The 61,849-nt window shown below is 41.6% G+C and overlaps 2 protein-coding genes across 4 annotated transcripts; both read left to right on the top strand.

Annotated features, from left to right (window-relative positions):
* Positions 1 to 6,538: 6,538 nt before the first annotated feature.
* LOC114663355 (myoglobin-like) lies at positions 6,539 to 19,176 on the top strand. Of its 3 annotated transcripts, none has more exons than XM_028817040.2 (3): positions 6,539 to 6,775; positions 7,543 to 7,753; positions 8,201 to 8,385. In XM_028817040.2, the coding sequence occupies exons 1-3, from the start codon at positions 6,681 to 6,683 to the stop codon at positions 8,315 to 8,317; spliced, it is 423 nt and encodes a 140-aa protein (XP_028672873.1). In that variant the 5' UTR covers positions 6,539 to 6,680; the 3' UTR covers positions 8,318 to 8,385. The 3 variants fall into 3 exon arrangements, with proteins under 3 accessions (XP_028672873.1, XP_051791789.1, XP_028672871.1); XM_051935829.1 differs by lacking the exons at positions 7,543 to 7,753; positions 8,201 to 8,385 and adding exons at positions 18,104 to 18,317; positions 18,770 to 19,176 and having other exon boundaries at positions 6,599 to 6,775; XM_028817038.2 differs by lacking the exons at positions 6,539 to 6,775; positions 7,543 to 7,753; positions 8,201 to 8,385 and adding exons at positions 17,196 to 17,346; positions 18,104 to 18,317; positions 18,770 to 19,176.
* A 5,570-nt stretch (positions 19,177 to 24,746) lies between these two features.
* Positions 24,747 to 29,431, top strand: LOC114663952 (myoglobin-like). The gene is made up of 3 exons (XM_051935551.1): positions 24,747 to 24,773; positions 28,583 to 28,834; positions 29,285 to 29,431. Exons 1-3 carry the CDS (start codon positions 24,747 to 24,749, stop codon positions 29,399 to 29,401), a joined length of 396 nt encoding a protein of 131 aa, XP_051791511.1. The 3' UTR covers positions 29,402 to 29,431.
* Positions 29,432 to 61,849: the final 32,418 nt, after the last annotated feature.

Here is a 61,849-nt window from a genome sequence, read left to right as displayed (position 1 = left end):
AGAGATGTTCAATCGGATTCAAGTCTAGGCTCTGGCTGGGCCACTCAAGGACATTCACAGAGTTGCACTGAAGCCACTCTTCTGATATCTTGGCTGTGTGCTTAGGGTCGTTGTCCTGCTGAAAGATGAACCGTCGCCCCAGTCTGAGGTCAAGAGCGCTCTGGAGCAGGTTTTCATCCAGGATGTCTCTGTACATTGCTGCAGTCCTTTCCCTTTATCCTGACTAGTCTCCCAGTCCCTGCCGCTGAGAAACATCCCCACAGCATGATGCTGCCACCACCATGCTTCACTGTAGGGACGGTGCATGGTTTCCTCCAAACGTGACGCCTGGCATTCACACCAAAGAGTTCAATCTTTGTCTCATCAGACCAGAGAATTTTCTTTCTCATGGTCTGAGAGTCCTTCAGGTGCCTTTTGGCAAACTCCAGGCGGGCTGCCATGTGCCTTTTACTAAGGAGTGGCTTCCGTCTGGCCACTCTACCATACAGGCCTGATTGGTGGATTGCTGCAGAGATGGTTGTCCTTCTGGAAGGTTCTCCTCTCTCCACAGAGGATCTCTGGAGCTCTGACAGAGTGACCATCGGGTTCTTGGTCACCTCCCTGACTAAGGCCCTTCTCCCCCGATCGCTCAGTTTAGATGGCCGGCCAGCTCTAGGAAGAGTCCTGTTTGTTTCGAACTTCTTCCACTTACGGATGATGGAGACCACTGTGCTCATTCGGACCTTCAAAGCAGCAGAAATTTTTCTGTAACCTTCCCCAGATTTCTGCCTCGAGACAATCCTGTCTCGGAGGTCTACAGACAATTCCTTTGACTTCATGCTTGGTTTGTGCTCTGACATGAACTGTCAACTGTGGGACCTTATATAGACAGGTGTGTGCCTTTCCAAATCATGTCCTATCAACTGAATTTACCACAGGTGGACTCCAATTAAGCTGCAGAAACATCTCAAGGATGATCAGGGGAAACAGGATGCACCTGAGCTCAATTTCGACCTTCACGGCAAAGGCTGTGAATACTTATGTACATGTGCTTTCTCAATTTTTTTATTTTTAATAAATTTGCAAAAACCTCAAGTAAATTTTTTTCATGTTGTCATTATGGGGTGTTGTGTGTAGAATTCTGAGGAAAAAAATGAATTTAATCCATTTTGGAATAAGGCTGTAACATAACAAAATGTGGAAAAAGTGATGCGCTGTGAATACTTTCCGGATGCACTGTATTTATCTGCGATGCAACGGCTCTTTATACTGTATTTCTGCATATTAAGATGGTTTTTATAACCACAAATTAGTTTTTGAGGGGCGGGTTGATTCAGACGGAGTACTACTGAAGGCCTAGGTGTGAAATGCACGGTCCGCCACTGCCTTGTCAGTTCTGTTCCTCAGCCTGGCACCAAACACTGTAAAGAGAAACTAAAAAAATGTGTCCTGCTCTTTAAATGATCCAGCAAGGGAAGATGGTTTTATTTTGTTTCCTTTTAGTGAGGGTGACATGCTGACTTGTGTCATCTTATGTTTGTATCTCTTGTGAGAGAGCTGAATACAACCTCATCAAATCATAAAAAGTATGAGGGATTGAAAAGGCCAAAATCAACACCTTTAGTAAATTTCTTTCCAACCTGCTGAATCTGAACACAGGGTCACGGGGGTCTGCTGGAGCCAATCCCAGCCAACACAGGGCGCAAGGCAGGGAACCAATCCTGGGCAGGGCGCCAGCCCACCGCAGGACACACACACACACACACCAAGCACACACTAGGGCCAATTTAGAATCACCAATCGACCTAACCTGCATGTCTTTGGACTGTGGGAGGAAACCCACACAGACACGGGGAAAACATGCAAACTCCACGCAGGGAGGACCCAGGAAGCGAACCCGGGTCTCCTAACTGCGAGGCAGCAGCGCTGCCACCGTGCCGCCCTCCTTTAGTAAATTTTCACAAACTAATACTCAACCAATAGATTATGCACAAAAATATATAATTTATAGCCTGTTTGACTCCTCATAAAATTAAAGTCGCTCACCAGTGTTTTCTTCTCTCCTGTATTTTAATTCAGATTTGCTATTAATAGGTCTTCTTGGCATTCTGAACGTCTAGGGAGGGAAGAAGCGTACAAATTGAAATGAATGGTTCTTATCCACCAGACACGTGTACCATTTTAAAAATTATATTTCTTTTGTCATAAGCATTATCCTATGCGAAATGCTGCTGAAGAAAGCATAACAACCACAAGCCAGCAGCTCTCAAAAACCTTTATTGTTTAATAAATGTCTAGTTTCTTAAAACTGAGGCACAAGAGCAGAAAGCAATGTATCAAGCTAAAGTGCCTGCGAGTTTAATCGTGAAGCTGATGTCGTGTATGTTGCATTAAGGGACTACATGGACAAACTGAGAATTAATAAGAGTGTCATGAAAGAGAAGATCATGTAGTAGAGTGAGAAACCTCACTGAAGTATTGGTTCTAAACATTATAGCAGATAAACAACTGTAAGTAAAAGACACGACACTTTCAACTTCTGAAGGACTGGCTTATGTTTTTGAGTGAACAAAGTCTTGTGTTTCAGGCTTGTGAGTAAAAGATGATCTGCGGCCTCCCAAAAAGCTTTTTATTCATCAGAAGAGCTGTTTGAAAGGTCAGTGAAATGTTCTGACATTCTGACATCTGATTCGTGCTCTCATGTTAAATGCCCAAAAACGCTATGTGTTCTGTGGTGGTTACTTGTCTCAAGCAAGAAACAGGCCTGTCTCCTTTTCTTTTTACTCTATACACCTCAGACTATAAATATAAGAGCAGTTCAGGTCACTTGCAGAAATTCTCAGATGATTCTGAACTTCTGGAGTGTATTGATGAGGGGGAATGAGACAGGGGAGATGAATTAGGTGGAGAACTTTGAGAACTGTCTGCAAATCAACTTCAGCAAATCCAAAGAACTGCTTATTGATTTTCATCGCACCAAAGAGCCTCCACGTCCGGTCACTATTCAGGGCGTGCATGTAGAGGGGGGTCCACATCAGTGACAGGTTAGACTTGTCTTGTAGCGCAGTGGAATTATAGAAGAAAGGGCAGAGTGGGCTGTTTTTTTCTGTAGGAAACTGCGTTCCTTTAATTTGGGATGCGACATCCTTCACATCTTCAATAACTCTGTAATGGGCAGTGTGCTGTGCTGTGTCAGTAACATCATTTCAAGCGAGGCCCACCAAATTAACAAGCTAGTTAAAACGGCTGGCTCAGTGATGGGCCACACTTTGGACCCCCTGGAGGTAGTAGAGGAGGAAAGAATGAAGAAGAGACTGAGTGCCATTGTGAACACTGCTGCATAACCTCTCTGACAGGGTTCCTCGCACCATAACTGTCTGGTTCCTGTGTCTAAGCTAATTTTGCAACCATCTACACACATCTAACTGACCTCCTGCTTCTCTGAATTTGATTCCTCTCATTTAGCTTCTTATAAAATGATTTCTGACTGTCGAGATTAATGATATCATATGCTCCATTTTGATCACATCTTTTTGTTGCTTCCTCAAACAATTCCAGCATGTTGATAAAACATGACCTCCCTCTTCTGAGCCCTCACTGACTGTTCAATCAACCTCATGTTTTTGCTACATGTTGCTCAATCTTTTGTTTCATAATCCATCCATCCATTTTCCAACCCGCTGAATCCGAACACAGGGTTACGGGGGTCTGCTGGAGCCAATCCCAGCCAACACAGGGCACAAGGCAGGAACCAATCCTGGGCAGGGTGCCAACCCACCGCAGGACACACACAAACACACCAAGCACACACTAGGGCCAATTTAGAATCGCCAATCCACCTAACCTGCATGTTTTTGGACTGTGAGAGGAAACTGGAGCGCCCGAAGGAAACCCACGCAGACACGGAGAGAACATGCAAACTCCACGCAGGGAGGACCCGGGAAGTGAACCCAGGTCCCCAGGTCTCCCAACTGCGAGGCAGCAGCACTACCCACTGTGCCACCGTGCCGCCCCTTGTTTAATAATTCCTTCCATTAATTTACATGTGATGCATGTTAAACTTACTGGCCTATAGTTGCTTGGATCTTCCTTTTCATATAAGGGGATAATGTTTGCCATTTTCCAGTCCATGGCAATTTAATTAGTGTTCAGTAAGTTCCTAAAAATATGTGTGAAAGGTTTTATATATTTAGTCGCTAAGCACCTTAAGAACTTGAGGGCAGAAATGATCTGGTCCTTGTGAGTTGATTGATTTCAGCCTATTTATTCCAAGCAGTACTACTCCATCTGCAATGTCCAAACCCCTCAGTACCTTCTAAGAAGTTCCTTTAAACACTGGGAGGTTATCAACTTCATCCAACGTGAACACCTCAAAAAATGTGAGTTTAGAGCATCTGCCGTTTCACTGTCTATATTTTAAAATCCCCTTTACTATTCCTCCTTGAATGTTCATTTACTACTACAATACTGAAGAATCTCCTTTGGTCCTCTTTCACCTTATCTGCTGTTATGCTCTCTAACTGCTTTTTACCTTCCATAATGTCCTGCTTAATGGTTGCCCTCATGTTTTTATGTGCCCTATGATTCAAATTGGAGTTTTCAGTCTTATGTGCCATATACAGATGTTTTTTTCCTTTGCATGTTCTTTGTCTACTCTTTATCAAACCACTGTGCAGTTTTTTAAAATTTCGTTCTAATTCCATAATAATGTATCTACCTGTCATGCATTTAATGTAAAATGTTTTTAAAACTGTTCCAATGCTCCTCGGCTGACTCCACACTTAAAAGCTTATCCCAGTCTATTCTCCTTAGACTTTGCCACAACTTCTCAAATTCTACCTTTCCAAATTTAACCTCAACTGTTTTACTCTTTGCATCTCTGCTCTTCCAAATCACTGAGAATTGTATGATGAAATGGTCACTTCACCTTAGTGGTTCAATCCCCTCTATATCCTTAATTCTATCTTGATGATTACAAAATACTAAATGAAGACATGCACCCCACACATGTTGGTGCTTTAACAAACTGTGTTACAAAACAGTTACTGATTATTTCTAAAAACTCCTGTTCTGTTGCTCTGGTATTCTCAAGGTTAGCCCAATTAATATTCGGGTAGATAAAGTAACCTATGAATATAATATCCCCCTATAAACTTGCTTTTTTAAAATCACTAAAACATTGAGAATTAAAATTGCTGTCTGCCTTGGGTGGTAAATAACACACTCCTAAAATAAAGCCTCTGTCCCTAATACTTCCTAGACGAAGCCAGATGCCCTCAGTAAGACGGTGCTCATCTTCCAATTGAAGAGGACTTGCATTTAAATTCTGTCTGACATAAACAGCAACCCCACCTTCATTTGTGTTCTGTCTCTCCTTCCTAAACATCGTGTTTCCCTCTATGTTGCACCCATCTCCATCTTTTAATTTAAACAGGTTTCTGTTATTGCTAAAATATCAAATATGCAAATCCAACTCACTTGATTAATTTTTCATACTTCCAGCATTAAGGCAAGTCATTTTGATCTTTTATATATTGTATTTCACTTTTGTACTAATAATTTAGGTTAGAATTTATGGTAGTACACATCTTTATTTTAACACTATTGTATGTTTCATCATGTACAGTTTTAACCCTGGCCTGTCCTAAATTTCCTGTCCCCAACCCATTCCCTAGTTTAAACAATCCTCGACTAACCTACTCAGACATCTCCCCAATACTTTTGTGCCCCTCTGGATCAGACTGATGTCTGCTAGTGATGATGCTAGGGGGTCTGACACAGCCTTTCAGTATTCATTGTCATTTGCCCCTTTTTCTGTTCCACTCACCGTCAATATTATGATACAATTATATGAGCAAACGTCACAGAAAAGGGGAAATAACAGGAAGATGGCAAACAATTAAAGACAAAATATTTCTTATAACGGTGAATCTCACACTGTAGCACTTTTTGGAAAGTACAAAAAGAGATGAAGAAGAGAAAAAGACCAGTTAATTAAACAGTTGGAGGTAAGATAAAATAATGAATGGATTGTGAAACTGTTTGAAATAAAACATGAAACTATGGATGTGAACATTTCCAAAACACCAAGACATAAATCTTACAGGCATGTGAAAGCAGTCAAACGAGTAGGATTTTATATTTGCTTTTCTGCAAAGCGGATATTCTTACATTCAGGATAATATTTTGGAGTAACTGCAATTCCGTGTTAAAAATAATGCATAAGTAAAATAAAAATATTAATAAAATCAGCTGGATATAATTAACAATCTAGAGTGCTAGGAAAGGGAAGTAAAGTTCAATTAAGAGGGGTCTTCAATTGAAAGCCTTCATCTGTAGCTAGGAACTGAGAATTAAAACTAGCAGCTAATGAGATTCCCTTCACTGTGTGAGGTTTCAATTCCATGTACAATATGAAAACATACACTAAACTATTAAGAATACTCTTGAAGTATTTATTTATTTTATCCTCTGAAAAATCGAAAAGAAATCAGATTTATCAGACCATCCTTTAAATTAACAGGCCCGTGTGAGTCTCGGCGCTTCAATCAGCGGCTTCTCCAGCGGGCAGGGCGCACGTGCTCAGGGGGCGGAGTCGCCGTCGGTTCATAAAGAGGACGGGAGGCGGCAGGTGAGCAGCTGGCAGTGTTCTTGTTTTGTTAACGGAGTTTCAGCAGCATCGAGTTGTTTGTCTCCCCACGATGTGCGCTTGTGTTGAGGATTACAAGAAGGTTCTCAGTTTTTGGGAACCCGTGAAGGCTAATCCCAAGTACTATGGGGAGATTATTTTTCAGCGGTTCGTTTTTTCCTTGCTCTTTACGAATTTGTCCAATTCAATGTTTGAAATGTTTATCTCTTTATATTTTAAACGTTAAAGCCTTAAGTGTTTGCTGGCTTGTGGCTAAATTCGTTACTGTTGCATTCTTTATTCTACAATGTCTTCCAGTATTAGCATTAAATGGTCACAGCGTGAGGTGCAGTAAGTGATTTAATACTCCCATTGTGGGTTGCTCATGATCTCCTTAAACACGTCGTGTGATGTTTTATTTCTCCTACTGTATAAACCATTTGCTGTTTACTGTTGGAAGTGCAATGTAGGCCATGGCTGAACCTTTTAGGTTAGAATATGCATAGACTTCTTAAAATTGAATTGCTTACTGTTGCCTTCTGTGTATTTAGGTGTCTAAAAAAAAAAAAAAAAAAAAGTTAGTCTTCAGAGTGACGCATGCAGATTCCAGAAGGAACCCTTTTAATTCTCTCTTCCCGTGTGTCTCTCTCTCTCTCTCTCTTCTCTCCCCCCCCCCCACTAAAAGTGTGGAATACTGTATAGCAATAGGGTTATGATTGTAAATGAATATTGCATGATCAGGTTATTTCAGATTCCTTTTTAGTATAATCTATTTTGCCTACTTGGTTAACCCATTCTGGGAAAGGTTTGTTAGATGTTTTACTTGTTCTGAGGCTCCACACAGCCTAGTGGACTGTGATTTTTGAGGATATTTAACTTGAGATGCCCATGATATTGCAGGTCAATGAAGTTTTTCTCCCCATCTATATCCTCAGCTTGTTTGAGACCCATCCAGATGTTCAGAAGCTGTTCCCTAAGTTTGCTGGCCTTTCCAAAGAGCAGCTGCAGAACAATCCTGACTTCCAGGCCCATGGGGAAACTGTCTGCAAGCTGACAGAATTTGTGCAACATCAAAAGGCAGACGAGTCCTTTGTGAAGGGGCTGGCAAAACGTCGTGCTTCTTGGCATGACAAGGTCAACTTTCGGGTAATTGCTGGATATAAAGACTTGATGTGATGGCATTGCTCAGTAGAATGTAGTAATGGTGGTGGGGTTGGGACTTGGGCCTAATAAGTGTTTGTGTGGCTTTTATTTCTGGAAGTTTATTTTAGACAAGCCCTTTTCTGTAGCCATGATGATAGACTGGCTCTTGGTTTAAGCTTTTCTGGTTGCACAGTTGATTGGTCTTTACAATTGTATAACACTTTCATATTGAACTAAGCATAGACATCAATTCTTGAAGGAACACCTGTCCCAAATGCTACTGGATAGTGCCTGAAGTGTTTTTCTAGAATTGTGCCTTAACAGTATTAAGACTGGCACTAAATGTGACTATTTTAGTGTCTACATAGCTATTTGCTTCCATGACTTTGTTCTAAGCTTCATTAGGCTAGCAACTATAAAAATGAGTAATTGTAATTTTTTCCTTCACAGATCATCAGTGAAATCATTGTCGTTGTGGCAGCAGAGAAGATTGATGGCTTTGGCACTGATGCTCAAACTGCCCTGAAGAATGTGCTGAAGGCGTTTCAAACTGGCATGGGGGCTTGATATGATGGTGTTTGAGCTCTTGTATGAATAAAACTACTTCAAAAAGGGCTGCCTGGTTGTTTCTATTTGAAGATCTGTGATTCTATAGGCTGTATATTCTGTAGTAGTTCCAAAAACCCCTGGAGAACACCTGTCACTTCCAGACTGGAGATGGTCCTTAAGACCAGGATTTCTACCCACTATTGTACATCAATAGAGTTGTCCCTTTTGGACTGGGATTTGTTATGTAAATACATAACTGTATTGAACTCTAATCCATAGTGTGGACTGATCTCTAATTTGAGGTTCTTTCTGGCTTTGGTTTGAGATCTTCAATGCAGTGGTTTTGCCAATTATCCACTCCACCTGAACTAATGGATAACATTGGTCTGAGACCCTCACATGGGTCTGATGTAACCCTCGTTGGCCTTAATTTAAAATCCAAGGAAAGGGCAATGTTGTGGTTTTGAGGCAGTAACATTTGCACGCTCCAGAATATATGTGCTAACCCACCTTATCAGACTGAATGTGGATTTTTTTTTTTTTTTTCCCTCTCCTGCCTGCTTATTTGGGGGGGGGGGGGGGTATTGAAAATTTTATAGGCTTCACTGTAGACTCTGAAGCCAAACTCTGCTTGTTGCTTGACCAAGGACAATGACCATTTGGCTAAATGTTACCAAGATCTGCTGGAACTGTGTGCCTTACTCTTTCCTAGTAGTGGATTAGCTGTATAAGACAACTAAAGGCTGTCGCCATGGGCCTTCTGGAGCTAATAAGGGGGCACAGATATGGGTTAACAAGTGGCTGACTTATTTAGTATGGTGGTGAACATTACAGGAGTAAACGGTCTTAATCCCGCTTTTGTTAGTAAAATGTACCCTGGCACGTAGTGCTAGTGTTTTTTTGTAGTCCGAAGTACTGTGGGTGTCGTGTTTATCCTTTTGCAACATGGATAGCATGTGTAGATATTGTGATCATGGGTGTTGGGAGATCGGTACCATTGGAAAGCCATGGTTCTGTATTGTAGTGAAAGAAACTTTGCACTGCACTTGTAATAGTGATTTCAAAGTTCACTATCTGCATTGAAAACCCCTATTCTGCCTCAATAAAAACCTGTGAATGTCCGTAAAGGTGAAATTTCCTAGTCCTCCAGAAAGACTAAGTGTGTGTCATGGGCTGTCCCGTCTCAGGCCAGCATTTTCTGCACTGGCAGGTTAAAAGTATTGTACCGTTGGGGTGGTTTTTTGTTTCAACCCCCCCCCACCAATATTAAATGTGGACAACTGCAACTGCACCCCATATTTGTTTTTGTCACTTAAATGCAGTTCAGCCTTTCAAATAAGCAACATAAGTATTTTGCTAAGAATATTTTACACATACATGAATAGTACAAAACTGGCACTATTTAGTTGGTGTTCAGTAGCATTTTTGATGCTTTAAGAGATCCTTGGACTATAATACAGGCGTTTCTACGTGCGGAGATCAGTACTTTCCTGTTGATTACATCTCTGAACTTGTAACAAACCAGAAAGGGGTCTTTTGTTTGGCTTTGTCTTTGTTTCGTGTTTATTTTCTTCTGCAGTTGCCTCTTGGTCTGCCACGTTGTTGTTTGAAGTCTGTCTTGATGGCACTGCAGAACTAGACTGCATGTTCATACAAAAGCTGCTTAAAGGGATATCGATCTTCTTGATTATCTATTGGATCATTCTCATTTGTCTCAAATACAGCATGTTCTACTTAAGTTTTAAATCATTTTGTTTTAAATGTCTGGTATTGTTTTCAGCCCAACAGGATCTTGTTTCCATCTCTTACTTTTTGCTGCACCAGTGACTTGTTTTGAACGCCCATCCATACAGAGGTTGCCCTTTTTGTTTGGTATTGTTTAAAATCAAATGTATGATCTCATAAGCAGGGGTGTCGAACTCCGGTCCTGGAGGGCTGCAATGGCTGCAGGTTTTCACTCTAACCACCTTCTTAATTAGTGATGTGTTTTTGCTGCTAATTAACTTTTTTCCTTAGATTTAATTAACTTGACTCGCACCCCTTCTTTCTCTTTCCTTAATTAGCAGCCAAACAATCATGAGACACAAAATGAGCAAACAGGTGACCACCTACCCACATTACCTGAACATAAAGAAAGGTGAGGGTCGTGGTAAGGTTGATCTCTCAGGTCAATAATCAGAAAAAGAAAATCAACAATTTGGGAAATGTCTGCTGTAGCAGAATGAGAGCAGCAGCAAGCCATGGAATTAAGTAATGGGTTTAATTAACAGCAAGAATTGGCTTCTCATTAAGAAACTGGTTGGAGTGAAATTGGTTGGAGTTTGAAACCCCAGTTTAGCTGGTTATCTGTTCGCTCGTTTCACATCTCATTTCTGTTTGGCTGCCAATTAATGAAGAAAAGAATCAATTTAGAGGACCAAATCCTTAAAGACTGGGCTATTAAACTGAAGGGAAAAGGAGTTAATTAGCAGTGAAAACTGGTCACTGATTAGGAAGAGTCCGAATGAAAACCTGCAGCCACTGTGGCCCTCCTGGCCTGGAGTTCGACACGCGTGCTCATAAGAGTGACATATGAGACACCTGGTCTGATAGTGACACACACCCCCCCAACTATGAAAACCAACCAGGACGTATAGTTTTCCTTTTATACGTGGTTTTTATTTATGTCTGAAGACAGGTTTATAATTCTCAGGATCAAAGTGAGGCAGTGGTTGTGTGCTGCATAGCGGATTGCTGACGGTGCCTGTACTGTTGGTGAAAACTGGGCTTTTTGTTATTTGGTGTTTTTCTCTTGCACATAAGGCTACTTTCTGATTAGAGCCCCAACATGCACACACAAGTCACTCTAGTGGTAGATACAGCATTGAATATTAGTCATCTTCAGTCACCATCACAATCTTAGACATTACCAGTTTATTGGAATTTCAAAATGAAATGCTTGTTGAACAAAAAACAAAATGCTTGAAATCAATAAATTTGATGTTATTGAGCCTATTTTCTTATATTGCTGTTGAGCTTTTGCCTTTGAGACTTTTGAACTCTTAGGACAGTACGACAGGAAGAAGGGTGACTGTCATGTCTGTTGAAGGGGACTTGTCTGTCACCGAGGCAACCTCAGGTTCGCAGTGCCACAGAAAAAACTGCATGCTGACTGCTGCCACGTGCAAAGCGTCAGTTGCATGATGGGTGATGCAGGGAACATTTTAATTTGGGCACTGATCTGGCCTCGACCCTGCCTGTTTGTGTATAGTAGAATGTTTGATCCTGCTACAATAAATAACTTTGCTGTTTCTGTTTTGACGAAAAATAAAGCTGGTTTTTGTAAAGTACTTGGACTCGTCTTTGGGGTACAAGACAGCGCCTCACACGTCACACCTTCAGTAATGTTTTTCTTTCTCAGAAGTTCAAATTGTCTCCTAATTTTGTGGTTCAGCAAGGGAAGACAGTTCAGGGCTACATGCCTTTGGGAACAGTTATTGTTTGCGTTTACTCGAGAAGCTTAGACCCTGAGCTAAATAACGTATTTCCTACTGTTGACCCACGTTTCTCCTCTCAATTAAGTGCTGAATTTTAACAGTCAAGGTCATTACAGAGGCAGAGCATTGCTAGATAGAAGGGAGAGTTTAGGTGTTTTCAAAGAGGCTGAAGGCCAAAAAAAACTTTTTTTTGTTACCCTTTAGTGAAGGTGACATGCTGACTTGGTAATCATATGTTTGTGTCCCTCGTGAGAGAGCTGAATACAACCTCATCAAATCATAAAAAGTATGAGGGACTAAAAAGGCCATAAATCATATTTTTGTGCATAATCTGTTTACATCTGAACACTATTGGTTTATGAATATCAACCATCAAACCAAATCAATATAGTTCATATGCAAACCAGTGGTATGTATATACAAACAGACATAGTTCACGTACAAACTGATAATATATAAATGTAATGTATTATTATTATTATATGGACAAGAACCAATATAGTTCATATGAATGTAAGCAGGATTTAAACCACGCAAACTAATTAAGTGTGCATGCAAACCGATACTAGACTTTATTCTGTTGTGTTTACACAAGAAAACATTAAACGTGACTTCTCAGTTGATTATGAAAACATACAGAAATAAAGAACAAATGGAGACAAGACAGGTTAAAACTTACACAACAAATCCAAAATATTTACATTATTTGAAAATATTGTTAACTTTTTCCAGCAGTTTGTTTTTATAGGGCACAACCAATAAAATCAGGTGCTGATCTATCAGCCGATATTTGGTCTCCATGTATGCATCATCATTAGATGAACACACCAATATTATGATGCTGAAACTCTTCCAATCGAGGCACATTTATTACTTCATTTCTCTAATATCAAAGAACTTCATTTATAAAGCCACTGCCCTGGCCTGCTAAGCACATTGACATACACATGCTGTCGAATTACACACGCTTTGAAAACTTCACCCCCATAAATCCTCCCCAGGACAGGCAGTTTCTTACAGAGGTCCTTCATGTGTTTACTGTTACACATGACGGTCACAATGCTCCTGTTTAGATGTTGTGTTTCATGAGTTCTCTTGCAATGCCTGAATGGCTGCCACACAGCCTGCTCCAAGTGTACACCAGGATTTCTCTCTCATGGTGATTGTCTTTGTTTCAAAAGTCTGCTGTTTGCCCGATGAGCAGCAGCAGGAGTTTTGCTCTAAAGTGGTTGATGGCGCTCTTACACTGTGAGAGTTTGAGAAGAAAACAAACTTTAGAATTGTGGCAAACCCTTCTCTGCACAGTGATGCAAACAGGAGAGCTTTGGGTTTGTAAGGCATGGAGATTTGGCCCCATTAACTGCAGCCATCGGTCGATAGGACATTTTATTAATAAATGCACGCCAACCTTCTTTCTGTCACTGTCCTAAATTCACGTGTTACTTTGGAGCAAATCACACTCCGCATGCCAATCAGCTTTCCAAAATGCTCACCTCAACTTGTCAAAAGAACGGCCATCTCTAAGTGTACATCAAAGAAACCTTCAAGTGTTGCACATCATAACAAAGCAGAGAAGTCCACTCTTACACAGAGCTGCAATGACAACAGGAAAGGGTTTGTAGTTTAAGTGAAACTGCTTGTTTGTTGTGTGGTCCATAATGTCCCTCTATAAATTGTGAGAAGCCTCACTGAAGTATTGGTTCTAAACATTATAGCAGATAAACAACTGTAAGCAAAAGACACGACCTCTTCAACTTCTGAAGGACTGGCTTATGTTTTTGAGTGAACAAAGTCTTGTGTTTCAGGCTTGTGAGTAAAAGACAATCTGCGGCCTCCCAAAAAGCTTTTTATTTATCAGAAGAACTGTTTGAAAGGTCAGTGAAATGTTCTGACATTCTGACATCTGATTGGTGCTCTCATGTTAAATGCCCAAAAACGCTATGTGTTCTGTGGTGGTTACTTGTCTCAAGCAAGAAACAGGCCTGTCTCCTTTTCTTTTTTCTCTGTATACCTCAGACTATAAATATAAGAGCAGTTCAGGTCACCTGCAGAAATTCTCAGATGATTCTGAACTTCTGGAGTGTATTGATAAGGGGGAATGAGACAGGGGAGAGGAATTAGGTGGAGAACTTTGAGAACTGTCTGCAAATCCAAAGAACTGCTTATTGACTTTCATCGCACCAAAGAGCCTCCGCGTCTGGTCACTATTCAGGGTGTGCATGTAGAGGGGGTCCACATCAGTGACAGGTTAGACTTGTCTTGTAACACAGTGGAACAGTAGAAGAAAGGGCAGAGTGGGCTGTTTTTATCTGTAGGAAACTGAGTTCCTTTAATTTGGGAAGCGACATCCTTCACATCTTCGACAACTCTGTAATAGGCAGTGTGGTGTGCTGTGTCAGTAACAACATTTCAAGAGAGGCCCACCAAATTAACAAGCTAATTAAAATGGCTGGTTCAGTGATGGGCCACACTTTGGATCCCCTGGAGGTAGTAGAGGAGGAAAGAATGAAGAAGAGACTGAGTGCCATTGTGAACACTGCTGCATAACCTCTCTGACATGTTCCTCGCACCATAACGGTCTGGTTCCTGTGTCTAAGCTAATTTTGCAACCATCTACACACATCTACCTGACCTCCTGCTTCTTTGATTTTGATTCCTCTCATTTACCATCTTATAAAATGATTTCTGACTGTTGAGATTAATGATATCATATGCTCCATTTTGATCACATCTTTTTGTTGCTTTCTCAAACAATTCCAGCATGTTGATAAAACATGACCTCCCTCTTCTGAGCCCTCACTGACTGTTCAATCAACCTCAGGTTTTTGCTACGTGTTGCTCAATCTTTTGTTTAATAATTCCTTCCATTAATTTACATGTGATGCATGTTAAACTTACTGGCCTATAGTTGCTTGGATCTTCCTTTTCATATAATGAGATAATGTTTGCCATTTTCCAGTCCATGGCAATTTAATTAGTGTTCAGTCAGTTCCTAAAAATATGTGTGAAAGGTTTTATATATTTAGTCGCTAAGCACCTTAAGAACTCGAGGGCAGAAATGATCTGCTCCTTGTGAGTTGTTTGATTTCAGCCTATTTATTCCAAGCAGTACTACTCTATCTGCAATTTCCAAACCCCTCAGTACCTTCTAAGAAGTTGCTTTAAACACTGGGAGGTTATCAACTTCATCCAATGTGAACACCTCAAAAAATGTGAGTTTAGAGCATCTGCCGTTTCACTGTCTATGTTTTAAAATCCCCTTTACTATTCCTCCTTGAATGTTCATTTACTACTACAATACTGAAGAATCTCTTTTGGTCCTCATTCACCTTATCTGCTGTTTTGCTCTCTAACTGCTTTTTACCTTCCATAATGTCCTGCTTAATGGTTGCCCTCATGTTTTTATGTGCCCTCTGATTCAAATTGGAATTCTCAGTCGTATGTGCCATATACAGATGGTTTTTTTTTCCTTTGCATGTTCTTTGTCTACTCTTTATCAAACCACTGTGCAGTTTTTTAAAATTTCTTTCTAATTCCATAATAATGTATCTACCTGTCATGCATTTAATGTAAAATGTTTTTAAACCTGTTCCAATGCTCCTCGACTGACTCCACACTTAAAAGCTTATCCCAGTCTATTCTCCTTAGACTTTGACACAACTTCTCAAATTGTACCTTTCCAAATTTAACCTCAACTGTTTTACTCTTTGCATCTCTGCTCTTCCAAAACACTGAGAATTGTATGATGAAATGGTCACTTCACCTTAGTGGTTCAATCTCCTCTATATCCTTAATTCTATCTTGATGATTACAAAATACTAAATGAAGACATGCACCCCACACATGTTGGTGCTTTAACAAACTGTGTTACAAAACAGTTACTGATTATTTCTAAAAACTCCTGTTCTGCTGCTCTGCTATTCTCAAGGTTAGCCCAATTAATATTGAGGTAGATAAAGTAACCTATGAATATAATATCCCCCTATAAACTTGCTTTTTTAATATCACTAAAACGTTGAGAATTAAAATTACTGTCTGCATTGGGTGCTCATCTTCCAATTGAAGAGGACTTGCATTTAAATGCTGTCTGACATAAACAGCAACCCCACCTCCATTTGTGTTCTGTCTCTCCTTCCTAAACATTGTGTTTCCCTTTGTGTTGCACCCATCCCCATCTTTTAATTTAAACAGGTTTCTGTTATTGCTAAAATATCAAACATGCAAATCCAACTCACTTGTTTAATTTTTCATACTTCCAGCATTAAGGCAAGTCATTTTGATCTTTATATACTGTATTTCACTTTTGCACTAATAATTTAGGTTAGAATTTATGGTAGTACACATTTTTATTTTAACACTATTGTATGTTCCATCATGTACAGTTTTAACCCTGGCCTGTCCTAAATTTCCTGTCCCCAACTCATTCCCTAGTTTAAACAATCCTTGACTAACCTACTCTGACATCTCCCCAATACTTTTGTGCCCCTCTGGATCAGACTGATGTCTACTAGTGATGATGCTAGGGGGTCTGACACAGCCTTTTAGTATTCATTGTCATTTGCCCCTTTTTCTGTTCCACTCACCGTCAATATTATGATACAATTATAGGAGCAAACGTCACAGAAAAGGGGAAATAACAGGAAGATGGCAAACAATTAAAGACAAAATATTTCTTATAACGGTGAATCTCACACTGTAGCACTTTTTGGAAAGTACAAAAAGAGATGAAGAAGAGAAAAAGACCAGTTAATTAAACAGTTGGAGGTAAAATAATGAATGGATTGTGAAACTGTTTGAAATAAAACTATGAAACTATGGATGTGAACATTTCCAAAACACCAAGACATAAATCTTACAGGCATGTGAAAGCAGTCAAGCGAGGAGGATTTTATATTTGCTTTTCTGCAAAGCGGATATTCTTACATTCAGGAAAATATTTTGGAGTAACTGCAGTTCCGAGTTAACAATAATGCATAAGTAAAATTAAAATATAAATAAAATCAGTTGGATATAATTAACAGTCTAGAGTGCTAGGAAAGGGAAGTAAAGTTCAATTGAGAGGGGTCTTCAATTGAAAGCCTTCATCTGTAGCTAGGAACTGAGAATTAAACTAGCAGCTAATGAGATTCCCTTCACTGTGTGAGGTTTCAATTCCATGTACAATATGAAAACATACACTTAACTATTAAGAATACTCTTGAAGTATTTATTTATTTATTTATTTATTTATTTATTTATTTTATCCTCTGAAAAATCGAAAAGAAATCAGATTTATCAGACCATCCTTTAAATTAACAGGCCCGTGTGAGTCTCGGCGCTTCAATCAGCGGCTTCTCCAGCGGGCAGGGCGCACGTGCTCAGGGGGCGGAGTCGCCGTCGGTTCATAAAGAGGACGGGAGGCGGCAGGTGAGCAGTTGGCAGTGTTCTTGTTTTGTTAACGGAGTTTCAGCAGCATCGAGTTGTTTGTCTCCCCACGATGTGCGCTTGTGTTGAGGATTACAAGAAGGTTCTCAGTTTTTGGGAGCCCGTGAAGGCTAATCCCAAGTACTATGGGGAGATTATTTTTCAGCGGTTCGTTTTTTCCTTGCTCTTTACGAATTTGTCCAATTCAATGTTTGAAATGTTTATCTCTTTATATTTTAAACGTTAAAGCCTTAAGTGTTTGCTGGCTTGTGGCTAAATTCGTTACTGTTGCATTCTTTATTCTACAATGTCTTCCAGTATTAGCATTAAATGGTCACAGCGTGAGGTGCAGTAAGTGATTTAATACTCCCATTGTGGGTTGCTCATGATCTCCTTAAACACGTCGTGTGATGTTTTATTTCTCCTACTGTGTAAACCACTTGCTGTTTACTGTTGGAAGTGCAATGTAGGCCATGGCTGAACCTTTTAGGTTAGAATATGCATAGACTTCTTAAAATTGAATTGCTTACTGTTGCCTTCTGTGTATTTAAAAAAAAAAAAAAAAAAAAGTTAAAGACGCCTAGTCTTCAGAGTGACGCATGCAGATTCCAGAAGGAGCCCTTTTAATTCTCTCTTCCCATCTCTCCTCCCCCCCCCCCCAGCCAAAAGTGTGGAATACTGTATAGCAATAGGGTTATGATTGTAAATGAATATTGCATGATCAGGTTTTTATTTCAGATTCCTGTTTAGTAGAATCTATTTTGCCTACTTGGTTTTCCCATTCTGGGAAAGGTTGGTTAGAAAATGTTTTACTTGTTCTGAGGCTCCACACAGCCTAGTGGACTGTGATTTTTGGGGATATTTAACTTGAGATGCCCATGATATTGCAGGTCAATGAAGTTTTTCTCCCCATCTATATCCTCAGCTTGTTTGAGACCCATCCAGATGTTCAGAAGCTGTTCCCTAAGTTTGCTGGCCTTTCCAAAGAGCAGCTGCAGAACAATCCTGACTTCCAGGCCCATGGGGAAACTGTCGTCTGCAAGCTGACAGAATTTGTGCAACATCAAAAGGCAGACGAGTCCTTTGTGAAGGGACTGGCAAAACGTCGTCCTGCTTGGCATGACAAGGTCAACTTTCGGGTAATTGCTGGATATAATGGCTTGACGTGATGGCATTGCTCAGTAGAATGTAGTAATAGTGGTGGGGTTGGGACTTGGGCCTAATAGGTGTGTGTGTGTGTGTGTTTTTTATTTCTGGAAGTTTAATTTAGACAAGCCCTTTTCTGTAGCCTTGATGATAGACTGGCTCTTGGTTTAAGCTTTTCTGGTTGCACAATTGATTGGTCTTCACAATTGTATAACACTTTCATATTGAACTAAGCATAGACTTCGATTCTTGAAGGAACACCTGTCCCAAATGCTACTGCATAGTGCCTGAAGTGTTTTTCTATAATTGTGCCTTAACAGTATTAAGACTGGCACTAAATGTGACTATTTTAATGTCTACATCGCTATTTGCTTCCATGACTTTGTTCTAAGCCTCATTTAGGCTAGCAACTATAAAAATGAGTAATTGTAATCTTCCTTCACAGATCATCAGTGAAATCATTGTCGTGGTGGCAGCAGAGGAGATTGATGGCTTTGGCACTGATGCTCAAACTGCCCTGAAGAATGTGCTGAAGGCGTTTCAAACTGGCATGGGGGCTTGATATGATGTGTGAGCTCCTGTATGAATAAAACTACTTCAAACAGAAGGGCTGCCTGGTTGTTTTCTATTTGACTCTGTGATTCTATAGGCTGTATATTCTGTAGTTCTCCAGGGGATTTTGAAACTACACCAGTCGCTTCCAGACTGGAGATGGTCCTTAAGACCAGGATTTCTACCCACTATTGTACATCAATAGAGTTGTCCCTTTTGGACTGGGATTCGATATGTAAATACTTGACTGTATGGACTCCATAGTGTGGACTGATCTCTAATGTGAGGTCCTTTCTGGCTTTGGTTTGAGATCTTCAATGAAGTGGTTTTGCCAATTGTCCACTCCACCTGCACTAATGGATAACGTTGGTGTGATCCCCTCACATGGGTCTGAAGTAACCCTTGTTGGTATTAGAATTTAAAATCGAAGGAAAGGGCAATGTGGTGGTTTTGAGGCAGTAACATTTGCATGCCCTAGAATATGTGCTAACACACCTTATCGGACTGAATGTGGATTTCCCAATGCCGGCTTAGTATTTGGGTAGGGGGGATTTTTGAAAATGATTGGGTTCAGAGTCTACAGTGAAACCAAGCTGGGCTTGACCAAGGGCAATGAGCATATGGCTAAATGTTACCAAGATCTACTGGAACTGTGCGTGCCTTTTTTTCCTAGTAGTGGATTAGCTGTATAGGACAACTAAAGGCTGTTGCCATGGGCCTTTTGGAGCTAATAAGGGGGCACAGATATGGGTTAACAAGTGGCTGACTTATTTAGTATGGTGGTGAACATTACAGGAGTAAACTGTCTTAATCCTGCTTTTAGTAAAATGTACCCTGGCAGGTAGTGCTAGTGTTTTTTGTAGTCCGAAGTACTGTGGGTGTTGTGTTTAACATTTTGCACCTGGGATAGCATGTGTAGATATTGTGATCATGGGTGTTGGGAGACCGGTACCATTGGAAAGCCATGGTTCTGTATTGTAGAGAAAAACTTTGCACTTGTAATTGTGATTTCAAAGTTCAATATCTGCATTGAAAACCCCTATTCTGCCTCAATAAAAACCTGTGAAAGTCCATAAAGGTGAAATTTCCTGGTCCTCCAGAAAGACTAAGTGTGTGTCATGGGCTGTCCTGGCTCAGGCCTGCATTTTCTGCACTGGCAGGTTAAAAGTAGTGTATCGTGTTTTTTTGTTCTCTCCAATACTAAATGTGGACAACTGTGCAACTGCACCCCATATTTCTTTTTCTCACTTAAATGCAGTTCAGCCTTTCAAATAAGCAACATATGTATTTTGCTAAGAATATTTTACATAACCTGTGCATGCATAAAAGTTTGGTACTGCTACAAAACTGGCACTACTTAGTTTGTGTTGAGTAGCATTTTTGCTTTATTAAGAGATCCTTGGACTATAATACAGGAGTTTCTATGTGCAGAGGTCCGTACTTTTCTGTTTTTGATTACCTCTGAACTTGTAACAAACCAGAAAGGGGTCTTTTGTTTGGCTTTGTCTTTGTTTCGCATATTTTCTTCTGCAGTTGCTTCTTTGTCTGCCACATTGTTGTTGGAAGTCTTTGTTGATGACGCTGCAGAACTGGACTGCATGTTCATACTAAAGCTGCTTAAAGGGATATCAATCTTATCTATTGGATCATTCTCATTTGTCTCAAATACAGCATGTTCCACTTAAGTTTTAAATCATTTTAATTAAGTGTCTGGTATTGTTTTCAGCGCAACAGGATCTTGTTTCCATCTCTTACTTTTTGCTGCACCAGTGACTTGTTTTGAATGACCATCCATACAGAGGTTTCCCTTTTTGTTTGGTATTGTTTAAAATCAAATCTATGACCTAATAAGCAGGGGTGTTGAACTCCGGTCCTGGAGGGCTGCAATGGCTGCAGGTTTTCATTCTAACCACCTTCTTAATTAGTGATGTGTTTTTGCTGCTAATTAACTTCTTAGGTTTAATTTACTTGACTCCAACCCCTTCTTTCTATTTCCTTAATTAGCAGCCAAACAATAATGAGACACAAAATGAGCAAACAGGTGACCAGCTAACCACATTATCTGAACATAAAGGTGAGGGTCTTGGTAAGGTTGATCTCTCGGGTCAATAATCAGAAAAAGAAAATCAACAATTTGAGAAATGTCTGCTGTAGCAGAATGAGAGCAGCAGCAAGCCATGGAATTAAGTAATGGGTTTAATTAACAGTAAGAATTGGCTTCTGATTAAGAAACTGGAGTTTGAAACCCCAGTTTAGCTGGTTATCTGTTGGCTCGTTTCACATCTCATTTCTGTTTGGCTGCCAATTAATGAAGAAAAGATTCAATTTAGAGGACCAAATCCTTAAAGACTGGGCTATTAAACTGAAGGGAAAAGGAGTTAATTAGCAGTGAAAACTGGTCACTGATTAGGAAGAGTCAGAATGAAAACCTGCAGCCACTGTGGTCCTCCAGGCCTGGAGTTCGACACCCGTGCTCATAAGAGTGACCCCCACCCCCCAACTATGAAAACTAAGCTGGACGTATAGTTTTCCTTTTATACGTGGTTTTTATTTATGTCTGAGAAGACGGGTTTATAATTCTCAGGATCAAAGTGAGGCAGTGGTTGAGTGCTGCATAGCGGATTGCTGACAGTGCCTGTACTGTTGGTGAAAACTGGGCTTTTTGTTGTTTGGTGTTTTTCTCTTGCACATAAGGCTACTTTCTGATTAGAGCCCCAACATGCACACACAAGTCACTCTAGTAGTAGATACAGCATTGAATATTAGTCATCTTCAGTCACCATCACAGTCTTAGACATTACCTGTTTATTGGAATTTCAAAATGAAATGCTTGTTGTAAAAAAAAAATGCTTGAAATCAATAAATTCGATGTTATTGAGCCTATTTTCTTATATTGCTGTTGAGCTTTTGCCTTTGAGACTTTTGAACTCTTAGGACAGTACGACAGGAAGAAGGGCGACTGTCATGTCTGTTGAAGGGGACTTGTCTGTCGCCGAGGCAACCTCAGGTTCGCAGTGCCACAGAAAAAACTGCATGCTGACTGCTGCCACGTGCAAAGCGTCAGTTGCATGATGGGTGATGCAGGGAACATTATCACTTGGGCACTGATCTGGCCTCGATCCTGCCTGTTTGCTGTGAGTGTGTATAGTGGAATGCTTGATCCTGCTACAATAAATAACTTTGCTGTTTCTGTTTTGACGAAAAATAAAGCTGGTTTTTGTAAAGTACTTGGACTCGTCTTTGGGGTGCAAGACCGCCTCACACATCACACCTTCAGTAATGTTTTTCTTTCTCAGAAGTTCAAATTGTCTCCTAATTTTGAGGTTCAGCAAGGGAAGACAGTTCAGGGCTACATGCCTTTGGGAATAGTTATTGTTTGCGTTTACTCGAGAAGCTTAGACCCTGAGCTAAATAACGTGTTTCCTACTGTTGACCCACGTTTCTCCTATCAATTAAGTGCTGAATTTTAACAGTCAAGGTCATTACAGAGGCAGAGCATTGCTAGATAGAAGGGAGAGTTTAGGTGTTTTCAAAGAGGTTGAAGGCCAAAAAAAATTTTTTTTTGTTACCTTTTAGTGAAGGTGACATGCTGACTTGGTAATCATATGTTTGTGTCCCTCGTGAGAGAGCTGAATACAACCTCATCAAATCATAAAAAGTATGAGGGACTAAAAAGGCCATAAATCATATTTTTGTGCATAATCTGTTTACATCTGAACACTTGGTTTATGAATATCAACCATCAAACCAAATCAATATAGTTCATATGCAAACCAGTGGTATGTATATACAAACAGACATAGTTCACGTACAAACTGATAATATATAAATGTAATGTATTATTATTATTATTATATGGACAAGAACCAATATAGTTCATATGAATGTAAGCAGTATTTAAACCACGCAAACTAATTAAGTGTGCATGCAAACCGATACTAGACTTTGTTCTGTTGTGTTTACACAAGAAAACATTAAATGTGACTTCTCAGTTGATTATGAAAACATACAGAAATAAAGAACAAATGGAGACAAGACAGGTTAAAACTTACACAACAAATCCAAAATATTTACATCATTTGAAAATATTGTTAACTTTTTCCAGCAGTTTGTTTTTATAGGGCACAACCAATAAAATCAGGTGCTGATCTATCAGCCGATATTTGGTCTCTATGTATGCATCATCATTAGATGAGCACAGCAATATTATGATGCTGAAACTCTTCCAATCGAGGCACATTTATTACTTTATTTCTCTAATATGAAAGAACTTCATTTATAAACCCACTGCCCTGGCCTGCTAAGCACATTGACAGTTAACCGAATTCCGCATTAACATACACATGCTGTCGAATTACACACGCTTTGAAAACTTCACCCCCATAAATCCTCCCCAGGACAGGCAGTTTCTTACAGAGGTCCTTCATGTGTTTACTGTTACACTTGACGGTCACAATGCTCCTATTTAGATGTTGTGTTTCATGAGTTCTCTTGCAATGCCTGAATGGCTGCCACACAGCCTGCTCCAAGTGTACACCAGGATTTCCCTTTCATGGTGATTGTCTTTGTTTCAAAAGTCTGCTGTTTGCCCGGTGAGCAGCAGCAGGAGTTTTGCTCTAAAGTGGTTGATGGCGCTCTTACACTGTGAGAGTTTGAGAAGAAAACAAACTTTAGAATTGTGGCAAACCCTTCTCTGCACAGTGATGCAAAGAGGAGAGCTGTGGGTTTGTAAGGCATGGAGATTTGGCCCCATTAGCTGCAGCCATCGGTCAATAGGACATTTTATTAATAAATGCACGCCAACGTTCTATCTGTCACTGTCCTAAATTCACGTGTTACTTTGGAGCAAATCACACTCCGCATGCAAATCAGCTTCCCAAAATGCTCACTTCAACTTGGCAAAAGAATGGCCATCTCTTTGTGTACATCAAAGAAACATTCAAGTGTTGCACATCGTAACAAAGCAGAGAAGTCCACTCTTACACAGAGCTGCAATGACAACAGGAAAGGGTTTGTAGTTTAAGTGAAACTGCTTGTTTGTTGTGTGGTCCTTAATGGCCCTCTATAAATTGTGAGAAACCTCACTGAAGTATTGGTTCTAAACATTATAGCAGATAAACAACTGTAAGCAAAAGACACGACACTTTCAACTTCTGAAGGACTGGCTTATGTTTTTGAGTGAACAAAGTCTTGTGTTTCAGGCTTGAGAGTAAAAGACGATCTGCGGCCTCCCAAAAAGCTTTTTATTTATCAGAAGAACTGTTTGAAAGGTCAGTGAAATGTTCTGACATTCTGACATCTGATTGGTGCTCTCATGTTAAATGCCCAAAAACGCTATGTGTTCTGTGGTGGTTACTTGTCTCAAGCAAGAAACAGGCCTGTCTCCTTTTCTTTTTACTCTGTATACCTCAGACTATAAATATAAGAGCAGTTCAGGTCACCTGCAGAAATTCTCAGATGATTCTTAACTTCTGGAGTGTATTGATAAGGGGGAATGAGGCAGAGTAGAGGAATTAGGTGGAGAACTTTGAGAACTGTCTGCAAATCAACTTCAGCAAATCCAAAGAACTGCTTATTGACTTTCATCGCACCAAAGAGCCTCCATGTCTGGTGACTATTCAGGGCGTGCATGTAGAGGGGGTCCACATCAGTGACAGGTTAGACTTGTCTTGTAACACAGTGGAACAGTAGAAGAAAGGGCAGAGTGGGCTGTTTTTATCTGTAGGAAACTGCGTTCCTTTACTTTGGGAAGCGACATCCTTCACATCTTCGACAACTCTGTAATAGGCAGTGTGGTGTGCTGTGTCAGTAACATCATTTCAAGAGAGGCCCACCAAATTAACAAGCTAATTAAAACGGCTGGTTCAGTGATGGGCCACACTTTGGACCCCCTGGAGGTAGTAGAGGAGGAAAGAATGAAGAAGAGACTGAGTGCCATTGTGAACACTGCTGCATAACCTCTCTGACATGTTCCTCGCACCATAACGGTCTGGTTCCTGTGTCTAAGCTAATTTTGCAACCATCTACACACATCTACCTGACCTCCTGCTTCTTTGACTTTGATTCCTCTCATTTAGCATCTTATAAAATGATTTCTGACTGTTGAGATTAATGATATCATATGCTCCATTTTGATCACATCTTTTTGTTGCTTCCTCAAACAATTCCAGCATGTTGATAAAACATGACCTCCCTCTTCTGAGCCCTCACTGACTGTTCAATCAACCTCAGGTTTTTGCTACGTGTTGCTCAATCTTTTGTTTAATAATTCCTTCCATTAATTTACATGTGATGCATGTTAAACTTACTGGCCTATAGTTGCTTGGATCTTCCTTTTCATATAATGGGATAATGTTTGCCATTTTCCAGTCCATGGCAATTTAATTAGTGTTCAGTCAGTTCCTAAAAATATGTGTGAAAGGTTTTATATATTTAGTCGCTAAGCACCTTAAGAACTCGAGGGCAGAAATGATCTGCTCCTTTTGAGTTGTTTGATTTCAGCCTATTTATTCCAAGCAGTACTACTCTATCTGCAATTTCCAAACCCCTCAGTACCTTCTAAGAAGTTCCTTTAAACACTGGGAGGTTATTAACTTCATCCAATGTGAACACCTCAAAAAATGTGAGTTTAGAGCATCTGCCGTTTCACTGTCTATGTTTTAAAATCCCCTTTACTATTCCTCCTTGAATGTTCATTTACTACTACAATACTGAAGAATCTCCTTTGGACCTCATTCACCTTATCTGCTGTTTTGCTCTCTAACTGCTTTTTACCTTCCATAATGTCCTGCTTAATGGTTGCCCTCATGTTTTTATGTGCCCTCTGATTCAAATTGGAGTTCTCAGTCGTATGTGCCATATACAGATGTTTTTTTTTTCCTTTGCATGTTCTTTGTCTACTCTTTATCAAACCACTGTGCAGTTTTTTAAAATTTCTTTCTAATTCCATAATAATGTATCTACCTTTCATACATTTAATGTAAAATGTTTTTAAACCTGTTCCAATGCTCCTCGACTGACTCCACACTTAAAAGCTTATCCCAGTCTATTCTCCTTAGACTTTGCCACAACTTCTCAAATTCTACCTTTCCAAATTTAACCTCAACTGTTTTACTCTTTGCATCTCTGCTCTTCCAAAACACTGAGAATTGTATGATGAAATGGTCACTTCACCTTAGTGGTTCAATCTCCTCTATATCCTTAATTCTATCTTGATGATTACAAAATACTAAATGAAGACATGCACCCCACACATGTTGGTGCTTTAACAAACTGTGTTACAAAACAGTTACTGATTATTTCTAAAAACTCCTGTTCTGCTGCTCTGCTATTCTCAAGGATAGCCCAATTAATATTGAGGTAGATAAAGTAACCTATGAATATAATATCCCCCTATAAACTTGCTTTTTTAATATCACTAAAACGTTGAGAATTAAAATTACTGTCTGCATTGGGTGCTCATCTTCCAATTGAAGAGGACTTGCATTTAAATTCTGTCTGACATAAACAGCAACCCCACCTCCATTTGTGTTCTGTCTCTCCTTCCTAAACATCGTGTTTCCCTTTGTGTTGCACCCATCCCCATCTTTTAATTTAAACAGGTTTCTGTTATTGCTAAAATATCAAACATGCAAATCCAACTCACTTGTTTAATTTTTCATACTTCCAGCATTAAGGCAAGTCATTTTGATCTTTATATACTGTATTTCACTTTTGCACTAATAATTTAGGTTAGAATTTATGGTAGTACACATTTTTATTTTAACACTATTGTATGTTCCATCATGTACAGTTTTAACCCTGGCCTGTCCTAAATTTCCTGTCCCCAACTCATTCCCTAGTTTAAACAATCCTCGACTAACCTACTCAGACACTCCCCAATACTTTTGTGCCCCTCTGGATCAGACTGATGTCTGCTAGTGATGATGCTAGGGGGTCTGACACAGCCTTTCAGTATTCATTGTCATTTGCCCCTTTTTCTGTTCCACTCACCGTCAATATTATGATACAATTATAGGAGCAAACGTCACAGAAAAGGGGAAATAACAGGAAGATGGCAAACAATTAAAGACAAAATATTTCTTATAACGGTGAATCTCACACTGTAGCACTTTTTGGAAAGTACAAAAAGAGATGAAGAAGAGAAAAAGACCAGTTAATTAAACAGTTGGAGGTAAAATAATGAATGGATTGTGAAACTGTTTGAAATAAAACTATTAAACTATGGATGTGAACATTTCCAAAACACCAAGACATAAATCTTACAGGCATGTGAAAGCAGTCAAGCGAGGAGGATTTTATATTTGCTTTTCTGCAAAGCGGATATTCTTACATTCAGGAAAATATTTTGGAGTAACTGCAGTTCCGAGTTAACAATAATGCATAAGTAAAATTAAAATATAAATAAAATCAGTTGGATATAATTAACAGTCTAGAGTGCTAGGAAAGGGAAGTAAAGTTCAATTAAGAGGGGTCTTCAATTGAAAGCCTTCATCTGTAGCTAGGAACTGAGAATTAAACTAGCAGCTAATGAGATTCCCTTCACTGGGTGAGGTTTCAATTCCATGTACAATATGAAAACATACACTTAACTATTAAGAATACTCTTGAAGTATTTATTTATTTATTTATTTATTTATTTTATCCTCTGAAAAATCGAAAAGAAATCAGATTTATCAGACCATCCTTTAAATTAACAGGCCCGTGTGAGTCTCGGCGCTTCAATCAGCGGCTTCTCCAGCGGGCAGGGCGCACGTGCTCAGGGGGCGGAGTCGCCTTCGGTTCATAAAGAGGACGGGAGGCGGCAGGTGATCAGCTGGCAGTGTTCTTGTTTTGTTAACGGAGTTTCAGCAGCATCGAGTTGTTTGTCTCCCCACGATGTGCGCTTGTGTTGAGGATTACAAGAAGGTTCTCAGTTTTTGGGAACCCGTGAAGGCTAATCCCAAGTACTATGGGGAGATTATTTTTCAGCGGTTCGTTTTTTCCTTGCTCTTTACGAATTTGTCCAATTCAATGTTTGAAATGTTTATCTCTTTATATTTTAAACGTTAAAGCCTTAAGTATTTGTTGGCTTGTGGCTAAATTCGTTACTGTTGCATTCTTTATTCTACAATGTCTTCCAGTATTAGCATTAAATGGTCACAGCGTGAGTGCAGTAAGTGATTTAATACTCCCATTGTGGGTTGCTCGTGATCTCCTTAAACACGTCGTGTGATGTTTTATTTCTCCTACTGTATAAACCATTTGCTGTTTACTGTTGGAAGTGCAATGTAGGCCATGGCTGAACCTTTTGGGTTAGACTATGCATGGACTTCTTAAAATTGAATTGCTTACTGTTGCCTTCTGTGTATTTAGGTGTGTTTTTTTTTTTTTTTTTTTTTTAAGTGGGTCTTCAGAGTGACGCCGGGGGGGGAGATGCCTGCATGCAGATTCCAGAAGGAACCTTTTTAATATTGGGGGGTTCTTCCCCCCCCCCCCCCCATTAAGTGTGGAATATAGCAATAGGGTTATGATTGTAAATATTGCATGATCAGGTTTTTATATCAGATTCCTGTTTAGTAGAATCTATTTTGCCTACTTGGCTTTCCTTTTCTGGGAAAGGTTGGTTAGAAAATGTTTTACTTGTTCTGCGGCTCCACACAGCCTAGTGGACTGTGATTTTTGGGGCTATTTTGGTATTTAACTTGAGATGCCCATGATCTTGTAGGTCAATGAAGTTTGTTTTCTCCCCATCTATATCCTCGGCTTGTTTGAGACCCATCCAGATGTTCAGAAGCTGTTCCCTAAGTTTGCTGGCCTTTCCAAAGAGCAGCTGCAGAACAATCCTGACTTCCAGGCCCATGGGGAAACTGTCGTCTGCAAGCTGACAGAATTTGTGCAACATCAAAAGGCAGACGAGTCCTTTGTGAAGGGACTGGCAAAACGTCGTCCTGCTTGGCATGACAAGGTCAACTTCCGGGTAATTGCTGGATATAAAGGCTTGATGTGATGGCATTGCTTAGTAGAATGTAGTAATAGTGGAGGGGTTGGGATTTGGGCCTAATAAGTGTTTGTATGGTTTTTATTTCTGGAAGTTTAATTTAGACAAGCCCTTTTTCTGTAGCGATGATGATGATGATAGACTGGCTCTTGGTTTAAGCTTTTCTGGTTGCACAATTGATTGGTCTTCCCAATTGTATAACACTTTCATATTGAACTAAGCAGAGACATTGATTCTTGAAGGAACACCTGTCCCAAATGCTACTGGATAGTGCCTGAAGTGTGTTTCTGTAATTGTGCCTTAACGGTATTGACTGGCACTAAATGTGACTATTTTAGTGTCTACATCGCCATTTGCTTCCATGACTTTGTTCTAAGCCTCATTAGGCTAGCGACTATAAAAATGAGTAATTGTAATCTTCCTTCACAGATCATCAGTGAAATCATTGTCGTGGTGGCAGCAGAGAAGATTGATGGCTTTGGCACTGATGCTCAAACTGCCCTGAAGAATGTGCTGAAGGCGTTTCAAACTGGCATGGGGGCTTGATATGATGGTGTTTGAGCTCCTTTATGAATAAAACTACTTCAAACAGAAGGGCTGCCTGGTTGTTTCTATTTGACTATCTGTGATTCTATAGGCTGTATATTCTGTAGTTCTCCAGGGGATTTTGAAACTACAACTGTCACTTCCAGACTCGAGATGGTCCTTAAGACCAGGATTTCTACCCAGTATTGTACATCAATAGTTGTCCCTTTTGGACTGGGATTTGATATGTAAATACATAACTGTATGGACTCTAATCCATAGTGTGGACTGATCTCTAATGTGAGGTCCTTTCTGGCTTTGGTTTGAGATCTTCAGTGAAGTGGTTTTGCCAATTGTCCACTCCACCTGCACTGATGGATAACGTTGGTATGATCCCCTCACATGGGTCTGAAGTAACCTTTGTTGGCATTAGAATTTAAAATCGAAGGAAAGGGCAATGTGGTGGTTTTGAGGCAGTAACATTCGCACACCCCAGAATATATGTGCTAACCCACCTTATCACACTGAATGTGGATTTCCCAATGCCTGCTTAGTATTTGGGTTGGTTTGGGGGGGGGGGGGATATTTTTGAAAATGATTAGGTTCAGAGTCTATAGTGAAACCAAGCTGGGCTTGGTGCTTGACAAAGGGCAATGAGTATATGGCTAAATGTTACCAAGATCTACTGGAACTGTGCATGCCTTACTCTTTCCTGGTAGTGGATTAGCTGTATAGGACAACTAAAGGCTGTCGCCATGGGCCTTTTGGAGCCAATAAGGGGGCACAGATATGGGTTAACAAGTGGCTGACTTATTTAGTATGGTGGTGAACATTACAGGAGTAAACTCTTAATCCTGCTTTTGTTAGTAAAATGTACCCTGGCAGGTAGTGTTAGTGTTTTTTGTAGTCCGAAGTACTGTGGGTGTCGTGTTTAACATTCTGCAACATGGATAGCGTGTAGATATTGTGATCATGGGTGTTGGGAGACCGGTATCATTGGAAAGCCATGGTTCTGTATTGTAGTGAAAAACTTTGCACTGCACTTGTAATAGTGATTTCAAAGTTCACTATCTGCATTGAAAACCCGTATTCTGCCTCAAAAACCTGTGAAAGTCTGTAAAGGTGAAATTTCCTGGTCCTCCAGAAAGACTAAGTGTGTGCCATGGGCTGTCCTGGCTCAGGCCTGCATTTTCTGCACTGGCAGGTTAAAAGTATTGTACTTTTTTTTTTTCTCTCCATCAATATTAAATGTGGACAACCGTGCAACTGCACCCCATATTTCTTTTTGTCACTTAAATGCAGTTCAGCCTTTCAAATAAGCAACATATGTATTTTGCTAAGAATATTTTACATAACCTGTGCATGCATAAAACACTGTTTGGTACTGCTACAAAACTGGCACTACTTAGTTTGTGTTGAGTAGCATTTTTGATGCTTTATTAAGAGATCTTTGGACTATAATACAGGAGTTTCTACATGCAGAAATGCAGAGATCAGTACTTTCCTGTTTTTGATTACCTCTGAACTTGTAACAAACCAGAAAAGGGTCCTTTGTTTGGCTTTGTCTTTGTTTCGTGTATTTTCTTCTGCAGTTGCCTCTTTGTCTGCCACATTGTTGGAAGTCTGTGACGCTGCAGAACTGGACTGCATGTTCATACAAAAGCTGCTTAAAGGGATATCAGTCTTCTTGATTATCTATTGGATCATTCTCATTTGTCTCAAATACAGCATGTTCCACTTAAGTTTTAAATCATTTTAATTGTTTTAAATGTCTGGTATTGTTTTCAGCCCAACAGGATCTTGTTTCCATCTCTTTTTGCTGCACCAGTGACTTGTTTTGAACGACCATCCATACAGAGGTTGCCCTTTTTGTTTGGTATTGTTTAAAATCAAATCTATGACCTCATAACCAGGGGTGTCGAACTCCGGTCCTGGAAGGCTGCAATGGCTGCAGGTTTTCACTCTAACCACCTTAATTAGTGACCTGTTTTTGCTGCTAATTAACTTCTTAGATTTAATTTACTCGACTCCGACCCCTTAATTCTTTCTATTTCCTTAATTAGCAGCCAAATAATGAGATACAAAATGAGCAAACAGGTGACCAGCTAACCACATTATCTGAACATAAAGAAAGGTGAGGGTCTTGGTAAGGTTGATCTCTCAGGTCAATAATCAGAAAAAGAAAATCAACAATTTGAGAAATGTCTGCTGTAGTAGAATGAGAGCAGCAGCAAGCCATGGAATTAAGTAATGGGTTTAATTAACAGCAAGAACTGGCTTCTCATTAAGAAACTGGAGTTTGAAACCAGCTAAACTGGGGTTATCTGTTGGCTCGTTTCACATCTCATTTCTGTTTGGCTGCCAATTAATGAAGATCAGTTTAGAGGACCAAATCCTTAAAGACCGGGCTATTAAAATGAAGGGAAAAGGAGTTAATTAGCAGTGAAAACTAGTCACTGATTACGAAGAGAGTCAGAATGAAAACCTGCAGCCACTGTGGTCCTCCAGGCCTGGAGTTCGACACCCGTGCTCATAAGAGTGACATATGAGACACCTGCTCTGATAGTGACACCCCACCCCCACCCCCACCCCCCCGTCCCCCCCAACTATGAAAACCAACCCGGACGTTTAATTTTCCTTTTATACGTGGTTTTTATTTATGTCTGAGAAGACAGGTTTATAATTCTCAGGATCAAAGTGAGGCAGTGGTTGTGTGCTGCATAGCGGATTGTTATTGAGCCTATTTTCTTATATTGCTGTTGAGCTTTTGCCTTTGAGACTTTTGAACTCTTAGGACAGTACGACAGGAAGAAGGGCGACTGTCATGTCTGTTGAAGGGGACTTGTCTGTCGCTGAGGCAACCTCAGGTTCGCAGTGCCACAGAAAAAACTGCATGCTGATTGCTGCCACGTGCAAAGCACCAGTTGCGTGATGGGTGATGCAGGGAACATTATAACTTGGGCACTGATCTGGCCTCGATCCTGCCTGTTTGCTGTGAGTGTGTATAGTAGAATGCTTGATCCTGCTACAATAAATAACTTTGCTGTTTCTGTTTTGACGAAAAATAAAGCTGTTTTTTGTAAAGTACTTGGACTCGTCTTTGGGGTGCAAGACAGCGCCTCACACGTCACACCTTCAGTAATGTTTTTCTTTCTCAGAAGTTCAAATTGTCTCCTAATTTTGTGGTTCAGCAAGGGAAGACAGTTCAGGGCTACATGCCTTTGGGAACAGTTATTGTTTGCGTTTACTCGAGAAGCTTAGACCCTGAGCTAAATAACGTATTTCCTACTGTTGACCCACGTTTCTCCTCTCAATTAAGTGCTGAATTTTAACAGTCAAGGCCATTACAGAGGCAGAGCATTGCTAGATAGAAGGGAGAGTTTAGGTGTTTTCAAAGAGGTTGAAGGCCAAAAAAACTTTTTTTTGTTACCCTTTAGTGAAGGTGACATGCTGACTTGGTAATCATATGTTTGTGTCCCTCGTGAGAGAGCTAAATACAACCTCATCAAGTCATAAAAAGTATGAGGGACTAAAAAGGCCATAAATCATATTTTTGTACATAATCTGTTTACATCTGAACACTATTGGTTTATGAATATCAACCATCAAACCAAATCAGTATAGTTCATATGCAAACCAGTGGTATGTATATACAAACAGACATAGTTCACGTACAAACTGATAATATATCTATCTATCTATATAAATGTAATGAATTATTATTATTTATTATTATTATATGGACAAGAACCAATATAGTTCATATGAATGTAAGCAGTATTTAAACCACACAAACTAATTAAGTGTGCACGCAAACCGATACTAGACTTTGTTCTGTTGTGTTTACACAAGAAAACATTAAACGTGACTTCTCAGTTGATTATGAAAACATAGAGAAATAAAGAACAAATGGAGACAAGACAGGTTAAAATTTACACAACAAATCCAAAATTTTTACATCATTTGAAAATATTGTTAACTTTTTCCAGCAGTTTGTTTTTATAGGGCACAACCAATAAAATCAGGTGCTGATCTATCAGCCGATATTTGGTCTCTATGTATGCATCATCATTAGATGAGCACAGCAATATTATGATGCTGAAACTCTTCCAATCGAGGCACATTTATTACGTTATTTCTCTAATATGAAAGAATTTCATTTATAAAGCCACTGCCCTGGCCTGCTAAGCACATTGACAGTTAACCGAATTCCGCATTAACATACACATGCTGTCGAATTACAAATGCTTTGAAAACTTCACCCCCATAAATCCTCCCCAGGACAGGCAGTTTCTTACAGAGGTCCTTCATGTGTTTACTGTTACACTTGACGGTCACAATGCTCCTGTTTAGATGTTGTGTTTCATGAGTTCTCTTGAAATGCCTGAATGGCTGCCACACAGCCTGCTCCAAGTGTACACCAGGATTTCCCTCTCATGGAGATTGTCTTTGTTTCAAAAGTCTGCTGTTTGCCCGATGAGCAGCAGCAGGAGTTTTGCTCTAAAGTGGTTGATGGCGCTCTTACACTGTGAGAGTTTGAGAAGAAAACAAACTTTAGAATTGTGGCAAACCCTTCTCTGCACAGTGATGCAAACAGGAGAGCTTTGGGTTTGTAAGGCATGGAGATTTGGTCCCATTAACTGCAGCCATCGGTCAATAGGACATTTTATTAATAAATGCACGCCAACCTTCTATCTGTCACTGTCCTAAATTCACGTGTTACTTTGGAGCAAATCACACTCCGCATGCCAATCAGCTTCCCAAAATGCTCACCTCAACTTGTCAAAAGAACGGCCATCTCTTTTTGTACATCAAAGAAACCTTCAAGTGTTGCACATCGAAACAAAGCAGAGAAGTCCACTCTTACACAGAGCTGCAATGACAACAGGAAAGGGTTTGTAGTTTAAGTGAAACTGCTTGTTTGTTGTGTGGTCCTTAATGGCCCTCTATAAACTGTGAGAAACCACACTGAAATATTGGGTCTAATCATTATAGCAGATAAACAACTGTAAGCAAAAGACACGACAATTTCAAATTCTGAAGGACTGGCTTATGTTTTTGAGTGAACAAAATCTTGTGTTTCAGGCTTGTGAGTAAAAGACGATCTGCGGCCTCCCAAAAAGCTTTTTATTTATCAGAAGAACTGTTTGAAAGGTCAGTGAAATGTTACGACATTCTGACATCTGATTGGTGCTCTCATGTTAAATGCCCAAAAACGCTATGTGTTCTGTGGTGGTTACTTGTCTCAAGCAAGAAACAGACCTGTCTCCTTTTCTTTTTACTCTGTACACCTCAGACTATAAATATAAGAGCAGTTCAGGTCACCTGCAGAAATTCTCAGATGATTCTGAACTTCTGGAGTGTATTGATAAGGGGGAATGAGACAGAGGAGAGGAATTAGGTGGAGAACTTTGAGAACTGTCTGCAAATCAACTTCAGCAAATCCAAAGAACTGCTCATTGACTTTCATCGCACCAAAGAGCCTCCGCGTCTAGTCACTATTCAGGGCGTGCATGTAGAGGGGGTCCACATCAGTGACAGGTTAGACTTGTCTTGTAACACAGTGGAACAGTAGAAGAAAGGGCAGAGTGGGCTGTTTTTTTCTGTAGGAAACTGCGTTCCTTTAATTTGGGAAGCGACATCCTTCACATCTTCGACAACTCTGTAATGGGCAGTGTGGTGTACTGTGTCAGTAACATCATTTCAAGAGAGGCCCACCAAATTAACAAGCTAATTAAAATGGCTGGCTCAGTTATGGGCCACACTTTGGACCCCCTGGAGGTAGTAGAGGAGGAAAGAATGAAGAAGAGACTGAGTGCCATTGTGAACACTGCTGCATAACCTCTCTGACATGTTCCTCGCACCATAACGGTCTGGTTCCTGTGTCTAAGCTAATTTTGCAACCATCTACACACATCTACCTGACCTCCTGCTTCTTTGAATTTGATTCCTCTCATTTAGCTTCTTATAAAATGATTTCTGACTGTCGAAATTAATGATATCATATGCTCCATTTTGATCACATCTTTTTGTTGCTTCCTCAAACAATTCCAGCATGTTGATAAAACATGACCTCCCTCTTCTGAGCCCTCACTGACTGTTCAATCAACCTCATGTTTTTGCTACGTGTTGCTCAATCTTTTGTTTAATAATTCCTTCCATTAATTTACATGTGATGCATGTTAAACTTACTGGCCTATAGTTGCTTGGATCTTCCTTTTCATATAATGGGATAATGTTTGCCATTTTCCAGTCCATGGCAATTTAATTAGTGTTCAGTGAGTTCCTAAAAATTTGTGTGAAAGGTTTTATATATTTAATCGCTAAGCACCTTAAGAACTCGAGGGCAGAAATGATCTGCTCCTTGTGAGTTGTTTGATTTCAGCCTATTTATTCCAAGCAGTACTACTCCATCTGCAATTTCCAAACCCCTCAGTACCTTCTAAGAAGTTCCTTTAAACACTGGGAGGTTATCAACTTCATCCAACGTGAACATCTCAAAAAATGTGAGTTTAGAGCATCTGCCGTTTCACTGTCTATATTTTAAAATCCCCTTTTCTATTCCTCCTTGAATGTTCATTTACTACTACAATACTGAAGAATCTCCTTTGGTCCTCTTTCACCTTATCTGCTGTTTTGCTCTCTAACTGCTTTTTACCTTCCATAATGTCCTGCTTAATGGTTGCTGTTATGTTGTGGTATTAATGTTATTTCATTTGGACAGTAGGTGGCACTGTACAAAGATATATAAATAGAACGGGGAGAGGGATGGGAGAGCCCGGAAGGAGATTGTATGAGAGAGGCTTTGCTATAATAAAGAAGGTATCTGGAAGACTCCTTTGTGTAATAATCAATACAACAAGATTGGCGACGAGAACGTTTCTCAGCAATGATGGACGCCTCTACTGTTCCACTACCAGTTGCTTTTCTTCCCTGTCCAGGAGAGCCCACGCTTCCGTTTGATACGTGGATGAAAATATTTGAAAATTATTTGCATTTTTTTGGGGCAGATGGAGACAACTGGACAGAAGCCAGGAAACGAGCGTTGCTTCTGCACTGTTTGGGCACTGAAGGACACAGACTTTTCTATACATTACCAAATACGGGTAACACATAGATAGATAGATAGACATACGTAGAGGCCGTAGCGGCGTTGAAGGCGCATTTTCTGCCCAAGTGCAATGTGGTTGTTGAACGCCATAAATTTCGTAGTAGAGCCCAACGACATGACGAAACTGTGGCTCAGTATATTTCTGCGTTACGAGATCTTGCATCTACCTGCGACTTTAAAGATAAAACTGATGAAATGCTATGGGACCAGATGGTAGAAAAGGCAGCCTGTCCACGTGTCCGCGAGAAGTTATTATTTGAACATGACCTCACTCTTGAAAAAGCGGTGATGCTTGCTTCGCAAATTGAAGCAGCTAAAAACCAAGCGGGGATCCTGACGGCCTCTTCTCCAGCTTCGGTCGATGCAGTTCAAAGCATGATGCTATCTACACGTCGCCGCGATGGTCAGGCCCGCGTACAGCATAGTTCTGGCACTTTTGTTACCTCCAATAAAAATCGATCGTGTTTCCGCTGTGGATCCAAAGCACATCTCGCAAATGCTCCAGAGTGTCCGGCTGCGTCAGCTACTTGCAGAAGCTGCGGGAAATCTGGACATTTTTCTCGTGTATGTCGCTCTCCTCCACAAGACCGAGTTTGAGGTATTGAGATTCCGGAAACTACCATTTTGTATGTGAATGATGGTACAAAACGGCCTGGAAAAATTTCATGTGTTGTTACAATTCAAGCAAATGATTCTAAACCACATTTGGTGCGTCTCCTCGTAGATACGGGTTCATCAGTATCCATTTTACCCTGCGGGTTATGTAACCGGTATTTTGGTACTTGTAATTTATCTGCACCTGCCGTACGCCTGCTCTGTTATTCCAAAACTGAACTACCGGTCATAGGATGCCTCCAAGCCCGAGTTTCATATGCAGCTGTAACGGTACCGGCTACTTTCTTCATCGTGCAAACCGGTGCCCCTTTACTAGGCATGGACTTAGTTACTTCTTTGAAATTGCACATCGAAGGTAATACAGTACTTACCCCACCAGCCCCAGTGCTACAGTTGTCTTCCACTCCATTCAGAGGCCTAGGATGTGCAAAAGGGTTTGTACATAAGGTAAGAATCCGGCCAGAGGTTTCGCCGGTGCAGCAAAGATTGAGGCGCTTGTCAATATCGGTATGGACTGCTGTTTCTGCTGAACTGCGCCACTTGCTAGATGCAGGAATTATTGAGTCCGTGGATGCTTCTCCGTGGGTATCACCAATAGTAGTCACACAAAAGAAAACTGGTGGCATACGCTTATGTGTAGACCTTTGTGAGCCTAACAAGGCTGTTATTGTTGATTCTTTTCCGCTGCCACATATTGAGGAACTGCTTTCTCAATTACGAGGTGCTACTGTCTTCTCCACTATAGATCTGGCAAACGCGTACCATCAAGTGCTCTTGCACGAGGAGAGTAGGGACCTGACTGCATTTATAACACACGATGGCTTGTTCCGTTTTTGCCGTGTTCCCTTTGGGCTGGCGTCCGCTCCAGCAGCGTTTCAAAAATTACTGTCAACACTTCTCCGCCATCTTCCAGGTGTCCAGAATTACCTTGATGATATTATTATCTATGGATCCACGGCTGCTGAACATGATCGTCATCTATCAGCTGTTTTAGAATGCTTGGAGAAGGCAGGGTTACAATTAAACAAGGGCAAATGTCATTTCAAGCAGTCCTCCCTTCGTTTTTTGGGGCATGTAATTTCTGCGGAGGGTATTTCGCCTGACACAGAGCATGTTGATGCCTTCCTTAACGCACCTCTTCCCACAGATGTTTCAGCTGTACGTTCATTTTTAGGGCTAACATCATGGTATGCAAAGTTTATACCGCATTACGCCACGATAGTAGAACCTATACGTGCTTGTTTACGTGGGCAATCCAACTTTGAGTTCACAGAGGAAGCACAGCGTAGCTTCCATAGGGTCAAGGAATTAATTTTGACCAGTCCTGCTCTGGCAATTTTTGATCCTGCTTTGCCTTCAATTATAGCAACTGATGCTTCAGACTACGGGCTAGGTGCAGTATTTACAGAAATGCATTCAGATGGAACAGAGCACACCATTGCTTTTGCTTCTCGTACACTTTCTCAGGCCGAGAGGAAGTATTCTACAGTGGAAAAGGAGGCTTTAGCGTGTGTTTGGGCAGTTGAAAAGTGGCGTACGTATTTGTGGGGACACCGTTTCACTTTGAAAACAGATCACCAGGCCCTCACAACACTTCTGACTACGAAAGGTATGGGGAGAGCTGGTTTGCGTATTGCCCGATGGTCGGCACGTCTCCTTTGCTTTAGTTATGACGTGTTGTACCGCCCGGGAGCGCAGAATTCGACTGCGGACTGCCTATCTCGACTCCCTATATCTGCTCCAAATGTGCCATCTGAATTAGAGCCGGTGTATGTTGCCCTTCTGTCCTCGGCCGTGAAGGCAGTAAGCCATGCAAAATTTGAAGCTGCTTCTGTGTCATGCCCAGAACTGAGTGCCGTACGGGATCGTATTCATTCTGGATGGCCTGCAAATATTTCACTGGTACCAAATGAGCTTGTACCGTACTTTCGCATACGGCACGAACTGTCTGTTAAAGATGATTTTGTATTCAGAGGATCGGATCGCTTAGTTGTGCGGGTTAAATTGCGACAGGTAATTGTGGACCTAGCACACGAGGGTCATCAAGGAATTGTCCGCACAAAACAGAAGCTTCGCAACCTGTACTGGTGGCCGAAAATGGATGATCTTGTCACTACAGCAATCAAGTCCTGTCAACCTTGCCAATCAAATGATAAGACCGCAAAAGTGTGTGCCGCGCCGTTACAACCCGTACCTTGGCCAGACGGGCCATGGCAGAAAGTTGCCATTGATGCGATAGGGCCGTTCGAAATCGCACCTGCAGACTGTCGCTTTGCCTTCACACTAATTGACTATTATTCAAAATGGCCTGAAGTTGGTTTTACGTCCCAAATTACTGCTTCAGCTGTAGTTGCTTTTTTAATATCTATTTTCAGTCGCCATGGCAACCCTCAATGCTTGGTATCTGAGAATGGTCCTCAGTTCACATCCTCTATGCTGACCACATTCCTACAGGAGAGGGACATTCAGCACACTAGATCTGCAAATTATCACCCTCAGGCTAATGGAGCAATTGAAAGATTTAATCGACTGCTCAAGGAAACGGTACAGACGCTTCATTTACAGCGTAAGCCCTGGAAATCATCCATTACAGAATTCCTTCATATCTTTAGAGCTACGCCACATGCGACAACGGGTATTTCGCCTTTTGAACTGCTTCATGGACGCAAGATGCGTACCAAACTGAACATACTGCCTTTGTCAACATCTGTTGGACTAGACAATGCAAGCATAAGACAACGAGTTGCTGCTAAACAGAATAAGATGAAGAAATACACGGATGACAGAAGAGGAGCTCATGTGCCATTATTGGCAAAGGGAGACACAGTGCGAGTAAAAATGCCTACCCTTGTGTCTAAAGGATTGCCACATTACAGTAATCCCACGCCTGTACTTGACAAAATTGGAGAAAGCAGCTACGTGCTTGGTGATGGTAAAGTATGGAATGCAGCGCGGTTGTCCCCTTGCGCACCATGTGCAGATTCGACAAATGACGCGCCACCCGCGGATCAATTCTCTGGTGCGCCTCCTGCTGCTCCGCTTGAGTCACATGCGGATTCGTTCCTTGAGAGTTTTCCGCCTCCGATTCCAACAGTGAAACCACCTGCTTTGTTGGTCCCTGAAGGAAATGGGAAGTCCACCTTGAAGGGCCGCCTATGCCGCCGTCCTGTGTGGTTAAAAGACTATGAGACGGGATCGTAATGCAAGTCAAACAGATTAGTTTGTTGTTTCTTTGTTGTGTTATTTTCCGTTTTGTTAACAGCAAGTTTTGGACGGGAAGTTAGATATTTAAGAAAGGGGGAGATGTTATGTTGTGGTGTTAATGTTATTTCATTTGGACAGTAGGTGGCACTGTACAAAGATATATAAATAGAACGGGGAGAGGGATGGGAGAGCCCAGAAGGAGATTGTATGAGAGAGGCTTTGCTATAACAAAGAAGGTTTCTGGAAGACTCCTTTGTGTAATAATCAATACAACAAGATTGGCGACGAGAACGTTTCTCAGCAATGATGGACGCCTCTACTGTTCCACTACCAGTTGCTTTTCTTCCCTGTCCAGGAGAGCCCACGCTTCCGTTTGATACGTGGATGAAAATATTTGAAAATGATTTGCTTGTGCTTGGGGCAGATGGAGACAACTGGACAGAAGCCAGGAAACGAGCGTTGCTTCTGCACTGTTTGGGCACTGAAGGACACAGACTTTTCTATACATTACCAAATACGGGTAACACATACGTAGAGGCCGTAGCGGCGTTGAAGGCGCATTTTCTGCCCAAGTGCAATGTGGTTGTTGAACGCCATAAATTTCGTAGTAGAGCCCAACGACATGACGAAACTGTGGCTCAGTATATTTCTGCGTTACGAGATCTTGCATCTACCTGCGACTTTAAAGATAAAACTGATGAAATGCTACGGGACCAGATGGTAGAAAAGGCAGCCTGTCCACGTGTCCGCGAGAAGTTATTATTTGAACATGACCTCACTCTTGAAAAAGCGGTGATGCTCGCTTCGCAAATTGAAGCAGCTATAAACCAAGCGGGGATCCTGACGGCCTCTTCTCCAGCTTCGGTCGATGCAGTTCAAAGCACGATGCTATCTACACATCGCCGCGATGGTCAGGCCCGCGTACAACATAGTTCTGCCACTTTTGTTACCTCCAATAAAAATCAGTCGTTTCCGCTGTGGATCCAAAGCACATCTCGCAAATGCTCCAGAGTGTCCGGCTGCGTCAGCTACTTGCAGAAGCTGCGGGAAATCTGGACATTTTTCTCGTGTATGTCGCTCTCCTCCACAAGACCGAGTTTGAGGTATTGAGATTCCGGAAACTACCATTTTGTGTGTGAATGATGGTACAAAACGGCCTGGAAAAATTTCATGTGTTGTTACAATTCAAGCAAATGATTCTAAACCACATTTGGTGCGTCTCCTCGTAGATACGGGTTCATCAGTATCCATTTTACCCTGCGGGTTATGTAACCGGTATTTTGGTACTTGTAATTTATCTGCACCTGCCGTACGCCTGCTCTGTTATTCCAAAACTGAACTACCGGTCATAGGATGCCTCCAAGCCCGAGTTTCATATGCAGCTGTAACGGTACCGGCTACTTTCTTCATCGTGCAAACCGGTGCCCCTTTACTAGGCATGGACTTAGTTACTTCTTTGAAATTGCACATCGAAGGTAATACAGTACTTACCCCACCAGCCCCAGTGCTACAGTTGTCTTCCACTCCATTCAGAGGCCTAGGATGTGCAAAAGGGTTTGTACATAAGGTAAGAATCCGGCCAGAGGTTTCGCCGGTGCAGCAGAGATTGAGGTGCTTGCCAATATCGGTATGGACTGCTGTTTCTGCTGAACTGCGCCTCTTGCTAGATGCAGGAATTATTGAGTCCGTGGATGCTTCTCCGTGGGTATCACCAATAGTAGTCACACAAAAGAAAACTGGTGGCATACGCTTATGTGTAGACCTTTGTGAGCCTAACAAGGCTGTTATTGTTGATTCTTTTCCGCTGCCACATATTGAGGAACTGCTTTCTCAATTACGAGGTGCTACTGTCTTCTCCACTATAGATCTGGCAAACGCGTACCATCAAGTGCTCTTGCACGAGGAGAGTAGGGACCTGACTGCATTTATAACACACGATGGCTTGTTCCGTTTTTGCCGTGTTCCCTTTGGGCTGGCGTCCGCTCCAGCAGCGTTTCAAAAATTACTGTCAACACTTCTCCGCCATCTTCCTGGTGTCCAGAATTACCTTGATGATATTATTATCTATGGATCCACAGCTGCTGAACATAATCGTCATCTATCAGCTGTTTTAGAATGCTTGGAGAAGGCAGGGTTACAATTAAACAAGGACAAATGTCATTTCAAGCAGTCCTCCCTTCATTTTTTAGGGCATGTAATTTCTGCGGAGGGTATTTCGCCTGACACAGAGCATGTTGATGCCTTCCTTAACGCACCTCTTCCCACAGATGTTTCAGCTGTACGTTCATTTTTAGGGCTAACATCATGGTATGCAAAGTTTATACCGCATTACGCCACGATAGTAGAACCTATACGTGCTTGTTTACGTGGGCAATCCAACTTTGAGTTCACAGAGGAAGCACAGTGTAGCTTCCATAGGGTCAAGGAATTAATTCTGACCAGTCCTGCTCTGGCAATTTTTGATCCTGCTTTGCCTTCAATTATAGCAACTGACGCTTCAGACTACGGGCTAGGTGCAGTATTTACAGAAATGCATGCAGATGGAACAGAGCACACCATTGCTTTTGCTTCTCGTACACTTTCTCAGGCCGAGAGGAAGTATTCTACATTGGAAAAGGAGGCCTTAGCGTGTGTTTGGGCAGTTGAAAAGTGGCGTACGTATTTGTGGGGACACCGTTTCACTTTGAAAACAGATCACCAGGCCCTCACAACACTTCTGACTACGAAAGGTATGGGGAGAGCTGGTTTGCGTATTGCCCGATGGTCGGCACGTCTCCTTTGCTTTAATTATGACGTGTAGTACCGCCTGGGAGCGCAGAATTCGACTGCGGACTGCCTATCTCGACTCCCTATATCTGCTCCAAATGTGCCATCTGAATTAGAGCCGGTGTATGTTGCCCTTCTGTCCTCGGCCGTGAAGACAGTAAGCCATGCAGAATTCGAAGCTGCTTCTGTGTCATGCCCAGAACTGAGTGCCGTACGGGATCGCATTCATTCTGGATGGCCTGCAAATATTTCACTGGTACCAAATGAGCTTGTACCGTACTTTCGCATACGGCACGAACTGTCTGTTAAAGATGATTTTGTATTCAGAGGATCGGATCGCTTAGTTGTGCCGGTTAAATTGCGACAGGTAATTGTGGACCTAGCACACGAGGGTCATCAAGGAATTGTCCGCACAAAACAGAGGCTTCGCGACCTGTACTGGTGGCCGAAAATGGATGATCTTGTCACTACAGCAATCAAGTCCTGTCAACCTTGCCAATCAAATGATAAGACCGCAAAAGTGTGTGCCGCGCCGTTACAACCCGTACCTTGGCCAGACGGGCCATGGCAGAAAGTTGCCATTGATGCGATAGGGCCGTTCGAAATCGCACCTGCAGACTGTCGCTTTGCCTTCACACTAATTGACTATTATTCAAAATGGCCTGAAGTTGGTTTTACGTCCCAAATTACTGCTTCAGCTGTAGTTGCTTTTTTAATATCTATTTTCAGTCGCCATGGCAACCCTCAATGCTTGGTATCTGAGAATGGTCCTCAGTTCACATCCTCTATGCTGACCACATTCCTACAGGAGAGGGACATTCAGCACACTAGATCTGCAAATTATCACCCTCAGGCTAATGGAGCAATTGAAAGATTTAATCGACTGCTCAAGGAAACGGTACAGACGCTTCATTTACAGCGTAAGCCCTGGAAATCATCCATTACGGAATTCCTTCATATCTTTAGAGCTACGCCACATGCGACAACGGGTATTTCGCCTTTTGAACTGCTTCATGGACGCAAGATGCGTACCAAACTGAACATACTGCCTTTGTCAACATCTGTTGGACTAGACGATGCAAGCATAAGACAACGAGTTGCTGCTAAACAGAATAAGATGAAGAAATACACGGATGACAGAAGAGGAGCTCGTGTGCCATTACTGGCAAAGGGAGACACAGTGCGAGTAAAAATGCCTACCCTTGTGTCTAAAGGATTGCCACATTACAGTAATCCCACGCCTGTACTTGACAAAATTGGAGAAAGCAGCTACGTGCTTGGTGATGGTAAAGTATGGAATGCAGCACGGTTGTCCCCTTGCGCACCATGTGCAGATTCGACAAATGACGCGCCACCCGCGGATCAATTCTCTGGTGCGCCTCCTGCTGCTCCGCTTGAGTCACATGCGGATTCGTTCCTTGAGAGTTTTCCGCCTCCGATTCCAACAGTGAAACCACCTGCTTTGTTGGTCCCTGAAGGAAATGGGAAGTCCACCTTGAAGGGCCGCCTATGCCGCCGTCCTGTGTGGTTAAAAGACTATGAGACGGGATCGTAATGCAAGTCAAACAGATTAGTTTGTTGTTTCTTTGTTGTGTTATTTTCCGTTTTGTTAACAGCAAGTTTTGGACGGGAAGTTAGATATTTAAGAAAGGGGGAGATGTTATGTTGTGGTGTTAATGTTATTTCATTTGGACAGTAGGTGGCACTGTACAAAGATATATAAATAGAACGGGGAGAGGGATGGGAGAGCCCAGAAGGAGATTGTATGAGAGAGGCTTTGCTATAACAAAGAAGGTTTCTGGAAGACTCCTTTGTGTAATAATCAATACAACAAGATTGGCGACGAGAACGTTTCTCAGCAATGATGGACGCCTCTACTGTTCCACTACCAGTTGCTTTTCTTCCCTGTCCAGGAGAGCCCACGCTTCCGTTTGATACGTGGATGAAAATATTTGAAAATGATTTGCTTGTTCTTGGGGCAGATGGAGACAACTGGACAGAAGCCAGGAAACGAGCGTTGCTTCTGCACTGTTTGGGCACTGAAGGACACAGACTTTTCTATACATTACCAAATACGGGTAACACATACGTAGAGGCCGTAGCGGCGTTGAAGGCGCATTTTCTGCCCAAGTGCAATGTGGTTGTTGAACGCCATAAATTTCGTAGTAGAGCCCAACGACATGACGAAACTGTGGCTCAGTATATTTCTGCGTTACGAGATCTTGCATCTACCTGCGACTTTAAAGATAAAACTGATGAAATGCTACGGGACCAGATGGTAGAAAAGGCAGCCTGTCCGCGAGAAGTTATTATTTGAACATGACCTCACTCTTGAAAAAGCGGTGATGCTCGCTTCGCAAATTGAAGCAGCTATAAACCAAGCGGGGATCCTGACGGCCTCTTCTCCAGCTTCGGTCGATGCAGTTCAAAGCACGATGCTATCTACACGTCGCCGCGATGGTCAGGCCCGCGTACAACATAGTTCTGCCACTTTTGTTACCTCCAATAAAAATCAGTCGTGTTTCCGCTGTGGATCCAAAGCACATCTCGCCAATGCTCCAGAGTGTCCGGCTGCGTCAGCTACTTGCAGAAGCTGCGGGAAATCTGGACATTTTTCTCGTGTATGTCGCTCTCCTCCACAAGACCGAGTTTGAGGTATTGAGATTCCGGAAACTACCATTTTGTGTGTGAATGATGGTACAAAACGGCCTGGAAAAATTTCATGTGTTGTTACAATTCAAGCAAATGATTCTAAACCACATTTGGTGCGTCTCCTCGTAGATACGGGTTCATCAGTATCCATTTTACCCTGCGGGTTATGTAACCAGTATTTTGGTACTTGTAATTTATCTGCACCTGCCGTACGCCTGCTCTGTTATTCCAAAACTGAACTACCGGTCATAGGATGCCTCCAAGCCCGAGTTTCATATGCAGCTGTAACGGTACCGGCTACTTTCTTCATCGTGCAAACCGGTGCCCCTTTACTAGGCATGGACTTAGTTACTTCTTTGAAATTGCACATCGAAGGTAATACAGTACTTACCCCACCAGCCCCAGTGCTACAGTTGTCTTCCACTCCATTCAGAGGCCTAGGATGTGCAAAAGGGTTTGTACATAAGGTAAGAATCCGGCCAGAGGTTTCGCCGGTGCAGCAGAGATTGAGGTGCTTGCCAATATCGGTATGGACTGCTGTTTCTGCTGAACTGCGCCTCTTGCTAGATGCAGGAATTATTGAGTCCGTGGATGCTTCTCCGTGGGTATCACCAATAGTAGTCACACAAAAGAAAACTGGTGGCATACGCTTATGTGTAGACCTTTGTGAGCCTAACAAGGCTGTTATTGTTGATTCTTTTCCGCTGCCACATATTGAGGAACTGCTTTCTCAATTACGAGGTGCTACTGTCTTCTCCACTACAGATCTGGCAAACACGTACCATCAAGTGCTCTTGCACGAGGAGAGTAGGGACCTGACTGCATTTATAACACACGATGGCTTGTTCCGTTTTTGCTGTGTTCCCTTTGGGCTGGCGTCCGCTCCAGCATTTCAAAAATTACTGTCAACACTTCTCCGCCATCTTCCTGGTGTCCAGAATTACCTTGATGATATTATTATCTATGGATCCACAGCTGCTGAACATAATCGTCATCTATCAGCTGTTTTAGAATGCTTGGAGAAGGCAGGGTTACAATTAAACAAGGACAAATGTCATTTCAAGCAGTCCTCCCTTCATTTTTTAGGGCATGTAATTTCTGCGGAGGGTATTTCGCCTGACACAGAGCATGTTGATGCCTTCCTTAACGCACCTCTTCCCACAGATGTTTCAGCTGTACATTTATTTTTAGGGCTAACATCATGGTATGCAAAGTTTATACCGCATTACGCCACGATAGTAGAACCTATACGTGCTTGTTTACGTGGGCAATCCAACTTTGAGTTCACAGAGGAAGCACAGCGTAGCTTCCATAGGGTCAAGGAATTAATTCTGACCAGTCCTGCTCTGGCAATTTTTGATCCTGCTTTGCCTTCAATTATAGCAACTGACGCTTCAGACTACGGGCTAGGTGCAGTATTTACAGAAATGCATGCAGATGGAACAGAGCACACCATTGCTTTTGCTTCTCGTACACTTTCTCAGGCCGAGAGGAAGTATTCTACAGTGGAAAAGGAGGCCTTAGCGTGTGTTTGGGCAGTTGAAAAGTGGCATACGTATTTGTGGGGACACCGTTTCACTTTGAAAACAGATCACCAGGCCCTCACAACACTTCTGACTACGAAAGGTATGGGGAGAGCTGGTTTGCGTATTGCCCGATGGTCGGCACGTCTCCTTTGCTTTAATTATGACGTGTTGCAGCGCCCGGGAGCGCAGAATTCGACTGCGGACTGCCTATCTCGACTCCCTATATCTGCTCCAAATGTGCCATCTGAATTAGAGCCGGTGTATGTTGCCCTTCTGTCCTCGGCCGTGAAGGCAGTAAGCCATGCAAAATTTGAAGCTGCTTCTGTGTCATGCCCAGAACTGAGTGCCGTACGGGATCGCATTCATTCTGGATGGCCTGCAAATATTTCACTGGTACCAAATGAGCTTGTACCGTACTTTCGCATACGGCACGAACTGTCTGTTAAAGATGATTTTGTATTCAGAGGATCGGATCGCTTAGTTGTGCCGGTTAAATTGCGACAGGTAATTGTGGACCTAGCACACGAGGGTCATCAAGGAATTGTCCGCACAAAACAGAGGCTTTGCGACCTGTACTGATGGCCGAAAATGGATGATCTTGTCACTACAGCAATCAAGTCCTGTCAACCTTGCCAATCAAATGATAAGACCGCAAAAGTGTGTGCCGCGCCGTTACAACCCGTACCTTGGCCAGACGGGCCATGGCAGAAAGTTGCCATTGATGCGATAGGGCCGTTCGAAATCGCACCTGCAGACTGTCGCTTTGCCTTCACACTAATTGACTATTATTCAAAATGGCCTGAAGTTGGTTTTACGTCCCAAATTACTGCTTCAGCTGTAGTTGCTTTTTTAATATCTATTTTCAGTCGCCATGGCAACCCTCAATGCTTGGTATCTGAGAATGGTCCTCAGTTCACATCCTCTATGCTGACCACATTCCTACAGGAGAGGGACATTCAGCACACTGGTATCCGTCAATAAGGGCGCGCACATAAAGGCGACCTTCAAAAGGGCGACCTCAATTGAGCGCCGAATAAAGGCGCGCACAAATAAAGGCGAGCTTCAAAAGGACGACCTCAATTGAGCGCCGAATAACTGCGCGCATAAATAAAGGAGTGCTTCAAAAGGGTGACGTCAATTGGGCTCACGAATAAAGGCAAACGCAACAAAATTATTACAGAAAATTTATTAGATAAAGGCAATGATATAACGTATAAAAAGGTGAAAGCAAGAATATTAAAACATCCAATTAATTAATGCATGAACTTCTAACGAACTACTTCTAACGAACTATTTCTAAAGCTCTCTATATTTCGTTGTTTTCAAAATTACAGAAAATTAGATTAAGGCAATGACTGAATGTATAAAAAGGTGAAAGCAAGTTACACTTGAAGCTGTAGATTATGTGCAATGCCACGTAGATATTCGAGATGTGGTCTATTAGCATAATCAAGGACAATTAATTTAATTCGCTCCGAAGGTCATCCTTTTGAAGCGCTCCTTTATTTGCGCGTGCATTTATTCGGCGCTCAATTGAGGTCGTCCTTTTGAAGCTCGCCTTTATTTACGCGCACCTTTATTCGGCGCTCAATTGAGGTCGCCCTTTTGAAGATCGCTTTTATTTATGTGCGCTTTTATTCTCCGCGCCCAATTGAGGTCGCCCTTTTGAAGGTCGCCTTTTTGTGCGCGCCCTTATTGAATAGAACCCAGCACACTAGATCTGCAAATTATCACCCTCAGGCTAATGGAGCAATTGAAAGATTTAATCGACTGCTCAAGGAAACGGTACAGACGCTTCATTTACAGCGTAAGCCCTGGAAATCATCCATTACGGAATTCCTTCATATCTTTAGAGCTACGCCACATGCGACAACGGGTATTTCGCTTTTTGAACTGCTTCATGGACGCAAGATGCATACCAAACTGAACATACTGCCTTTGTCAACATCTGTTGGACTAGACGATGCAAGCATAAGACAACGAGTTGCTGCTAAACAGAATAAGATGAAGAAATACACGGATGACAGAAGAGGAGCTCGTGTCCCGTTACTGGCAAAGGGAGACACAGTGCAAGTAAAAATGCCTACCCTTGTGTAAAGGATTGCCACATTACAGTAATCCCACGCCTGTACTTGACAAAATTGGAGAAAGCAGCTACGTGCTTGGTGACGGTAAAGTATGGAATGCAGCGCGGTTGTCCCCTTGCGCACCATGTGCAGATTCGACAAATGACGCGCCACCCGCGGATCAATTCTCTGGTGCGCCTCCTGCTGCTCCGCTTGAGACACATGCGGATTCGTTCCTTGAGAGTTTTCCGCCTCCGATTCCAACAGTGAAACCACCTGCTTTGTTGGTCCCTGAAGGAAATGGGAAGTCCACCTTGAAGGGCCGCCTATGCCGCCGTCCTGTGTGGTTAAAAGACTATGAGACGGGATCGTAATGCAAGTCAAACAGATTAGTTTGTTGTTTCTTTGTTGTGTTATTTTCCGTTTTGTTAACAGCAAGTTTTGGACGGGAAGTTAGATATTTAAGAAAGGGGGAGATGTTATGTTGTGGTGTTAATGTTATTTCATTTGGACAGTAGGTGGCACTGTACAAAGATATATAAATAGAACGGGGAGAGGGATGGGAGAGCCCAGAAGGAGATTGTATGAGAGAGGCTTTGCTATAATAAAGAAGGTATCTGGAAGACTCCTCTGTGTAATAATCAATACAACAGTTGCCCTCATGTTTTTATGTGCCCTATGATTCAAATTGGTGTTCTCAGTCTTATTTGCCATATACAGATGTTTTTTTCCTTTGCATGTTCTTTGTCTACTCTCTATCAAACCACTGTGCAGTGTTTTAAAATTTCTTTCGAATTCCATAATTATGTATCTACCTCTCATGCATTTAATGTAAAATGTTTTTAAACCTGTTCCAATGCTCCTCGGCTGACTCCACACTTAAAAGCTTATCCTAGTCTATTCTCCTTAGACTTTGACACAACTTCTCAAATTCTACCTTTCCAAATTTAACCTCAACTGTTTTACTCTTTGCATCTCTGCTCTTCCAAAACACTGAGAATTGTATGATGAAATGGTCACTTCACCTTAGTGGTTCAATCCCCTCTATATCCTTAATTCTATCTTGATGATTACAAAATACTAAATGAAGACATGCACCCCACACATGTTGGTGCTTTAACAAACTGTGTTACAAAACAGTCGCTGGCTATTTCTAAAAACTCCTGTTCTGCTGCTCTGCTATTCTCAAGGTTAGCCCAATTAATATTCAGGTAGATAAAGTAACCTATGAATATAATATCCCCAGTAGTTATACAGATAGCTATTGTCACACGAATGATTGATGACTTTAAGCCCCGCCCCCAAATTTGATCGACGACTTTAAGCCCTGCCCCCAAATATGAAAATATGATGTCCGAAAATATGCAAATATAAAAATATGAAAATATAAAAATATGATTTATGAAAATATGAAAATATAAAAGTATAATTTATGTAAATATAAAAAATATGAAAATTTATGAAACTATTAAAATATGGATTACGTTAATATGATTTATAAGCTATAAGATATTGACTCATCGCTCTAAGTTATAAACTAATAATAAGAAAATAAATATACAATTTTCTAAAAAACAATATAAGATATTGACTCCCTGCTCTAAGTTATAAGTTCACGACACGCGTCTTTATTTTATAAGCACTTCTCTTTCCTGCATAGCCATAGCTAAAACGATATTCACTCCCCTGCTCTAAGTTATAAACTAATAGTAAGAAAATAAATATACAATTTTCTAAAAACGATATAAGATATTGACTCCCTGCTCTAAGTTATAAGTTCACGACACGCGTCTTTCCTGCTTTGCCATAACTAAAACGATATAAGATATACAATTATCTAGCCGAACCTTTCTAAAAACGATATTCACTCCCTGCTCTAAGTTATAAGCTCAAGACATGCCGCTTCATTTTATAAACACTAAATTCAAAACTAATATTAAGAAATAAACATCTTTCCAGCACTTTCTAAAATGTGGCTTCATATTAAGAAATATACACGGCTCTTGCTTGCATTCCCACGCATGGACGTGACTTTCTAAAAATGAAATATACACTTATCCTAATCGTAAGACAAAGCTGCGCGAGTGTGACTCTTTCTAAAAACCACAGGACACGGGGACCTTTAGTGTTAAATTTTCAGCTGTTGAAACAGTCGATAGGTAAATCGAGACCCAGGAAGCCCCCCCCCACCAAGCAGCCCCTGCTAGCAAATGGTGGGAAAAGATACTGTAGTTTTAAAAGGAAGCATCCCGCCATGCGGCACTTTGCTGGGACAAGCCACAAGTGTCTTTAGCATAGGGCCACCAATTTTAAAAGGAAGCCCTTGCTAGCAAATGGTGGGAAGCACCCCGCCATGCGGCACTTTGCTGGGAGACCAATTTTAAAAGGAAGCCACCCGCCAAGCAGCCCTTGCTAGCAAATGGTGGGAAAAGACACTATAGTGTTAAAAGGAAGCACCCCGCCATGCGGCACTTTGCTGGGACAAGCCACAAGTGTCTTTAACATAGGGTCACCAATTTTAAAAGGAAGCCCCCTGCCAAGCATCAGATGGCGGTCAATTTTAAACCGTGGGAAAAGACACTATAGTGTTAAAAGGAAGACCCCGCCAAACAGCAAATGGCCTTTAATGCTAAATTCTTTTATATTTAATGAAATCGGAAAATCATACGATTATTAAAGAAGCCCCCGCTATTCAGAGGTTTGAAAGCTCATTAAACACTAAGATTCTGCCCATGTGTTCCATTTTAAATGTCAGACTTTTTCACATTCAGCTAATCTGTGAACAAAGTTATTAAATGAAATATTTTCCACTAACGACTCTCTCTTATATTCACAATGATCTTTAAAAAAGTTGTTTATATTTCGAGTACTGTATTTTAGCCTCGTTTCACATTTACAGTCTATCAACTTTAAAATACACGTGGCGTTTAGCACAACGATCTCTCGGAAAAACATAAAGGTTAATCTTTTTCATATTTGCTTAGATGTGAACCTTATAGTGGTGAGTGTTTGAATGAGGCTTATTCCCGCTACAAGGATCTCCCCGCCCCTTAGAGGAGGAACATCAACAACTCTGAACCTATGAGTTTTCTCCCAAATGTCCCGCGTTTTTCGCTCCGCCCTTCCAAGGCGGTACAGAGTCCGATGCGCGGCATAAAGTGTCCCGCTTTGCGTCTATTAACACAATAACTGTTCCAGCAATCCAAGTTTCTCTGCAAGCTTTTTTAAAAGGTAGGCGTTTTTTGCTTTTTTCTTCCGCATATGCTGGCATGGCAAAAAATACGTTTGTGATTGAGGTTAAGTGTAGATTATCGAAATATATGCCGTTAACGACCGTCTCTTCAAACTGTTGAAATGATATTCTTTTATAAATCCGCTTTCAAATCAGATAGTTCTGGCGATGAGTGGGGATTTTCTGCTTTTTAAATGAAAAAACTGTACCTAGTTGTAACGCACAGAGTTTATAAATGTGGTATTTTTCTTATTTCTGTCCGGTTGGCTGTTCAAAAAGTGAGTCAGATCTTCTTTTGGCAGTACTTTTAAATCGAAATGTTGCTTATAAGACCGCCGATTTAATTATTTTAATGTCTTTAAGTATGTACATTTCATGCTAATTATAGTAGTCATACAGACTACCCTTTTATAAATCGAAATGCTGCTTATAAGACAGTGCCGATTTAATGTCTTTAAGTATGTACAAACTTTTTAATGGTAATGTACGTTTCATGCTAATTACTTTTAATGGAAATGCACAAACTTATAAGAACGTTCTGGCTGATTACTTTTTAATGCAATTGTCTTTAAGTACATACAAACCTAGTCTTTTATATTTTAGAATCAGAGCCTGAACTGTTTGATTCTTTAAATCTAACTAGTTCGCAATTGGAGGATTTAATAGCGGCCACAGATTGTCTTTTTGAGAATAAAAATCCTGCCTCAGAAACCCGTAAGTAACACTTTCAACTGACGGTTCGTGTGTGTGTGTGTGTGTGTGTTGAAGAAAATAAGGCGTTGGTGTTAAATATGTACTTTTTAGCAGAATACTCGACGCTCCCAAAGAGTGGTAATTCTTCCGAAGTTTCCAGTCAGCCTCTAGAATCGGCGCAAAGGCCCTCGGACAGTCTACTATTGAACATCTCATTCACGCAGCCCGGTAAGTTGAACTATTTGTGTGAGTGCGCGGCAAATGTTTATTTTTAAAGAAAACTTAGTCTTGCTTTTTTTCAGAACCTGCCTCTCCAGGCTTACCTACTCAGATACTCGGTGGTTCACCACCGTTTGCATCATCACCCGGACTTATCACCCAAATAATCAGTGAACCTGAAAGATTTGATCCTGCTGCCAAGGCTGCTGAGCTGAAGGCTGAAATCGAACGAGTGCTGTTGATTTTTCAAAACTCTTAATCCCTTTCTCCAGATATACGTGAAAAGGTTATTTTATTGTATGCAATTTTAGAAAACTTGTTCCCCAAATAATGTCTGGCAAAAGGCGTGCAAGTGAGGACTTGGACGCTGGGAGCGGTTCTCAAAATGCTGGGTTATTGCATGACATGGTGAATGAACTTAGTTATTCTATTCTGCCCCCAAAAATGCCTACTCCACCACCCCGATATTTTAATGAATTGGAATATATTAATTGGCAAAATCAAAACATGTTCCAAATGAATAATATAATAGCGACCATGAGAGTTCCTTCACCTGTTACCACTCCCATCGACTTTGACCAGCTTGACAGCCTTTTAGAAGCCCTACGTCCAGTAGCCACCCCCGATGAAATGCAAACATTAAATAACTTGTTAGAAAGGGTTCAGCGGTCTATGAACGAAAATGTGAATGCTCAAACGGGTCATGGTCTAACAAACACGTTGGGTTCTGTAAATGCTGCCCCCTCTGCTACAGTCTTGACCCCTTCTGGGCCCTCTGCTTCAGCACCAGTTGCTAACACCTCTGTTTCTATCCCTTCTGCCCCCTCTGTCTCTTTTATGTCAGCTATCCCTTCTGTTGCCAAGCCGTCTGCTTCAGTCTCCTCTGTTTCAATCTTGCCCCCTGTTTCTATCCCTTCTACCCCCTCTGCTCCAGTCTTGCCCCCTTCTGGGCCCTCTGCTTCAGCACCAGTTGCTAACACCTCTTCTTCAGTCCTGCCCTCTGCTTCTACCCCTTCTGCCCCCTCTGCTCCAGTCTTGGCCCCAGCTCCATTCTTGTCCCCTGTTTCTAGCCCTTCTGGGCCCTCTGCTTCTATCCCTTCTGCATCCTCTGCTCCAGTCTTGCCCTCTGTTGCCAAGCCGTCTGCTTCAGTCTCCCCTGCTCCAGTCTTGCCCCCTGCTCCAGTCTTGCCCCCTGCTCCATTCTTGTCCTCTGTTTCTAGCCCTTCTGGGCCCTCTGTCTCTTTTATTTCAGCTATCCCTTCTGTTGCCAAGCCGTCTGCTTCAGTCTCCTCTGTTTCAATCTTGCCCCCTGTTTCTATCCCTTCTACCCCCTCTGCTCTAGTCTTGCCCTCTGCTTCTACCCCTTCTGCCCCCTCTGCTCCATTCTTGTCCCCTGTTTCTAGCCCTTCTGGGCCCTCTGCTTCTATCCCTTCTGCATCCTCTGCTCCAGTCTTGCCCTCTGCTTCTATCCCTTCTGCATCCTCTGCTCCAGTCTTGCCCTCTGTTGCCAAGCCGTCTGCTTCAGTCTCCCCTACTCCAGTCTTGCCCCCTGCTCCAGTCTTGCCCCCTGCTCCATTCTTGTCCTTTGTTTCTAGCCCTTCTGGGCCATCTGTCTCTTTTATTTCAGCTATCCCTTCTGTTGCCAAGCCGTCTGCTCCAGTCTTGCCCCCTGCTTCAATCCTGCCATCTGCTTCAGTCTCCTCTGCCCCCTCATCTTCAATCTCGCCCTCTGTTTCAGTCACTGCTTCCTCAGCCCCTATTGCCCAGCCATTTGTGGTAACCCCTTCAGTCGCGCCAGTTATGTCCGGTGGTTCTGTGGTATCTAAACCTTCACCCTCGTCTACTTTAGGCATGGCCAGGCCCTCTGTTGTCTCTAGTAATGACGGTCAGGGTGGTTTTCAGCAGATCGACAGACCTGCTTTTAATCACACTGAAATAAGACACCCCTTAAATTTCGCCGATGCCTATGAACTAGAGTCTTACGAGGAGGTGTTTAACAGTATTCATGAGAGGCTGCAAAGAATTCTGGATAGTTTTTCAGGTACTTTAAATCCGCAAGATGTTGTACAGCTAGAATTGCGTGCTGATTCATTACCTATCAGCGTTTTTATACAGCTGACTGGCTCTAATATTAATGTAGACGATTTTCTTCATCAGATAGAGAATCTTCTTCAGAGTCATGCGAGTGTGCTAGCGGATGAGTCTCTGATGCTAGTCACCCAGATTGTTCGGTCACCTAGCGGGGGCGCTCGTGGCTCTCGCAAGGTCTCATCTCTACTCAATCATGAAATAGTTAGAAAGAAAATGAGGCATTTAATTATTTCTTATAATTACGGGAATCAGCTCTGTTTTGCCTTTTGTCTGCTTAGCCTAATGGAAGACCGGTACATGCAAAACCCCCAGTTATGCATGCGTGAAGCGTATAACCTTCAGAGCAGGGCTGGATTATCTGAGGATGAAAAAGTGTCCTTTGTGGACGTTCATAAATTTGAAAACTTGCTGGGTATTAAAATTGTTGTCTGGTACAGGTGTCTAAGAAATGAGAAATTTTTAAAATTTGAAAGCTCCCGAGGTAGAAACCCCAAAACCTATTTTATGTTTTTACACGATAACCATTACTACGGTATTTTGAATTTAAAGGGGTTTCTGGGGGTGAAATACTTGTGTGACTACTGTTACACAAGCTACCACTCCATCCTTAGTCATCATTGTGAAGGTCACTGCAACGTCTGTTTCTCCCCAGATTGCCATCCGATCCCTGAAGAACTTGTCAAGTGTGGTGATTGCAACCGTTACTACCGGTCCCAATTTTGTTTTATTCAGCATACGATTCCTAAATTTAATGATAAGACCAACGATATGGAAGCGGCCTGTGACATGGCAAAAATGTGTCCCCTGTGTTACAAAACTTACACAGTGAATGCCGCCTCAAAACCCCATAAATGTCGGCCCAAGGATTGCCGGGTTTGTAAAGCAAAAATTGAAAATGATGCAGAAAACCATCAGTGCTTTATAGAAACCTTGAAGTCTGAGGATCGTTGTGAGAAATACGTATTTTATGATTTTGAAAGTCGGCAAGAAACGGGTGTGCACATACCTAATTACATATACTGTAAGTCCTTGTGGGGTAAATCCTGGTTCTGGGCGGGTGAAGATTGTGTACACCCGGTTCTTTGCCAGATACCGTCGCCCCAAGTATCAAGGCTATACCTTCATAGCTCACAATTCAAAAGGTTACGATGGGTACTTTTTAATGAAGTATTTGCTTGAAAATGGTGTGAACCCTAGTGTTACTACTCAAGGAAATAAGCTGATGTGTTTCACAGATGATGGTTATCAATTACGTTTTATAGATTCTTTGAATTTTTTAACAATGAAATTGAGTGCCATGCCTAAAACCATGGGGTTTGAAGCCGCAAAAGGTTATTTCCCCCATTTCTTCAATACGGCTGAAAATCAGAATTATATCGGCCCCTACCCTGAACCTGAATGCTACGGTGTTCAGAGCATGATGTCCAAAGAAAAAGAAGAATTTTTTACCTGGTACGACAGTGTCAAGCATGGTGTTTTTAATTTTAAAAAGGAGATGGCTTTTTATTGTAAAAATGATGTCGAAATTCTTAGAACAGCATGCATTAAATTCAGAGATGAGGTCATCAAAATTGGCAATATTGACCCGTTTCAATGCATGACCCTGGCATCTCTATGTATGGCCATGTACAGGCAAAACTGTATGCCTCAAAAGTCTATCGGCATAATTCCTTCTGACCATTACAGTAGTAGTCAGAAAAACTATTCGAACGCATCTATTCAATGGTTATTGTATCTCTGTGAAACAGAAAAATTGAACATTCGACACACTCTAAACCTTGGGGAAGTAAAGAAGGGTTCCTTTTATCTTGACGGCTATGCCATAGTTAAAGGTATTCCGACTGCCTTTGAATTTGCTGGTTGTTTTTATATGTTATGATTTAAACAGTACCCATCCTTTAACCGGTATGACTTGTGCGGTTATGTACCAAAAGTTTATGAGAAAATTGGAAATACTTAGGACAAAATTTAATTTAGATGTGCACGTGCTCTGGGAGCATGACTGGGAGACGATGAAAAAACAAGACCTCAGGCTACAAACTTTCTTAAAACACTGTGATTTCCCTCAACGTATACAACCGAGGGACTCATTGTTCGGCGGACGTACCAACGCCATAAAATTGTACCACAAGGCAGTGGGCCCCGAACAGATTCACTATTATGATTTCACTAGCTTGTACCCGTTTGTGAATAAAACAAAAATGTACCCGGTCGGTCACCTCACTATCATTTTTCAGCAGTTTGGCGATCTCAGGCAGTATTTTGGATTAATTAAAGCCACCGTCCAGCCTCCACATGGTCTCAATTTTCCAGTCCTGCCTCTCAGGTTTTGTGGGAAATTAATGTTCACCCTCTGTCGCACCTGCGCGGAGACAGAAGCTCAGATTGTGGACTGTCGTCACACAGAGGATGAGAGAGCTTTAACCGGTACTTGGTGCAGTGTGGAAATAGCAAAGGCCATTGACAAGAGGTATAAAGTTTCAAAAGTATACGAGATTTGGCATTACCCCGAACGTACTTCTGAGTTATTCTCAGACTATATCAAGCTTCATCTAAAAGGCAAGCAGGAGGCCTCAGGCTATCCTGCCTGGTGTACGGATGAGGCTTCCCGAGACCGTTATATTTTAGATTATTATCACAAGGAAGGTGTGCAATTGGACCGCGATAACATCGCCGTAAATCCAGCTAAGAGACAAATTTCAAAGTTGTTTTTAAATTCTCTTTGAGGTAAATTTGGGCAAAAACCTCTCCATCTCACTACTAGCTTAGTCAAGGACGGTGAGGAATTCTTGCAATATATTTTCTCCAAACAGTATAATGTTTCTTATTTTGAATTTATCGGCGATGAGATTGCTCAAATACAATGGAAGTACACCGATGAAAAGTATACCCTACCTGGTAGCGTTAATGTTGTCATTGCTGCTTTCACCACGGCCTATGCCCGGTTAGAGTTGTACGATTTATTGGACAGTCTGGGAGAAAGGGTGTTGTACCACGACACCGACTCTGTCATTTTTACTTCTCAGCCTGGTCAGTACAATCCTCCTCTGGGTGACTATTTAGGAGAGCTCACCAGTGAGTTAAATCCTGGTGATTATATTACTGAATTTGCTTTAGGCGGTCCAAAGATGTATGGGTATAAAACGGCACAAGGCAAAACATGTATGAAGGTAAAAGGTATCACCATCAATCACGAAACCGGTAAAATTATAAACCTCGAGTCACTAACCAATCTAGTTCAGAATTTTGTGACGTCTAATGAAGCCCCTCCTCAAGAGTTACTGGTTCACGGTAAGCGGATCCATCGAAATAAAAAAACGTTTCACTTTAGAAAACAGACCACTCAGGAAGAAATTCAGAGTGGTGTATAACAAGAGGGTTCTCCTAAAAGATTACAACACAAGACCTTATGGCTACTAAAAGAGATTTTGACGCACGCCTTCAACACCCCTTCGCTAAAATTATCTCGGGGCCCTCTTGTTCCGGAAAATCCTATTATGTGAAAAAATTATTGGAACATTCGAACCACGTTGTGTCTCATCCTTTTCAAAATATAATTTGGTTTTATAGTTGCTGGCAGAAAATGTACGACGAGCTATCGGCTAAATTTCAGCAATTAAAATTTATTGAGGGGCTCCCAAAGTCTTTATGCGACGACGAACTTCTCCCACCTGAGAAAATAAATTTGGTCATTATAGATGGATCTGATGGAATCGGCTAGCGAAAGCCAGGAAATAGAAAAAGCTTTCACAAAATATACTCATCATCGGAATCTGTCTATCATTTACTTGGTTCAAAATTTATTCTTTCAAGGAAAGAAAAGCCGAACGATTAATCTTAATGCCAATTATATTACTCTTTTTAAAAACCCCAGGGACAAATTGCAGATTACTACCTTGGCCCGCCAAATGTATCCGAGGCGCATTAAGTTCTTTTTGGAAGCTTTCGAAGATGCTACAAAACTACCGTACGGCTATCTCTTAGTGGATTTAAAGGCACAGACCCCAGACGAACTGCGTTTAAGAACAGGTCTGTTTCCGCCCAATTGGCCGGTCGTGTACATCGTGAAAAGATAAAAGAAGCTGTTCTTAGTCAAAGTTACATATTCTGTCAGCATGTCGGCCAGAATAAGCAGAAACCTACAGCCTCTCAAGGCCTTACTCCGTTGCTCTTGTCGCCACCGTAAAATTCTTATAAACGCTTCTTCTGACGATTTAATTAATGCTTTGTCCGAAATAGCCTGTAATACTTTAAAAGGTAATATACCTCTTTCGCCCAAACAGTTTAAGCTACTCAAGAAGCATAAAACATCTGTCAGAAAAATAAGTGACAGAAAACTAACCTTAAAAAAGAAGAAAGCTATTCTGAACCAGAAAGGAGGCTTGTTGGGAGCTCTTTTAAGCGTCGCCGTGCCATTCATATCCAGTTTACTAGCTTCTAGAGCATAAACATGGAATACACTCAAAAAATGTATTTGGTCCCGCAGCAACAGATGTCTCTTCTTCAGCAAAAGAGCGCTAACCCGAACGATCTCTTGAGTGCCACGGAAACTGAACTGGACAAAGAAATGAGAAACGTCCTGCAACGCTGTGATATAGGGGCTGACGAGAAGATGAAGCTTTACACTTCTATCTTGCAGAGATATCTGATGCTAGTTAAAAAGGCCAATAAAGAAACTAGCAGTCTGACTCTCGTATTACCAAAAGAAGAAAATGGCGAGGGGGGCCCTGGAACAGTCAAGGTGTCTGAGGACAAGGTTTGGCAAGAGGTTTTGAGAAGCGCGCCTGTAAAAGCAAAGAAAAATGTTGAATTTGTTTTACATAAAATGTCCGTTAATCCCCATCACGCGTTTTGGAATAATCGTGGAGAGCTGTTGTTAGAAGGTAAACCTTTGGTCGGATCCAACATGGTGGATTAGGTCCGTAATCTGACCGCTTTTCATACAATACCTGAACATAGGAGACCGCGGGGGTGGAAGGAATTTGTAAACGCCATGGCCGGTTTGAACATTCCATTTTCTGTCGTACCTAATGATGAAACGAGAGAACTCCTTGAAAGTTTTAAGCCACCCGCCACCCCCCTCCCTGCTCATCAAACAGAAGTTAGCTCCTACCGACTGAAACCGAGAAAAAAAAGACTGGAATGGATTGCTTATTAATTTGTAAAATTATTTGTTTATTAAATACAATTTTATCTCATTACAGAGTGTCGTCATCTTTTAACCATCTATTGAAATATTTACAGGTCTCTGGTCTTTGCACGCAAGGGTACTGATAAAAACAGAGTCCCGGTGAAGGAAGCCAGGAACGAACAAATTTAGAGACCATAGAGTCATTACTGTTCACGTCCTCCGAATACTTTTTTATTACAGAGGTGTACGGGAGACCTTTTCCTCTCTGATGCAGACAGAAGAGGCAGTGTTGACCGCATTTGTCCGAGAACAAACTTTGAAGCTGTCGGTTATTGTAAATGATTTGTTTACAGTTTTTGCTTAAGAAACGGTAAATGTCATTCGGGAAGTAGATAAAGTCCGGAGGATTTCCATAGGAATCAAAAAACTCCCCATTTCCGTCTTCTGTGAGGTAAATCCCCAGCCAGTGTTCTCCGGGTTGGGTTTGACGGTGAGTATTCACTACAAACATGGCCGGCAAGCGGTTATTTTTTTCCGGTAGTTGATCACACGCCAGCACACCGCGGAAATATCTTTCGGTGTAGGGGTCTTGGGACAGTAGTTGTGTTAATTGTTTTGTATTCATGGTGCTTATTAGTAGTCATACAGAACATTACGTCTCTGGTTGATTTCGATGATGTTGTCAAAGACCGCATATACTATTAGATTGACGGCCCGAGGGAAAGGGACGCGGAAGTGTAATTTAAATCTCATGTTTCCAGTTTTAACTAATGAAAAATGATCACCGCATTCTTGATCGGGGGTTAGATCAAAAGCGAAAAGAGTATATCCTTGCGAGAACTCTGAACGGCTGATAGACAGAGCTTGATCCTTCAGATGCTTACCAATGGCCAATACCAGGTTATAATATTCTCTGGCACTGTTGCCGCTTACAAAGTCTGGTTGAAAAGGTTTGGTGGGAATCTGTTCACCGTCCATGTACAGAGCCAGGAACTCTACATCATCCATCCATCCATCCATTGTCTCCCGCTTATCCGAGGTCGGGTCGCGGGGGCAGCAGCTTGAGCAGAGATGCCCAGACTTCCCTCTCCCCGGCCACTTCTTCTAGCTCTTCCGGGAGAATCCCAAGGCGTTCCCAGGCCAGTCGAGAGACATAGTCCCTC

The sequence above is a fragment of the Erpetoichthys calabaricus genome, chromosome 13 (genome assembly GCF_900747795.2).
Source record: "Erpetoichthys calabaricus chromosome 13, fErpCal1.3, whole genome shotgun sequence".
Taxonomy (NCBI): Eukaryota; Metazoa; Chordata; class Cladistia; order Polypteriformes; family Polypteridae; genus Erpetoichthys; species Erpetoichthys calabaricus.
The sequence above is the reverse complement of the archived record's forward strand: the minus strand, read 5'-3'. Positions and strand labels throughout refer to the sequence as shown.

What these genes read in the sequence shown, in the direction of transcription:
- LOC114663355 (XM_051935829.1), top strand. Translation starts at nt 6,681, where the DNA reads ATGTGCGCTTGTGTTGAGGATTACAAGAAGGTTCTCAGTTTTTGGGAA. An exon ending in GGGGAGATTATTTTTCAGCG is followed by an intron (nt 6,776 to 18,103) that starts GTTCGTTTTTTC and finishes CTATATCCTCAG; the next exon opens with CTTGTTTGAGACCCATCCAG. An exon ending in ATGACAAGGTCAACTTTCGG is followed by an intron (nt 18,318 to 18,769) that starts GTAATTGCTGGA and finishes CTTCCTTCACAG; the next exon opens with ATCATCAGTGAAATCATTGT.
- LOC114663952 (XM_051935551.1), top strand. Translation starts at nt 24,747, where the DNA reads ATGGGCCACACTTTGGACCCCCTGGAG. An exon ending in ACACTTTGGACCCCCTGGAG is followed by an intron (nt 24,774 to 28,582) that starts GTAGTAGAGGAG and finishes ATGATCTTGTAG; the next exon opens with GTCAATGAAGTTTGTTTTCT. An exon ending in ATGACAAGGTCAACTTCCGG is followed by an intron (nt 28,835 to 29,284) that starts GTAATTGCTGGA and finishes CTTCCTTCACAG; the next exon opens with ATCATCAGTGAAATCATTGT.